The sequence below is a fragment of the Sitophilus oryzae genome, unplaced genomic scaffold, assembly GCF_002938485.1.
Source record: "Sitophilus oryzae breed Bouriz unplaced genomic scaffold, Soryzae_2.0 scaffold_1432_pilon_pilon, whole genome shotgun sequence".
NCBI lineage: Eukaryota > Metazoa > Arthropoda > Insecta > Coleoptera > Curculionidae > Sitophilus > Sitophilus oryzae.
This window is the reverse complement of record NW_022146096.1, coordinates 260,889-321,836: the sequence shown is the minus strand read 5'-3', so window position 1 is coordinate 321,836 and position 60,948 is coordinate 260,889. Positions and strand designations below refer to the sequence as shown.

General features: G+C 31.0%; 5 protein-coding genes and 1 pseudogene across 8 annotated transcripts; 2 read left to right on the top strand and 4 right to left on the bottom strand.

Annotated features, from left to right (window-relative positions):
• Positions 1 to 838: 838 nt before the first annotated feature.
• LOC115876368 lies at positions 839 to 24,302 on the bottom strand (annotated as a pseudogene).
• Positions 24,303 to 34,576: 10,274 nt separating this feature from the next.
• LOC115876355 (SUN domain-containing protein 1-like) lies at positions 34,577 to 38,195 on the top strand. The gene is made up of 7 exons (XM_030892095.1): positions 34,577 to 34,777; positions 34,830 to 34,892; positions 34,953 to 35,130; positions 35,186 to 35,298; positions 35,389 to 35,560; positions 35,721 to 35,853; positions 37,554 to 38,195. The coding sequence occupies exons 1-7, from the start codon at positions 34,687 to 34,689 to the stop codon at positions 37,821 to 37,823; spliced, it is 1,020 nt and encodes a 339-aa protein (XP_030747955.1). The 5' UTR covers positions 34,577 to 34,686; the 3' UTR covers positions 37,824 to 38,195.
• Positions 38,196 to 40,674: 2,479 nt separating this feature from the next.
• Positions 40,675 to 42,674, bottom strand: LOC115876352 (zinc finger protein OZF-like). Of its 2 annotated transcripts, XM_030892090.1 has the most exons (7): positions 42,599 to 42,641; positions 42,442 to 42,544; positions 42,148 to 42,382; positions 41,847 to 42,097; positions 41,629 to 41,788; positions 40,928 to 41,570; positions 40,675 to 40,870 (listed from the first exon to the last, which is right to left on the bottom strand). In XM_030892090.1, the coding sequence occupies exons 2-7, from the start codon at positions 42,517 to 42,519 to the stop codon at positions 40,696 to 40,698; spliced, it is 1,542 nt and encodes a 513-aa protein (XP_030747950.1). In that variant the 5' UTR covers positions 42,520 to 42,544; positions 42,599 to 42,641; the 3' UTR covers positions 40,675 to 40,695. The 2 variants fall into 2 exon arrangements, with proteins under 2 accessions (XP_030747950.1, XP_030747949.1); XM_030892089.1 differs by having other exon boundaries at positions 42,442 to 42,674.
• On the top strand, positions 42,302 to 45,199 carry LOC115876353 (zinc finger protein 701-like). Of its 3 annotated transcripts, none has more exons than XM_030892093.1 (7): positions 42,302 to 42,412; positions 43,462 to 43,603; positions 43,659 to 44,332; positions 44,396 to 44,546; positions 44,614 to 44,770; positions 44,827 to 45,031; positions 45,091 to 45,199. In XM_030892093.1, exons 2-7 carry the CDS (start codon positions 43,466 to 43,468, stop codon positions 45,140 to 45,142), a joined length of 1,377 nt encoding a protein of 458 aa, XP_030747953.1. In that variant the 5' UTR covers positions 42,302 to 42,412; positions 43,462 to 43,465; the 3' UTR covers positions 45,143 to 45,199. The 3 variants fall into 3 exon arrangements, with proteins under 3 accessions (XP_030747953.1, XP_030747952.1, XP_030747951.1); XM_030892092.1 differs by lacking the exon at positions 42,302 to 42,412 and adding an exon at positions 42,469 to 42,488; XM_030892091.1 differs by lacking the exon at positions 42,302 to 42,412 and adding an exon at positions 42,738 to 42,775.
• Positions 45,053 to 46,252, bottom strand: LOC115876354 (probable RNA methyltransferase CG11342). Its single transcript, XM_030892094.1, has one exon. The coding sequence runs from the start codon at positions 45,880 to 45,882 to the stop codon at positions 45,160 to 45,162; it is 723 nt and encodes a 240-aa protein (XP_030747954.1). The 5' UTR covers positions 45,883 to 46,252; the 3' UTR covers positions 45,053 to 45,159.
• A 616-nt stretch (positions 46,253 to 46,868) lies between these two features.
• Positions 46,869 to 48,392, bottom strand: LOC115876350 (SH3 domain-binding glutamic acid-rich protein homolog). The gene is made up of 3 exons (XM_030892087.1): positions 48,034 to 48,392; positions 47,747 to 47,950; positions 46,869 to 47,551 (listed from the first exon to the last, which is right to left on the bottom strand). The coding sequence occupies exons 1-3, from the start codon at positions 48,076 to 48,078 to the stop codon at positions 47,150 to 47,152; spliced, it is 651 nt and encodes a 216-aa protein (XP_030747947.1). The 5' UTR covers positions 48,079 to 48,392; the 3' UTR covers positions 46,869 to 47,149.
• Between the last annotated feature and the right edge of the window lie 12,556 nt (positions 48,393 to 60,948).

Genomic DNA, 60,948 nt, shown 5'->3' with positions numbered 1-60,948 from the left:
GGGCATCTTTTAACCGGCCAGGACAAGACACGAAAAATAATAATCAAATATATTTTTCCAAGGCTCCTTTATTAAAAATTAGTGTATTTAACACAGCCAAAGCACTCTAGATTGAAATTTAAGATACGATTATTTTTTAAGCAAAAAATGTCAAAAGTTTTACCAAAATATACCGAAGTGCCATTTAATAATCAAAAGTTGTGGTCATTTCCGGTGAAACAGGAAGTGACCAAAAACAATTGAATACAATATCAATCCTAATTTATGGCGTATACTAACATAACAAATCTCGTATTTTTATATAAAAAAAATTATAGGGGTGAGCCACTTTTGAGACGCACCCAGTATAATAAATATTTAATTGTGTATTGCCTAAAATATGTTTGATAAAGATCATTGTATAGATGGTAATAATTTAAAATTGATCATTTTAACTTAACACATCTCAAATTACAGACAATTCGATGCATATAAGAGTGTAAAAATAAATAAATGTAAAGACAATATGAACAGATATAAAGATCCAATTCCTTGCACTTCCTCTGATTCCTCTATTGCTTTAGTTCCAGTAATTTATTTTTACGCTTAATTGGTTTTATCTCGCTTGGCTGATTTTGTCACACTTGATCAATACCAACCGAGTACCTATATAAACTCTCGAGACTGGTGCTCTGACTGAACTGACTGAGCTATATAGTATTTAATACTTGATCAAGGGCAGCAACATTTAGTACTTCATCAAATTAAAAATAAGACATTATTTTTAAACAATTTATTTTTCTTCATTAACAATCGCACACCACCACAGAATTGACTAGACATCATCACAATAAACATTTTTAATTATACGTCACTCTTGACAAGTCCCCTAACAGCTTATCAATAGCAACATCCCCGACAGTCTGTCTAAATAGTAGCTCTTCCAATCCCTTTCTGGATATAGATTGGACAGCCGGAAGAGTCAAAAGAAGTTTCCCAAATCGACCTTTTGGATGGGCCTGTCTTTGAGCGCAGTACTCGTGCAGCATCACGTGAGTTTGATCTTGGAGAAGTTCGATGTGGGCAGGTTCACAAAGTCCTCGGCATTCTAGAAAAAACTTGAGATAATTTCAATCAGATATTAGATATCTGATTATTCTATATCAATCAGATATCTAATCACAAACTATGTCATGGAAATGAAAATCGTCATCATTTTATATGTAAAATTTTATGGGGAATGTTATCGACAGTGGCGGATACAGAGGGGGGCCCATGGGCCCCCCCCCCCCTAAAATCTGTAAATTTGGTTAAATATTAGCCTTTTGAGTTAAAAATGGCGCCCTAAAAAGCATATTCTACGTGACTTTTTTTTTGGGCCCCCCTAAAATAAATTCCTGTATCCGCCCCTGGTTATCGATCGTCATTTACATGCTAACTGGACGCTTTTTTTTCATCGTATTATACCTACATTTATCAGAAATATTTTGTTATGTCACTGTTCTTAGTTGCAAAAATACCAAGAAAACCAATTTAGCAAGCTTGAAAATGTAACTAACTACACTATAAAAGAAGCTATATAACAATATAGTTATAAGGCACAAAGTGTATTATTTTATTAGCAACTTCACAGACTTAATTGAAAATCTATTAAAAAGTTAAGTATACAGGGTTGTTCACCACATACGACACGGAGTATTGTAGCTAAACGATTAGATTTTTACAAATTGTAAGTTTTGGGTTCGTTGAAGGACTATTAGAGCTACAATATAAAAATAATTTTACAAGATACAGAGTGTCCCAAATAAGTAAAAAATATTATAGTTGTATTTTTTTTAAATATAACACCCTGTATATTATTCTATTTTTGGATTCTACGATTGAAATAAAGGTAAATTTGATTAAGGTTTATTACACTTAAACCTTACCGTTTTTGAAATATTTTCAATTTTATGAAATTGCAGTAAAAAATTTAAGGCTTTATTTCTCCAAGGGTATCAAAGTTTTTAATACTAAATATTTACTGAAGGTTATTTATTGATTAGATATTGTGTTGAAATAAAAAAAAATTTACTACCTTATACAGAGTGTCCAAAAATTTATATTAAATAATTACTAGCTTGTTTAATTTAAATGGAACACCCTATATATTTTACGTGAATCAGATGCACAATGTAATTGTCTATCAAATTGTATTGTTTCGTTTTTTACCCATCTCTTCAAGTTATCATAGAAAATGCATTTTCTTATAATTTAGACCTCATTTATCACTATACCCATGGAATATTGACATTTTAGCTCATTTTTAAAGATAATAAATTTTCAAAGAGTACAGATACTAATATTGTCGATATAGTTCGCTTATTTAATTAAAAAATAAAAAAACAACTGTTTAAATATTTTTTGTTAAAGAGGACCAATTAATATGATCCCAGTATTTAAACTAGTTTAATTGACTGTTTACGTTGTAGTAATAATTGCTCCAAATACTAAAAAACTGAATTTTGTGTGTGTATTAGACAGTGTGGTAAAAAGTAACATCTTATAAATTTTATTTCATTTATTGACGAATGCTTATTTATAAAAACAGAGACATTCATTTTCATAACTTATTATTATATTGATTTCTGAGCCAAATCCACATTTATTTAGAATATTTTATTAATTAAAACAATTTAAAGGTATGTAATTAACTAATTTTTGGTGTTTTTGGTAGGAAATAATGGTGGTATACTTAATTGGTATACTCTTTTACAAAGATTTAATTAGTTTTTTTGTATGCCAATAGGCTTGCAATATTTACCACCTGTACGTTTTGTACATATTATGGTGCTTCAAAAAAATCGGAAATGTCAATATTTCATGGGTATAGTGATAAATGAGGTCTAAATTGTAAGAAAATGCATTTTCTACGAAAACTTGAAGAGATGCGTAAAAAATGATATAATATAATTTGATAGACAATTACGTTGTGCATTTGATTCACGTAAAATATATAGGGCGTTCCATTTAAATTAAACAAGTTATTGCGGTTTAAAGCTAGTAATTATTTAATATAAATTTTTGGACACTCTGTATAAGGTAGTAACATTTTTATTATTGCAACACAATATCTGATCAATAAATAACCTTCAGTAAATATTTAGTATTAAAAACTTTGATACCCTTGGAAAAATAAAGCCTTAAATTTTTTACTGCAATTTCATAAAATTGAAAATATTTCAAAAACGGTAAGGTTTAAGTGTGATAAACCTTAATCAAATTTACCTTTATTTCAATCGTAGAATCCAAAAATAGAATAATATACAGGGTGTTCCATTTAAAAAAATACAACTATAATATTTTTTACTTATTTGGGACACTCTTTATATTGTAAAAATATATTTAAATTGTAGCTCTAACAGAGCTTCAAAAAACCCAAAACTTACAATTTGTAAAAATCTAATCGTTTAGTTACAATATTCCGTGTCGTATGTGGTAAACAACCCTGTATAAAAAAATATAAAAAGTATTCACTAAACCTACCAGCTTTGAATAAAACAAGGGCTTTCAAACAAGCATGTTCTGTATGATCTACTCTGAGCATATTCAGTCTGGAAATAACTTCTCGTAGTCTTCGAGCGTCTTCCTCAAGGGCAGCCAATCTGGGAGGTGGAGATATTGTGTTATTTGTTAGTAAAGCTGTAAAAATACACAGTAAAGAACAAAATTTCGCTATTAAAATTAGTCTACCTTCGTCTATGGGCAATGACCACTGTGCAGCTGTGAGGACAAACAGTTCGTTCCAACTTTCTTCGAGTAGAATTGATTGATCCCGATAAGATAGCTAAACAGAATTAAAAAATATATAGTTACAGAAGAAAACAATATCATACACCCGAAATATTCTCAAAAAGTTATATTTCATCTGAATATTATTTAATGTAGAATTGTTTAGTCTTTTTATTTTATTTTTTAAATTTTCATACACATAAAATAACAATAATTTGAACGATTTTATAACAAACGGAAATAATATTTTTTTCTGACCTCCCTGTTTGATATCCAATCAGTTGATTTAGACTGATTGGATATATGTTGACTTTCCTTAACCTATAAACCAAATTTCAGCTTTCAATATACCGAATTTATTTTTATTTTAATAATTAACTTATGCTTATTCAGGATCATGTTTTTGTCAATTTTAAAAAACAATTTTTAACATGATTGGTATAGGTTAGTATAATAGAAAAATTTTGAAATATGGAAGTAGTTTCAAAAAATATAACAATATACCGGGTGTTTCATTTAAAATAACAAAGATGCTAACATGAAGCTGGTATGAAGCGGTAGCACTAAATAAACTAAAAACACAGCTAAAAATAATTTAGATAGATGGAACAGGTGATTTGATGCAATATTCCAAATTTTTAAAAATAACGTATCACCGATTCTCCATAAAGATCTAACGTGCCATTGCCGTGAATCACCCTGTATATGTCTTAAAGAGTCGTAAGGATTTTAAAATTAAAATAGTAAACAAATCAATTAAAAATAATAACACAGAATACAGTTTTGACTGGAATATTTGCTGTTACAACAACAAAATAAAACACTAATTTAGCACAGTAGACCAAAACGCCTTTGCTTTTAAAATGAACTACTCAGTTTTAATCATCTACTGGTGATGCTACCATGGCTAGAATAATGCGCGTCCAATGTTAACAGTAAAATGTTTGGGTGTATTGTCATAAATTAGTGTTTTATTTTGCTAAAAACAACAATTATTACATTGGATAAAAAAGGAAACTATACGAATAAAACATTGAATAGAATATTCAAAATAAACCAATACAGAAATAGTGCTTAAAATAAGATCAAAAGAAAAAAAATAGCGTATAAATGATAAAATATCTTTCTAGGAATAATAAATATTAAAGCAGATTACTTTTTCTTAATAAAAAAGTTTATCTGTAATCTGAGTTTTTTTGCCACTGAAAAAAATCCACAAAAAACTTTAAGAAAGTTAAAGAACGTTAGTTAAGTTTATTACGTTTCGTTAAGTTATCATTAATTTGAAACGAATTTTTTCTCGATTAGGCAAATTTGTTTTAATAGTAAGAGGCCCCTAACCAAGCTGGTCTCCGTTTGAATTCAACACAATAGTGTTAAAAAAAAATAACTCTTTTATTTTGTAGAATTCTTTTCCAGTGGCAGAAACATACTTTTTCGAGAAATAAATCCACCTCAAATGTATAGGCATTAAGTATTTAGATTACTTTTTATTTGTACGATAGAATTTTAAGTTCAGTTTCATATTTTCATTAATAACTGGTCAGCAGAGGTGTTCTTACATAAAACTAAGGCATTTGGATGTATCAAAATGTATGTACCTGTAAAAATGATGGAATCGTTCTAGCCCACTTTATCGCCAGGAATAACAATTTCGCAGCCGATTCATAAACATTATCTGCAAACACCGAAACGCATGGGCTCTCCACCGGTATCAAACTAGTCGGCTTTACTTCTGCATCCTTTAAAATAGGCAATTCCAATCGGCAACCCACAGTCCTAGAAGAATCGCTTGCACAATTCTTCTCCTGGGCTACCTCCTCAGAACTAGTCACTTCATCATCCTTTAGCACATCTCTTGAGCTACCCGTCGCATCTGATTTTGCTTTTTCACTAGTCTGGTCCAAATAAGAACCCGATATGGAAGTACCGCTTACCACACTACAGTGTTTCTGAAATCCACCTAGCATAGGTGGATAAATGAGTCCGTGGTGCAAGTAACTTTGTCCTCCGAGGAAAGGTGTGTTCAAATGATGGTCTATGAGAGGGCTGCTTGGAAAATGAAGAGGAAGATTGCTGAAGACGGAGGTAGAGGATTGTAAATGTCGGAAACGGGGTGTAAGCCCGATGGGGTAGTGGTGAATTGGAGGATGGTTTGTACGAGGTGCTCGTTCATGTTGAACAGCTGGAACAATAATTTGATAATATTAATAAGCAATACGTAACAGTATATAATTATATTTCGTAGTATAAAGTAAATTTACATTTCAAAAATAATCCACAATGAACTGTATTCCGGAAACTTAAAAAGTTCGTATTAGTAAAAAAGTTCGTATAAATGTATGTCCAAAAATGCTTAGTCTCGGAGATACGGAGAGTAGAAGTTTCATTTTTATTTCGATTTTTTCCAAATAATTTATGAAATAACATCAATATTTGGATGAAAAATTGGTGTCTGGGTGTTTTTTGACATTATAAATTTGGGGGGGATTTTAATGTCAATATGCCTCCTACTTGTAGAGGGCGCCACCTACATTTTTTTAACTAGTTTGAAGAGTAATAACTTTTCGTCTGTACCTGTATAAAACTAGTGAGTAAGAATTACAACATTACATAATACATTTACGACGTTTGTTAAGTAAAAAAGGTCTCTTGCTAAAAATCGCTACGAGTAATAGTTCTCGAGATATTTGGAATCGAAATTATCAATACATGTCATCATTGACATTAAACATGTTGACAAAATAGTTATAAGACAATCAATTCAATCATCAATTTGAAATGTTTTTGTGCCAAAACTTCAACAGAAACTGTTTTATCATCATTTTTTTCAAATTTATTATTCAATCCAATAACTATCTACTCAACGTGTTTATTTTTTGTCAATAATGAAATATTGACTATTTTTATTCTAAATATCTTGAGAACGGTTGGTTGTAGCGACTTTTACCAAGACACATTTTTACCTAAAAGGTCACGGAGATGTATATTTTTTCACTCAGTAGTTTTATACAGGTACGGACGAAAAGTTACTCCTCAAAATAGTTAAAACTTATGTAGTTGGCGCCCACTACAAATAGGAGTCATATTGGTATCAAAATCAAATTTCTCATACCTAAAAACTCCCAAATACCAATTTTCATCTAAATATTGACGTTGGTTCAGAAATTATTTGGAAAAAATCGAAATAAAAATGAAACTTCTACCCCCTGTATCTCCGAAACTAAGCATTTTAGAACATACGAGCTTTTTTACTTATTGTTATTTGCAGAATATGCTGCCGAAGTTTCCGGAATAAGTTCGGACCACCCTGTATATGATTAAAAAATCCATTTAAATTAATTTATCCATTTTAGCCGTAACATATACAAAAAAGTTTTTAAAATAGTTAATACCCTGTTTTAGTGAAGTACTGTAGTTATTACTAATAATATGACGTTTAGGCTATACAATATTTTTTTTGACAGGCAGTTTTTTTCCTCCAAAAATTTTAAATATTTTTTCTCAAAAACGGTTATTGTTAAGTATAGTGATTGATATCAAAATTCATATAAAATTTAGGTATATAATAAAAAAAATAGAAGTAGGTACCCATTTAAAATAAGAAAGTTGTTGTCAACTTCCGGTGTTTCCGAAAGTGCCGCCATACTGAAAATATTTTTAATCGATAGATCTCGTTGTGAAACAATGACATGCAAGAAATATCCGATCTAAATATTATAGTTCTCTAGAAACTTCTAATTCACGCTCAGCTTAGGACACCCTGTATATCAACTGTTATTTATTAAGTAATAAATATCGTATGATCGAGAAAAAGCGGCGTCAGCGATGGCTATGGAATGAAGAGCGCTGTCATTTTATATGTAAATTTATATGGGAAATGTCGTTGATGTTCATTTCCCAACCAACTGGACGCCGTTTTTTTTCGATCATACGGTAGTAAAAACCAACAACAATGTTGGTTTCAATCAAATTAAAAGAAAATGGATACATAAACATTGATTAAAGAAAAATATTTTTCTTCTAATTTATTATATTTTAGATAATAAATTATAGACGTAGACAGTATAAATTATATAAAGCACAAAACATCAAGCCATGCTTTATTACTATCATTACGAAATTTGCGTTATTCATATTGTTGTTTCTTCTCTCTCCTGGACAGAGAGAAGCCCTTCCGTAAACTACACCCCCTAGTTTCCCCCCCCCCTCGACCTCGCCCCTTATAGACCACGAACCAAAAAGCCACCGGAACAAAAGTCAACTTAATAAAATATTTAATGTAGCCCCGCGTAATCATCATTAAGGGAACGACTAGTGACGTGACATCGCCCCGCCAAAGAGTCCGGTTACCGGAGCCGCAGGTGGCGCTTTCCCAGGTCCACCCCAATCGCCCTTCACCCCTCTCAGTGCTGTCATTGATGTATTTGATATTGTACTCGAGAATTAGAAGGAAAGTACTAAAGTTTACTAAACGATTACACTAATGCTGAAAAAGGACAAAAACAATAAGTAATTATAATTTAGATAGAGTTTCCAATCGTCAATGCACTGTCAATGAAAGAGACATACCGGGTGGTGCATCCAAATATCAAGGAAATAAATTTAGATTGGAATGCTCGGCTTCCCACCAAAATATAATTGTGGCGCTGCTATACAAGGCGCTGCTACAAAACAAGAACAGAAATAATTTTCTTTTATCAAAGTCAGAATCTTCAAAAATTATAAAATCTTTTAAAATTTAAACCGCCCTAATTGAAAAAATACCGAAAAGTGCTTAAAGCATCCATTTTCAAAGTAATTATTGCTTTCTTGTGAGTTTAATTCAAATTTCTCATCAACCCGTGTCACTCAAACCCGTGATAGCTGTGAAAAAGTGGCATTAAAAAAAATTAAAGAGCTGTGTGAACTGTGAACTGCAAAAACCATCGTGGCAAAACGTCGGTTTCCAATTTTCCATAGGTTGTTTTTGTTTGTAATTGTATTGTAAGTTTCTTATATGCAATACACTGTAATAAAATTAAAAGAAAATATTAATTAATTTCAATAAATATCTGGCGACATAATTCCAAAAAAAGCCAATTATTGTTATTTAAATTTATTATTATCAAAAGCTAAAACGATCGCGACCATTATAAGAATGGCGCCAAATAGTATTTACATTGATCTTATAGGCAGTTTTCAATCTAAACTTGTTTCATTTAGCTATGGGTGCATCGGCTTGTAAATTTTGAACTATCCAAATATTGGCTCCCCTGTTGATTTTTGCTCCCCGTTTGCCAACTTTTCACGGAACGGACAGTAAGAACAAGATTAAAAGAAGGCAAATCTTGTATCAAGAAGGTCAGCTTCGGGAACACAACTTACTAGGTCTGTTGACTAGGACCAAAAGCAAGGCATATTTTTAACATAAAAATTACAAAAAATGTTTTTGTAATTTTTAAAAGTATATTTTTCAAAAGCGAATATCCCTAACAAAAATAAAGCTATTGAGATGAACATCTTACATATTTTGTGAGTTATGCATTTTCATACTAAAGGCTGGCAAAAGCTAGTCTTGAGTCGAGATTTTCGTATGTAAGAAGAGTACAATGCGTTTATAAAAAACTGAACAAAGAGTGAACAGTAAAAACGTTGCCAAACGCATGAAATACACCTAGAAATTGTGCACATTGCTAAGAGACGTGAAACACAGTCAGTACCATATCAATACTTAAAATTCTAGGGAAAAGTATATATCATGCGTTCAGCTTCACAATTGAATTACGTCTCGTGATACTTTATTTGTTTGTTTATTAACGAATCGTAATTTTCCCTATAGCTTTTACATTTTGTGCAAGTTAAAAACACTTGCACTTTTGGTAAAAAAGTGGAATTGAGAAAAACACTTGCACTTTTGGTAAAAAAGTGGAAATGAGTTGGTATTCGACAGTGGTCGAGCTATTAGAACTAGCTCTAGAAAAACCAAAATCGATATATCGAAATCCATTAGAAATAATTGATTGTAGTAGAGTTTTTAAATTATCGCGATTACTGACGTTTTCTCGTTATAAAAAAATAGACACCCTAATGATATCCGTATATTTCCATTTCAGATGCTCAGACAGATATCTATTGATTTTATCTAGTTATCTTTTCGAAAATAAAAGTCTTTTAAAAATAAGCGGTTTGCGATCGTGGTTTTACTTTACTTGATAGAGAAAGGCGTACCGGAGAAATGTGGCAACGCCGCAATAGCATACCGTCGCATTTCTCTCACTCCGACTTAATAAGATCCCTATGCGATTTACTTCCGCACATGTAAATACCGACCCTAAAAGTAAGAGTTGCCAGAACGGTATGCTAACATGCAAATGCATCTAATCAGTAACTCCTAAAAGATTACTCTTAAGCTTCATTAGGAAACTCGCAATTAGCGGTTTCAATTATACTTTTTAGTTTACGATCATTCACTGTGTCTAAAAACACAATTAAAATTAATCCTAGCAACAGCTTCCAGTAATCAGTTGTATCCATATGCCGGCTCCAGACCCGCGCCGCGAACCTCAGCGAAGAGAAGAGAACGCAAATGTGAATACCTTTCACGTCTTTTCTCGGAGTTCGCGGATGTTCGCGGCTCGTTTCCCGTTCGAAGTCGGTATTTTTGTGTGCCCGCTTCAAAGAGTTCACACCCGTGAAACGTGAACGCTCTCCACACGCACGGCGCGAGTCTGGAGCCGGCAATAGAGAAAGCATATTTAGAGAATAAACTTTTGATTTCCAACCACATTTTTTCTTGACGAATGATAATCAAAGGCCAAAATGACATTCCTCGCAAATTTTGAAGTATAATTCGTGGAAAAGTCAAAAATTTGTTAACTTTTTCCACTAATTGAAAATTACTACCACTAATTATGATGTTCTGGATGCTTAAGCTTCATTCAGAACCTCCCAATTAGTGGAATAAATTAGTGGTTTCAATTACACTTTACACTTTTTAGTTTACGATCATTCACAATGTCTAAAAAACACAATTAAAATTAATAAAATATCGTAGCAACAGCTTGCGGTAGATTGTTGTATCCATAGAGAAAGCATAATATTTAGCTTATAAAACAATCATAAAACAATAAACTTTTAATTTCTAACCAAAATTTTTCTTGACGGGTGATAATCAAAGGCCAAAATGACATTCCTCGCAAATTTTGAAGTATAATTAATTAGTGGAAAAGTCAAAAGTTTGTTAACTTTTTCCACTAATTGAAAATTACTACCACTAATTATGACGTTCTGAATGCTTACATTAAAATTAGGTGAACAAACTTCTACGATTAATTGAAACTACTAATTATTCCACTGATTTCGAGGTTCTGAATGAAGCTTTACCTGGCTTTACATTGAAATTAGGGGGAGAACAAGCAATTTTCCCAACTTCCCTACTTTTTTTAGAGTTAAAAACCGTAGTTTAAAAAAAATTGTTTTATTAATTGAAAACTTAAATTTAACATTATTGAACATTATAACATGCATAAATAATTATTGTTATGACAACTCTAAAATTAAAATAAAATCGTACCATCCTTAATATTTTTAATTTGGGATTTAGACGTCGCGTTGTCATGACTAATCTCCCAACTCAATTATACATTGGGGGAGCATCCCCCAACCCCCCCATAGCTTCACCACTGACGCTAATTGAAACTACTAATTTACTCCACTAATTACGAGGTACTGAATGAAGCTTTACTGATCTAATAATCCATAATGTACTAAATTTAGTACAATCGTATTTAAAATGCCTGCACTCTCGTTTCATTATCCACCATTTAAGGGTGAGAGTGGACGATTTCGATCCATTGCAGTCGATCGTTGCAGACTGCAATTGAAATGAAAGAGGAGCCACTTCACGTCACCATCACGTGAATACACATTGGGGAAAGAGGGGCGACAATGTTTACTTCACGCCGTTTTTCTCAAACACTCGATACGGGGATAAAGGGCAGAGAAAAATTTGATAGGGACACAAGATTTGCGGTTAGGGAGTTTTTATAGGGCAATGATGGTAAAAATACCCTGTTTAGACATGAATATCTTTCTGTTGTTATTTTTAATTTAATTTTTACAGCTGTCGCAATGCGTCTATTTATATTAACAGATTTTTAAAAAAAATTAAATTGGAAAAAAATATAGTATTAGGTTAGGTTGTAATTTTTATTTTTCTAGTAATACTGGAATATAAGCTGGAGATTTTTGTGTTCGTTTATTGAAAAAATATTAGAAAGGACTGAAAGGAATATCACCAAAAATACGGCAAGAACTTTGTCTGTACATGGTGATTCAAACTTGATGCCTTGCGAAAGATGAAATGTTTTGGTTTGATTTATTATAAGTACATCTTAAAATCGAAAATTAAGCAAAACTATGAATTTCCTTTTTATATAAAATATCAATAAACTACATATAGTTATTAGTATTTTCTTAAGCCTTTCTTTAAAAAAACCTTTCTCTTAATTTCTAGGAAATTATTATATTAATTCAGATAACAAAAACACTTTTCTATTTAATAGGTTTGAACAATTATCGTAGACTTAAATAAATGTTGTATGTAATAGTGTATGTATAATATATAATATAATAAATGGTGTATGTATAAGTATATATGTAAAATAAAATAATTAACTTACCATCTCGCTTCATATTGACTTGCAAGCATTTTTAAACCTACAAACCTGACACTGATTTCGTCTTGTAACGTCCACTATACATCGCCCATTTTCTTTGCAAACATATTCGAGATTTCTAGAAAACATACAATTGCTTATTTTAGAATAGCTAAACAAATATTCTATAATATAGGTTTCGCTACTTTTTACATATACAGGATGGTCCGAACTGTATTCCGGAAACTTCGGCATCATATTCTGCAGATAAAAACATGTAAAAAGTTTGTATAAATGTATGTCCTTAATTGCTTTTAGTTTGGAGATACAAAGGTGTAGAAGTTTCATTTTTATTTCGATTTTTTCCAAATAATTTCTAAAATAATGTCGATATTTGGATAAAAATTGATATTTGGGAGTTTTTTGACAAGAGAAATTTGATTTTGGTTGTAGACTTTCAATATGACTCCTATTTGTAGTGGGAAGTTTTTTGAAAGAGGGAAGTTTAAATAGAAGAAATGAATAGGGGGAAGTTTTTCTGTTTTGAAGAGTAATAACTTTTCGTTCGTACCTGTAGAAAATTACTGAGTCAAAAATATTCATTACCGTGATTAAAATATTTAAAAATTTACATCTACGTTAAAAAAATATACATCTACGTAAAAATATCTCTTGGCAAAAATCGCTACGGACAACCGTTCTCAAGATATTTAGAATGGAAGTAATCAATACATGTCATTATTGACAAAAAATAAACATTTTGAATAGATAGTTATTTGACTGACAACTTTTAATTTTTTAAATTAATCAAAATTTTTTCTCCAAAAAAATGGTAATAAAACAGTTTCTGTTGAACTTTTGGCACAAAAACATTTCAAATTTATGATTTCAGTCTAATAACTATTTAATCAACATGTTAAAATTATGTCAATGATGACAGGTATTGATAATTTCATTCCAAATATCTCGAGAACCTTTGAATAAGAAGACTAAGGAAGGAGCATAATGCTATCCATGTATTCATGCATGGTGGGCGAAAAAGCCACCATAAAAGCTCTCTAGGGTGGGGATCCTTGACAGTTCTGTTTGACGATTCATTTGACACATTTGAATTTGATTTGAAATTTTGTGGATTTGTCAGTCTTTACGGAGCTTATTTTATGTTATTTATTATTTATTCTACTACTGATAGTTGTATAAAGGTAGTAAATCTAGATGGAAATTGTGGCAGAACTTAAATTAACAGTGACACTATCGCGATTTATCGAAAAAGACTCTAAAATAGTTGGTTGTGTAGCGTGCGGTAGATCTCGGCAAAAATTGAGTGAAATAATGGAACAACTTTTCGCTAGTAAGTGACTATATAATATACATACGTGTAGTAAACCGATCATTTATAAAATTGACTTAAATTAACTAAATTATATATTTTTCTTGCATTTTAGCTTTTATTTATTACTTGTCAAAGATTAGATGTCAAAGAATTTAGATACGTTAATTTGACTTACCTGCTTCAGTAGCGTATCGGATGTTTGTGTTAAGAAATACTTATTATAACTTATCTATTTTTATTAGAATTATATATTTTTATAACAATTTTAATAACTACCAACATTTATTCACAACGTAAAATAAAACAACAAATTATTGAGTCTACCCCACGTCTACCCTACATCATAGTTTTACATTTTTTAAATAAAATTAGAACGACACTGATAAACCGGAATTTAAGTCGGCCATATTTGAGGCCCATCGCGGTGTACCTAAGATTTTTGATATGCTCCTTCCTTAGTCTTCTTATTCAAAGTCGAGAACCATTACTCGATTACGGCGATTTTTACCAAGAGGCCTTTACGTAAAAAATATCGTAAATGTATATTTTTTACTCAGTAGTTTTATACAGGTACAGACGAAATGTTATTATTCTTCAAACCAGTTAAAAAATATGTAGGTGGCGCCCTCTACAAGTAGGAGTCACATTGACATCAAAATCAAATTTCTCATGTTAAAAAACTCCCAGATATCAATTTTCATCCAAATATTGACGTTACTTGAGAAATTATTTGGAAAAAAGGAAAATAAAAATTAAATTTGTACACCCTGTATCTCCAAAACTAAGCATTTTAGGACATACATTTATGCAAACTTTTTTACTTACTTTTATTAGCAGAACACGGTGCCGAAGTTTCGGGAATACAGTTCGGAATACCCTGTATATTAGTGAATAAGATATAATATATTTTAAAAATCAACCGTTTTGGAAATCTCAATAGATTTAGATAGTGTCCGTATATTTTTTTTGTGATCGTTTTTTGAAAAAAATATTAGAAAGAACTGAAAGGAATATCACAAAAAAATACGAAAAGAACTTTGTCTGTACAGGGTGATTCAAACTTGACGCCTTGCGAAAGATAAAATGTTGATCATTTTGCTTCATAATAATTACAAATGTAAAATACTTTTTCCCGGAACCATAGATTTTCTTGTCTAGGCGCTAGTAATTCAAAAATTAACAAAAATACGAGCAAAAATACATAAATACCTTCTAATACTGCGTTTGAAGAACCCTCTACATCCGTCACAACTGGATACACCATAATGCTTCCCTGAAGCTTTATCGCCGCAAACTTTGCAGATGGTTTCTGTCTTATGATTTTGGCTTTCCATCTTAACCAAATACTGAAATTCCAAAATAATAACTAATTATTTACCATTACTAAAATCCTATTTTTAATTAGGTTTTTTTAATCAAAACCTAATTTTTACGTATATTTATGAGTATGCACTTTTAACAGGGTACCTGTCAAAAATTTGCAGCAAATAGAGGTTGCCACGGTTCAAAAATTTTCCTACGAGCCCGGCAACAGTGCGTCGGGCATCTGTAGCTCCTATAATAAAAAACTTCTTCAGAATTTTATATAAGTGCCAAACTAAAATAATTAAGATGTATTTCAGGAAAATATTTTAACTTCTACAGGGTGGCTCAAAAAAGTGTGAGTGGATCGGGATGACTTTTTTTAAATGGAACGTAAAAATACTTGTATACTAGATTCTCATTAGCCCTGTATATTATTGCATTTTTGGCTTCCTTTTTGATCACTTTACATAATCCTAAGATATTGTTAAATAGGTTTCTATGGTCTCAGAAATATTAATAAATAAATTTATACTAAATATTTACTATTGTTGGTCTGTACTTACTTTGCAAAAATACTTTACAAAATAATACATGTTTATACCGGCTGTCAAGAGGTTGCGACAAAGTGGGCAACAACAACAAGCAGGCAATGGAACACCCTATACAGGATGTCCCAGAAATAAATGCAAGTATTTTAACTGGTAGTATAGTTCAACCTCAGAAACATGCCTATGAGTTTTTTTCGCGAAAAAAAAAATTTGAAAATTCGAAAATTTTTAAAAAAAAATTGGATTTTTTTTAGTTTTTAGTTAAAAAACATAATTTCTTGATAATATGGCAACATAGTGGTTCTCAAAAATTGAGCAAAAAATATTTTTTTTCAAGAAAAAAGAAATTTTCAAAGTAAAATAACTCCGTTATTTTGGACTTATTTGAAAAACGATAAAGAGAAAATATGTTTCTTTTATTGAGATCTACCACCCCTTAAAATACTTGCACTTATTTCTGAGACACACTGTATATTATTCCTTTGTTAGGTGGCGAATTGACAAATGAACATATTTTTATATTTAAAGTATATTTCAAAATCTGTATCTTGTGTCAATATAAGTCTGGTATATTATCGTTGAAAGAGCCACATGTAATAAAAAGGCGAATATTTGCAAAACCTTTAAAAATTTTCAAATACTTTAAATTCGCAACCCCTATTTACGGCAAGTTTTTGATAGGCACCCTGTGAAAAGTGGATTCTCCTATTCATAAATATACGTAAACATTATGTTTTGATTAAAAATAATACAGGGGTCCTGTACTATAACGTTTATGAAATATAATTTGACATTTTCAAAATTATAGGTTGACAACTTAAGGTATGTTGGCATTTGCCTGGTTTAGCATTACCTATTTAATTTTAATTTAGAAATAGATGCAGTTTTTCTTAAATAACTTAAAATCGGCCAAAATTATTCTGAAAAAATTTGGCATGTGTATTCAGCATGCGCAGATCTTTAAAACCCCTATTTACGACTTTGCTGTAAAATTAATAGGGGAGCCTATATTTGGACAGTTCAAAATAAGCATTGCTTTTCCTGTTTCCAACGACGATGCACCACCCGGTATGCACATGTAGATACGTAATAACATATCACATTCCAAAAAAGGAAATAAAATATGTATTAGGGTAAAGCAAAACACCCGGAACATATTTCCAATTCATTATTAACCAGGTGTCTTTATTACTATTTAATGTTACAAATTCATAAAATCAATAATTATATTTAAAAAACGATTATAAACAAAAATTAAATCCTAGAGTATCCCTTACATACTTATTTATTTAGAGAGAAAAAAACAATTTTTATATCTACCACATCGAAACCCTATTATCGCACAATAACCAAAACAATTCTAACCCCTAATTAAATCAGTATCAGACCATTAAGCCCTTATGAGCCTCGTATGTCACATGTAAGTGTCGCTCTTTGTCTTTCTTATTTTAGTTTCTATCATTGTCTCTTTGTCTAACCGCAGTGGAGCAAGTAAACTGTGCCCGTTTTGAAGGGTGAGTGGTCCGTGCCACAGTGGGGGGCTTTAGTCAAAATCGGAACATATTGCGTAATTTGTACCTTCGTTTATCTATAATTATTGTTTAACTTCCAGTCGGGGCTGGGGCGAGTCGGAAAACTCACAGGTGTTAAAGTCAGGTAGTCGGGGAGGGTTGAAACCCTGTTCGATTTGTTATTTATATTTTTTCTTCGAGAACTGATTGTGAAATGAAAAAAATTATGAGCAATGATTTTCGTTGTTTTTTTTTTCGAGTTGTAGTAATTTCCGGTAAAACAGGAAGTGACCAAAAACAAATGAATGCGTCAATCAATCCTAATTTATGTCATATACTAACATACCAAATATCGTTTTTTTATCTGAAAAAATAAAAAAGTTATAGAGGTGAGCCACTTTCGAGACGCACCCTATATTATGACGTCAACTCATTTATTCTTCTAAAGCCGGGCTCAGACGACTCGTGTACTTGGCAAGTACACCAATATTTGCATACTTGGCAAGTAAACCAACTATGTAAATAGTCATGGCAAGCTTGCCGCTAACACGACGCGACGAGTGACAAATAATTGCACGCAAGTAAACTACTCAAACAACATGGCAAGTATATGCCAATAACATATGTATTCCAAGTACACAAGTCTTTGAGCCTGGCTAAAGACATAATATACCATACGATCGAAAAAAAACGGCGTTAAAGAAGGCTGGGGAATGACAATAGATGATAATTTTGGCGAGATCAATCGACAAGATCCCTAGACGTCATTATTTAGCCGTTTCTTTATATTTTAATGGCGCTTACTGCCAGTTGGCCTTAATAAGTTTTGTAATTTATTTTTATATTAAGTAAAAATTATTTTTAAATGGTATAGATTAAAATTCGAAAAAAAAAGAGTCTGGAGACGTTCTATCCTTTTTTATTGTTTCTATAATTAGTGTTAATTTTTGACAAGTTTTATGTCTCAATTTTTAGTAAATAACGTCTAGAGACTGACCTCACCAAAATTATCATTTATTGTCATTCCTCAGCCCTCTACGACGCCGTTTTTAACGGTATTTTTTTATTCAATTTTAATAATTATTAACATTTATTGGCTCAACGTAAAACAAAACTAAACATATAGTAGAGTAATATATAAATTTTTACATATTAAAAAATTAGATCGTCAATATTAAATTGGAATTCAAGTCAGCTATACTAAATCCCTCTATTTGGTACCAGCCAATCTATAACAATGTAAATTTCAAGAAGAAAATTTTTTTAAAATATTTTAAAAAATGAGAAAAGGGAATATACTACCGCTTTACCTACGGAATATCGGCCGCGCCGTCTCAACCCTAATCCCATTATAAATTCAAATATCGCAGCTTGCCGTGAGCAAATCGCTCTTCCTTTTTTTTATGAATAGTATCAATCAATCGACGCGTTGCGGTGACAAGTTTCGAAAAAATAATCGCCGCAAGATGACTTGTTAGAAAAAAATTATGATGATGAACCGAGTGTGAAATCTTGCGCGACAAATTTCAAATTTGCATAGCGAATATTTTTCTTTTCATTTAAGCTCGTGCATAAGCCCTAATATAGTGAACGAGAATATACTAGGTGTTATATGACACAGAAATAGTGTAGGGATATAACAATTAACATATTCTTATTCAAAATAGTCTTTAAAATCAAATTAAAATAATTGAAGTTGTCAGTTAACCTAGTATGAGTTACAGAAGCATGCATCTGCATCAAGGTGCCATGAGAACATGCCCAACAGCAGCAATGGAGGTCATTCTAGACCTAATACCACTGCACATTGTAGTAGGTAAATATGCCGATGCGAAAATAATTAGAATGGTCATTGACGGAGACAGTACTGGGATAATTTTCAGGTCAGTAGCTTGGCATCCTCAAAACTTTGAGAAACACCTCACTGTAGTATTGAGCAATAAAAAGGATTGGAAGAGAGAAACGTTTGTTCAGCAGGTAAAAGACCATATCATAACGTTGTATACTGATGCTTCCAAAACCAAAACAGGGACAGGGATGGTTTTTCTATTTATTTTAGTTCGATACATCGAATCATTAAATCAGCATTATTGGTCTATCGATACGATGACCGCGTGAGTGCTGATTTGATGATTTGATAAATTCGTAATATTGAAAGGAAATATTTTTCGCAATTGCCAATTATGCTTATAATTTTGATTTTGAAAACTTTACTTTTGTTGCGTAAACTCAATATGCCAATGAACTTTAAATATTTTATATTTCCTTTCAATCGAATTATTAGTTTACGAAATATATTTAAATTATTTTATAAAACCAATAATTCCTTCCTTGATAATATTACGTCTTTAATTTAATTGTCTAGAATAAATAATGCTAATAATAAGAACTAAAATGTTACAGTAAAAGTCGGAAGTTCAGTGATTGTTAACATATACTACGAAATGCTAGCAATTGTATTTTAAAGAGATTTGTCGACTTTTCCTAATAATTTCTAACATTCTCACTAGTAATAGTAACATTTACTAAAGGTTGCCAGTAAAAGTTATTCTATTATACAGGGTGAGTGTGATGAGGAAGAATGTTGGTGGAAGTTAGAACAAATAAAACTTTTAAGAATATTGAATCACCTCAATATTCAAGCTGATCAACATATTTTAAAATTACAATTTACTTCTTTAGTATATTTATTAAAAATTATAGAAAATAACAACATATTATAACCTTCTAAATATTAAAAGGGAAACATAGTAATAAACATTTTAAAATGTACAAAACAATTAAAAAAACATTCATAAACATAAGATTACTTATTGGTACAAGGTTTTGTTAATAAAGTTCTTCATCGTGGACAAAATAAAGTATGCGTACCACGGCTGTTAAACGATTTTACCAAAATTAAAGTATGCCCAAATTTTCTTCAACTATCTCCGTTTTATCAAACCCGCTACTTCAAGCATATCAAAACTTTTAATAAGTTCATAATCACTAGGTTTCTTAATATCTTTTCCTCTTGCATGCTTAACCTTTGCTATGATTTCATCATATTGCAAAAATAAAAAAACAACCACTATTACATTCTTGCGAGTGCCTAGTTTATCTTAATTTTTCACGCAAAATTTATTCCATAGGGAAAATACCGCACAGCACTTTTTACAACAATAACAAAACAATTATACATAACCACAAAAAACAAAGCGAATTTACGCCGGATGTATATCAATGTTGCCAACCTTTAGCCCAATTTAATGTTATCCTTTTATTGCCTATTATTAAACTTATTCTTTATTTATCCTTATATTTTACAACATGTGGCAACTGCGCTAACTAAATCTTTCAAACTTACTGCTATCGTCCAGGGAATGCTAGCATTCACTGTAAAAGTTGGTTTCAAAAATAACTGTTGAACTTTTACTGGCGTAGTTTTAGTAACAATTAGTAACAATCACTAATTTCCAAATTTTACTGTAACACATATACGCTTTATATAAATCGAAATAGAAAGTACCAAAATAAGTAATTAGTTCTTGATTTCCACAACTCTTGTGTATACGATTCACGATTATTTGAATATCAATCATTTAAAAATTTGAACGAGCCGTAAAAATGAATCGTGAGAATTGAATCGGAGTACCGCTCAGAATGCGGTTCGCGAATGAATGTTACGTGTTCAATGAATGAACAAGTACGCCTCAAACAACTAAATAAACCATATTATTGATTCTAGGTTTCCATAATTCTTGTGAATATGATACAAAATTATTTAATTATTTAGATAATTATAGATTACAACTGGAGGTTGGAAACTTTGGTGTTACAACAGCAAAATAAAATTAATTCACCACAATACACCAAAACACTTTACTTTTACACTAGATGCGCGTTAGCATCATCAGCAGATGATTACACCCCCAACTGTAATCTTCGATGGCTTCACGGTCTTCGGAACTGAATCTTTATCGTAAGTAAATTTAATCATCTGCTGATGAAGCTAACTTAGTTAACAAAACACGCGTCTAATGCAAAAATAAAGTGTTTTGATTTATTGTGGTGAATTAGTGTTTTATTTTGCTTACGTAGTTAAACTAAAATATTATATTAATGTTATTAACGTTCAACGTTGTATAAAATTGAACATACACATACACACTTATACATACACATACGCACTTACATACGTCAATATTAGGTGTAGGGAATGTTTTATTATTTAATATATTTGTAATTTTTTTTATAATAAAATTTTAAATATTAATATTCACATATAATAATATAACTTTAAAATTTTTAAATGTACCTACATACTATACTCTGTTTTTTTTTTCTCAGGTAAGATTTCGACAGACGATGACAGAAGAAAAGCAGATGACGTCCCATACCAATCTACTTATTTAACTAAAAAAAGTTTCTAATAATTTTTAGTTAACTATGGATGAGTTTAATTATAAATCCGTCATGCGTCGTCTCTTGTTGTTTTTAACCAATTTTATTGGTTTATTTCAAAAATGACAGATCGTATTTCAATTTTATTGGTTTGACGGAACGATAAACGACAAACGGACGCCATGCCGATGCGTATGAACTCGCCTTTAGATTTTTGACGTTTGTCAAAGTCTTGCCAAATTATAGGTTAGAATTTTGTATCAACTTTTAGACAAATACTGCGTTTTGGAAGATGATGCATTTTGATTCGTGTTATTACGTGTGTTTTGTGTCTTTTGAAATCAAGTGGAGGAAATATCGAGTGAAAATTAACTGTAGACCCAGAGCACAGTTTATGGTTAATACTCGCTGCCCAGGCAGAAAGTCTTATACACCCATAAAGTTACCATCAATAAAGTTCGTATACCATCTCGTCGTAAATAAGTGCATCTCGAATATGGTAGAAGGACCATACTAAACACATACTAAAAACTGGAGTAGCTATAAAATATCGACATCCACACGATAGGTAAGTAACGGATTTTAGTACTGCAGAAAAATAATGTCAAAAGGTACCTACTGGTTTAAAAAAATTAAGATTAAAGTTAATTAATTAACCTTTAAGGTATAAAATTTGGTAAATGTTATTATTAATAAAATAGTTTGTTTTATTTATGTTGTTTTATTTATTCCTGCGGAATATTACAAATTTGTATTTGTACATAAGTTATATTGATAAATATAATCATAAATAGTTCTTTTTTATATTTTTTTTTGTATGTGGCGTCTTGTTCTTGTTTGTTTTGTATTAACACATACCGTTTTTTATTAAATAAAATAACTCGATTACATTTTTTCAGTTTTATACAGTTTTTTTTCACAATATTTTGAAGTAATCACTTGTCCTTGTCAGTCAAATGTTAAATATATTAATTTCCTGCTATGCGTTCCAGTTGTACCAACTTATTTCTTTGTAAAATAAAATAAACTACTTTGAAATTAAAATGACAGACATAACTATTACTGTCAAGGATCTTCTCGTTGGACAGACTTATATACCTATTATAAGACTCTATTTCTCTATAATATTGAAAACAGAAGTCTATAATAAAACTAATAATATACTCAATAATAAGACAAAAAAAACACTAATTCACCACAAAACACCAAAACGCTTTACTTTTGCGCTAACCGCGCGTCTCGCTAACTATGTTAGCATGATCAGCAAATAATTAAAACTTTCATGATTTAAAGATTTAGTTGTTACCGTAAAGCCATCGTTGATTACAGTTGGGGGTTTTAATTATTTGCTGATGATGCTAACATGGTTAAGAAAACGCGCGTCCAGTACTAAAGTAAAATGTTTTGTTGTATTATGGTGAATTATTAGTGTCTTATTTTGCTGTTGTAACACCATAGGGTTTAACTCCCAACATTGGCGTAACTACAGTGGTGCCCGGGGGTGCCGCACCACAGTGGTGCCCGGGGAGCACCCCCAAGAGAAATCTTGAATTATGACTCTTGGCCACGTTTTAATTTTTATTTGCTTGTGATGTAGTAAAAATGACGTTTTCTGGTTTTGTTTAGTTAATATTATTTTGTTGTGTTCAAAAAATGGGTCAATTTTAATTTTTTTAGAAAATTTGTAGGTATTTAAGTAATCTACGGGAACACGGTTTGATAACCAAGTCTATGAAATTTATTATAAGAAGTATTGTAAGATTTCTTAATAAATATTCCACTCGTAATATTTATTATTCGTATTATTAAATAATATTTAATTTATTATTTTCACTTATTATTTCAATCGCGATGATCCTTATCAATATTATTCCTCTAAACTATATTATTATTATCATTCCTATGCTAGCCATGTATTCATGCATAGTAGTGGTAAACGGAGATGGGGGCCCTAGGGTGGAGATTCTTGACAGTTCTGTTTGACGATTCTATCTTCAAAATAAAAAAAAACGTTCAGTATCTAAAGTGTTTCTTGAGTTATGACGTGTTATGTGTTAAAAAGTTGAGTTTTTAAATTATCGCGATTACTGACGTTTTCTCGTTATAAAAAAAATGACACCTTAAAGATATCCTTATAATTCCATTTCAGATGCTCAGAAACATTTCTAATGATTTTATCTAGTTATCTTTTCGAATTAAAAAGTTTTTTAAATAAGCGGTTTGCGATCATGATTTTACTTTACTTGATAGGGGAAGACGTACCGGCAACGCCGCAACAGCACCCCGTCGCATTTCTCTCACTCCGACTTAACAAGATCCCTATGCGATTTACTTCCACACATGTAAATACCGACCCAAGAGTAACAGTTGCCAGCACGGTATATTTATAAAAATTTTAATAATTACAAATATTTATTAAAAACGTAAAATAAAACAACAAATTATTGAGTTTGCCCTACATCATATTTTTACACGCTTTGAATAAAATTAGAACAGCACTGATAAACCGGAATTTAAGTCGGTAAAAGTAATTTTTAGTCCCCATTGCGCTCGACATAAGTTTTTTAATATGCTCTTTCTTCTCTTAAATTTAGAAATTTTTATTTTTCATAATTCCAAAAGGAGTTCGTAGATATTATTGAAAATTAACAGTTTGCTTCATTTTAAGGAGCTCTTAAAAAGTTTCAAATAATTTTTCTGCAAAATAAAATGCGGAAACCTTATTGATCGTTTTTAAAATGTATATGCGACGGAGCTACAGTCTTATTTAAATATAAAAAAAATAAAAACTCACCTGCTGACTCTTCCAGCACACACCAACCACCCGCCTCGACCGCACGACAAAAGATCCAAAAGTCGAGCACGGCGAACGCACCTCGCCTTACTTTTCGACCGGCCCCCCTAACCAGCACACCCCCGGGGGATTAAAAGGGCGCCGATCACTGGTGCACAGGGCGAGGTCGCGCGCGCCCATTGGTCACCGGTTAAGGGTGGCGACGTGGCGATTGGTCGGAGCGGGAGCGGATCGCACGAGAGCGCGATTAGAGATAGAGCGCGCGGCGAATGTTGTTTTTTTCGTCTCTGTTCGGTCGTTAGCGGGAGGAGAGGTGGTGTTAATAATGCAGGGTAAGGATTTTTAGTCCAGTTTATTGAGATATAATGAGTGAGAGACTAATTCACTTACTTTTATTTTAAAAAAGTTTTAGTTAATTACAGGAAACTTCGGCAGCATATTCTGCAGATAAAAATAAGTAAAAAAGTTCGTATAAATGTATGTCCTAAAATGCTTAGTTTCGGAGATACAGGGTGTAGAAGTTTCATTTTTATTTCGATTTTTTCCAAATAACTTATGATGTAACGTCAATATTTGGATGAAAATTGGTGTCTGGTAGTTTTTTGACATGAGAAATTCGATTTTCTTGTCAATATGACTCTTACTTGTAGAGGGCGCCACCTATATACTTTTTAACTGGTTTGAAGAGTAATAACTTTTCGTCCATACCTGTATAAAACTACTGAGTAAAAAAATATAAATTTTCGATATTTTTTACATAAAAAAGGTCTCTTAGTAAAAATCGCCAAGAGTAATGGTTCTCGAGATATTTGGAATCGAAATTATCAATGCCTGTCATCACTGACATAATTAAACATGTTGACTAAATAGTTATTAAACTGAAATCATAAATTTGAAATCTTTTTGTGCCAAAAGTTCAATAGAAATTCTTTAACCATCATTTTTTCGCAGAAAAAATTATGATTAATTTAAAAAATAAAAATTTATTATTTCAGTCAAATAGCTATATTCAACATGTGCTTATTTTGTCAGTAATGACATGTATTGACTATTTCCATTCTAAATATCTTGAGAACGGTTGCTCGTAGCGATTTTTACCAAGAGATATTTTTTACGTAAAAAGTCATGGAAATGTATATTTTTTCATTCAGTAGTTTTGTACAGTTACAAGGACGAAAAGTTATTACTCTTCAAAACAGTTAAAACACATGTAGGTGGCGCCCCCTACAAATAGGAATCATTTTGACATCAAAATCAAATTTTTCATGTTAAAAAACTCCCAGATACAAATTTTCACCCAAATATTCATCTTACTTCAGAAATTATTTGGAAAAAATCGAAATAAAAATGAAACTTCTACACCCTGTATATCCGTAACTAAGCATTTTAGGACATACATTTATACGAACTTTTTTACTTATTTTTATCTGCAGAATATGTTGCCGAAGTTTCCGGAATATAATTCGGACCACTCTGTATATTTTATTTATTTATTAATATATCTGGAAACTATCGAAATATATCTACTTATATCTTAGGATTATGTAAAGTGATCTGAAAGGAAGCCAAAAGTGCAATAATAGGTATACAGGGTGTTCCATTTAAAAAAATCATCGCGATCCACTCACACTTTTTTGAGCCACCCTGTAGAAGTTAAAATATTTTCCTGAAATACATTCTAGTACATACTTTAGGTTAGCACTTAAACAAAATTTCCAAGTTTTTTATTCTAGAAGCTACAGATGCCCGACGCACTATTGCCGGACCTTGTATATGATATTTTCTCTCTTGGTACAATAAAGAAGTGAAGAAAAACTTTTGTTGATTTCACCGAAAGTTGATTGAAAAGAAAAACAGGAAGATGTGTGAAAGTGACATATGTAACTATTGGAAGTTGCTTGCTTAAGACCCGGCTAGGCTAAGGGTCCTTTTATAAGCAACTAATGGCTTCTGATAGTCTGGTCACATAATAAGAGTAATGTAGGGCAATACAATTTTTTATTATACAGAGTATCTTACTCTAGAATTTCTATCGCGTTATCAATTGTATGATTTAGTTATATTAAACATTTTTATTTGTGAAATTAAAATATTTGCAATTTGCAATTAAATATTTTATAATTGGAATTTAAAAAGTTGTGTCACTCAAATGTCATAGCTGTCGATTAAGTAGAAAGACAAATGTGTTTTTGTTGACAAATGACGCTATGTTTTCCCTCCTTAATATAGTTTACTCCAGACTAAACAACCATCATTCTACAGCAACAATTTTCTGTGATTTTTCTAAGGCGTTCGATTGTGTAAATCATAAGATCCTAATTAATAAACTACAGCACTATGGGTTCAGGGGATCATCTCTCGAATGGTTTAAGTCGTATCTGAGCAACAGAAGTCAACTTGTGAGGGTGGATACCACGTTGTCTTCTAGCAAGCCAATTGAATGTGGAGTACCACAAGGCTCAGTACTAGGCCCTATTTTGTTTCTTCTTTTTATTAACGACATTGCTAACATAAACATCAGTGGCAAAATATGTCAAAATATGACATTAGCTTCACTTGGAGCAACAAGGACATCACGGCACTTCATAGAATTATATCAAATGACTTAATCACCATTAAATATTGGTGCGATTCGAACCTCCTGAGTCTCAACATTTCTAAAACTAAAGCTTTGTCGTATAAAAACTCGTTGCAGCCTTTTGTACTTAACAACACCACCATTGATGTAAAATCTGTAAAATTCTTAGGGCTTGTTGTGGACAATTCTCTGAAATGGGACATACATATCGAAGCTTTGTCGAAAAAATTGAGCTCTGCCTGTTTTGCATTAAGGTCTGTTTTTAAGGAGCTTAACTTGTCAGTGGCTAGAACTGTTTATTATGCACTTTTTAAGTCGCACCTCAGGTATGCCCTTCCATTCTGGGGTACGTGTTGTGCGACTCAATTTGACCGCATTTTCAAGCTCCAGAAGAAAGCTGTTCGATATTCACTGGGACTAAACAGCAGAACTCATTGCCGGGACTTTTTTAAAGAATTAAAAATATATTGACTCTTCCTTCCTTATTTATATTTGAATCCGTTTACTTAATACGAAAACATGTATCAGCTTCTCAAGAAAGGCCATCTCACACTTATCCACTCAGGAACGCGGAGCAAGATCTTTATCTACCTACCCCACGCTCAGAGTTAGTTAAAAGTTCAATATTATACATCTCGAAAAAAATGCACAATCACCTGCCATTTGAAATCAAATCCATAACATCATTTTTTTCATTTCGCAAAGCATTGAACTCTTATTTACTAGACAAGGCTTTCTACGCCGTAAATGAATTATATTTTGAACGAACTACTAAAATCCAAAGCGAAATAAATTATATACTCAGTAACCACATTCCAAATTTATTTTGAATTTATGTCAAATTGACAAATATTTTTCAATAACACCGGATTGTACTCCTGACTTGAGTGACTTTTCATACGTAGAATAAATTAGTATCAATATATGATTTGTCAATTTTAATACAGAAACTAGAAAGGTTGAAATAAGAGATAACGTTCTAGCTTTCTGTCCAATTATCTATACAGCTGTCGCTGACTTAACTTTATTTATAATAGAACTACACAAAATTAATTTGGGCATAAACAATTTAAAGGGACAGGGACGATTTGATAAGGGATTAAATATTCGTGGTAAAAAAAATGGTCTTTAAAATAAATTGCTGGATTTAAATATCCACGCTTTTTAGGTATACCGTGAGCTAGCCATAGTATAAAGTTAATAATAAACGACGCTACCAACCATTAGTTATAACACAACTGGATTTTTCAGTATTGTGTAAAAACTATATGAATATTTTTCGTTCTCTTCCAAAAGATGGGATTTATTAAACAATGGATCATAAAACAAGAGGATTAAGCAGAAAAGATGCTATAAAACCGCTGTTTACAAATTTATCAGAAATGTTTTCATTCGATCAGAAGAAAAAACATGTCTAGCAGAAAAAATATATACTGTTTCATTTATTTGTTCATTAGTGTATGGCATCTAGTATTAACAAAAATAAATATTGTGAGCAAAATTCTACAGAATTAAAGAAGTTTTTGATAGAAATTAGACCGACAAAAATTTTTGACAAATTTTATAAATGCCATGAAAATTGCTGAAAAAGTTGGTGTCGATGCTGAATTTCAAACTTTTAGACCACATTATAAATGATCCGAAAATCTCTTTTATGACGAAAGATTTATTTTGTTCAATAATCAAAACTACGTGTTTATTGTTTTATTTAAAGTGAATGATGACCAAGATCCAAGTCGATTAAGAACTAGAAACTTTCAGTAAACGAGTCTTTTAATTAATTGAAAAAAGTGAATTATGTCATGATTGTCATGGCAGTTTTTTTCCAAAAAATTAAATAATGATTTGATGACAATTCTCGAATTTAGTTATTTGAACGGTTTCACAACCTTTTTGCAAGTTAACTGAAGCAAGCTCAAAAAGGTTCCTTTCCTAAATTAAATCTTTCTAAAAAAAATATATATACTTGAGCTCAACAATAAGCCAGGAAATGTTAACAAATTTAGCAAAATATCTATAGGAGAGGTCATTAAAGCAATCACGAAACTATTAAGATTAATTTCGCAAACTGGAGAATTTCAGTAAAAATTTGAAAAATAAAAAATAGTCATGGCGAAACATGACTACAAAAAAGAAGCGCTTTGTAGGTTTCGTACACAGGCGCTACCAGGGGTCGGCGCGGCCCTAACGAAATGTTAGATGTTGGTGTCTTATAGCACAGATTATACAAATTATAATCTTTGTTTTTTCTTTATTGTTTTTCGTGGTTCCAATTTTCGGAATCGGGCACTAGTTAGGTGACTAGTTTGCGCACATAGCACGCCCACTTATGGCCTCTAAAATTGTGCACAGCGCCTGACCGGTACAGTTATTAGAGAGATATCGGAAAACCGAATAGCGTCATCCAGTATTTACGCGTACTTTATCATGGTTACGATATGCGCGAGTCAATTTTTAACGCAACACCCGCTAATAACGTTACCGCCTGACCTAATTTGCGGATCAATTACACCAAGCGCTCTTTCTAAATAACCTCTGATAACGTTTAAAAATTGCTTAAATGGGCATGTGCGGGTATTTGACAACCGGAGCAGGCCGGCGAGATCTTTTATTTTAGGTTATGTTTGAATTGTTTTGAATTATTGCTTTAGTTTTATTAGGTAATTTGATATTTAAGTAGCTGGGATTAGTTTTAATTAAATAAATATGACCCAAAATATGGATTCCACCTCTTCCAATACTAAAAAACCTACAAAGAGTCTTAGGTTTACAGCAGATGACGACTTAGCCCTTCTAAGAGAATTTGTTGCTTGTTGCCCTAAACCCACTGGCAGACGTTGAACAATAAAGTACTGGAAATAAGCACTTTAGCCCTTTAGTTTTAAAATACCTAGGAAACAAAACAATTTCAAAGTTTTAAATTCAAACTTAGGTTAAGTTTAAATAGCGGACGCGACGCGATCAGAATTCTTTCCGATCCGATAACTATAAATGAAGAGAGTTAATACCACCTCACGTAAAGGAAATAACACCTGGCCTTATTAACGTCCATGCACGCTATTCGGTTTAGCGATATCTCTCTATTACGCTGTTCATTGTTATTTTACGCGAGTTTATTTTTGCGCACAGGAAATTTGACTCGTTTGCACATCGTCATAAAAAACAATTTTCGTACCACGAATTAGGGACAAGATTTTTATCTGTATACTTATAGGATACCTAATCTGCGCTTATAGTAAATTTTATAAATTTAACAGAATTGTACTTTTATATGAATTACTCGTATATCCTACTAATATGTAAAATTGTTCTGTGTATATAATTATTCACAACCATACAGAGTTCTGAAACTAGCAGCTTCTAGTCTGCACCACCAACAAGCGTCTCTATGAAATATGATGAAAATCTATAAAAATATGATGAAACACTGCATAATTTGAAAGGATACAATGCTGAAGAGTTGCTTTTTTAACCTATCACATAGACTAAAAAAGTAATTTTATTAGTATTAGTAATTTCATAGTATTAAATGCCAATAAAACGGTTTCTTCATAAAAATAACGGTTTTATTACATTATTATTAAATATTGCATCGTGTCTCGGTCTCGTTCTCAGCCAAGAATTTATTTTTCTCTCGATTTCGGTCTCGGTCTCGGCCGAGACTAAAAATCCAGGTTCGGTCGGATATTAATCTCCATTGTCGAGCCGCTGATTATTTTAGTTTTCAAATAGCGAAATGAAACAAATTAAGATATGCATAAAAAATCGGTACCTATTAAACTCGACAATTTTTTAATCTGATCCCGGTTTTTTTCGAGACAAACTTTCATTCAGAATACCAGCATCCTGGGATTCTGGGATCGCGAGATTGAACTCCCTAGTAACCCATTATAATATAATCATCATATTCGACAATTACACAATAGTCAATTTTTATATAAAAACCACATATTTTTTAAGAGAGTGTCTGATTTCCCCCTGAAATTACAAAATCTGAAAATACAAATGTTGAGCTATATACTGAAATAAAGAACTTATTATAAGCAAGTAGTCTCGAACTTCCAAGACATAAATCTATCTTTAAACAGTTTCCTGTCTCGAAGGGGAGGAAAAGACTGAAGTAAAACCGCATGTTTTCTAATTGATTTCCGATAAAAGGTTTCGATGTTTTCCTCCTCCTTTCGCGTAATATCGCAAAGTGTCGACCTGGGAACCGGGCAGATGTTCCCTTTGTTTCCCGCTTTTCCTCGGCAGGCTTTGCGGCATGAAAATCGCGTCAAGGCACTCTAAAGTTCTCGGCGACAAAGGAGGTTTTTGACGTCAAGGAATGACTACGGTCTGATAAAAAATATATATACAGGGTCCGGCAAAAGTGCGTCGGGCATCTGTAGCTCCTAGAATAAAGAACTTGAGAATTTTGTTTAAGTGCAAACTTAAAATATGAACGAAGATGTATTTCAGGAAAATATTTTTATTCCTATAGGGTGGCTCAAAATAATGTGAGCGGATCGGGGTGATTTTTTTTAAATTAAATACCCTGTATATTATTGTATTTATGGCTTACTTTAAGATTACTTTACATAATCCTAAGATATGAGTAAATACATATATTTCGATAGTTTCAGAGATATTAATAAATTAATTATGTAATATTAAAAATAATAACTGTATTCCGGAAACTTCGGCAGCATATCCTGCAGATATAAAAATAAGTAAAAAAGTTCGTATAAATATATGTCCTAAAATGCTTAGTTTCGGAGATACAGGTTGTAGAAGTTTCATTTTTATTTCGATTTTTTCTAAATGATTTATGAAGTAACGTCAATATTTGGATGAAAATTGGTGTCTGGGAGTTTTTTGACATGAGAAATTTGATTTTGATGTCAATATTTCTCCTACTAGTAGAGGGCGCCACCTACATATTTTTTAACTGGTTTGAAGAGTAATAACTTTTCGTCCGTACCTGTATAAAATTACTGAGTAAAAAAATATACATTTACAACGTTTTTTACGTAAGATAGGTCTCTTGGTAAAAATTGCTACAAGTAATGGTTCTCAATATATTTGAAATCAAAATTATATCAATACCTATCATCGACATAAATTAAACATATTGACTATAAAACTTTGAAATGTTTTGATGCCAAAAGTTCAACAGAAACTCTTTTATCATCATTTTTTCGCAGGAAAATTTATGATTAATTTAAAAAAATAAAAATTTCCCAAATTTATTATTTCATTCAAATAACTATCTACTCAACGTGTTTATTTTTTGTCAATAATGACATGTATTGACTAATTTCATTCTAAATATTTTAAGAACGGTTGCTTGTAGCGATTTTTAGCAAGAGACATATTTTACGTAAAAAGTCATGGAAATATATATTTTTTACCTTAGTAGTTTTATACAGGTACGGACGAAAAGTTATTACTCTTCAAAATAATTAAAACACTTTGAATAAGAAGACTAAGGAAAGAGCATAATGCTATCCATATATTCATGCATTCATTTTAGCTTTTATTTATTACTTGTCAAAGATTAGATGTCAAAGAATTTAGATACGTTAATTTGACTTACCTGCTTCAGTAGAGTATCGGATGTTTGTGTTAATAAATACTTATTATCTATTTAGAGAACTTATCTATTTTTATTAGAATTATATATTTTTATAACAATTTTAATAACTACCAACATTTATTCACAACGTAAAATAAAACAACAAATTATTGAGTGTACTCCACGTCTACCCTACATCATAGTTTTACATTTTTTAAATAAAATTAGAACGACACTGATAAACCGGAATTTAAGTCGGCCATATTTGAGGCCCATCGCGGTGTACCTAAGATTTTTGATATGCTCCTTCCTTAGTCTCCTTATTCAAAGTTAAAACACATGTAGGTGGCTCCCCCTACAAATAGGTGTCATATTGACATCAAAATCAAATTTCTTATGACAAAAAACTCCTAGATACCAATTTTCCTCAAAATATTGACGTTACTTCAGAAATTATTTGGAAAAAATCGAAATAAAAATGAAACTTCTACCCCTGTATCTCCGAAAATAATCATTTCAGGACATACATTTATAGGGACTTTTTTACTTATTTTTATCTGCAAAATATGCTACCGAAGTTTCCGGAATACAGTTCGGACCACCCTGTATATTTTTCAGCCTGTCTTAAAGAAAATCTTAAAAATACAAGAACTGTACTGAAATCAAAACTATAATAGGTAATTACTTTAGATGGTCTACACTTACTTTGTTATAAATATGGTAATCGTAAATCATACAGGATGCTCAAAATTCTACGCCAAACTTTCTAATATATGAAATAATTTTTCTTTGTTATTTCAAATGGAACACCCTGTATATTATTTTTTCAATTGATGGAGAATTGAAAAATGAACATTTTTTGGATTTAGAGTATTTCAAAATTTTTAATGGTTTCGCAGATATTCGCGGTTTTATATTTCATATTTCATATGGCATCTTCCATAGAAAAATATTCCAGTGATAACCCATTTGCACGTCCCCGGTGATTCTGCCGACACTTTTTTAGCATTAAATAGTAACTTTTACCCTCCAAATTTCATTCGAATCGGTTAAAGCACTTGGAAGAAAATTATAATCCAAAAAAAATGAAGAAGATTTTAATCCCCTCTACCTACGAAACAAAGCAGAATCGGACCTATGCCTATGTTAATATGAAAAATAAATTTTATTTTTACGAGGGGAATACCCCCAAGATAGATGGCACATGTTTTTTAAAACACCCTGTATGTGGATTAGTTCATTATTTATTAGCTCTATTCAGTTGCAAAACCAGGTGAACCAGACCGGTAAACTACGGTAAAGAATGGTTGCTGAAAAACAAAACAGTTTGGTAAAATACTAGAAATGTCAAATGTTGATGTTTTCTAAATTTCAATACCTTTATTATAAAATGTATCTTTTACGCATTTATTAATAATTATCTTTTGCAAGGAATGTGATATGTGATCTTTTGTTTTTCAAATGTCATTTTTGACATAAACTTGAAATATTTCAAAAACGGTTAATTAGGCATAAAACGTAATAAGTCTAGGTCTACATGAATCTGTCCCGCATCGTCCGTCGTTCCGTCACTCCAAATGAGCTGTAATTTTTCAAATAAACCAATAAAATTGCATAAAATTCGCATGCATGTAAACTCACACACAATGTGTTAGTTTATCTACCTAGTTCCATATAAAATAAGCAAATTGGTAGAGTATTTCCGAAATCAATTGGAAGTATTCCAGACGATATCGGCAAAAGCGCCGACAAAGACAGTGCCGAAAAAAGAGCTCCAATTTATTCCAATTGACTTTCGAAAAACTATAGCCAGTTTATGGCGTAACTAAGTACATATTTAAAAATATGTAACTTAAAATAAAACAACTAAATTTTAATGATTTATTTTTTTTTCTATATTACTATAATCTGTGCTATAATTTATTCTGTGCCTGTAATTGGCTTTGGCTGTTGATGCTGTAAATTTAATAGTAATAATAAATAAAAAAAAACAGAAATAAACATTTGAGGAAATATATAGTTATTAGAAAACTAAATCTCTCCAACTACTTTCAAGAAATAATGATTTTACATTCTTTCATATCGACCGATATCGACGTGTGAATCTGGCTTAAGTAAAAAACAAATGACTAACGGCTAATTTTGACACATTTCAATTTGAACTATTTTGTCGTTTCATTTATCCTATGCTGTTTTACTGTTTTAAATCACTTTCAATCTACCGTTTACTTCTTTCTGTTACTATATAGTTACTCCAAAATAAGTAAATTTCGAAATAATTTATAAAAATGTACGGAGAACCAGACTTGGTTGATTTATTACCGGCATATTATTGTAATTACATGATGCGTTCCAGGCAAAATCCAAGCATATGGAAAAGTTTGTATTCATATTTTAATCAATATTAAGTTTTCTCATTGGTCTTTTTTAGCAATTTGTACCCATATATTTGTTATAATTATTACTAGTTGTATATGTATAGGTATATTCTATTGTAAGTGCATTTTTTTAAACAGTAAAAAATAATTAAGAGTAAAAATTTAAAATATTACAGACTATCAGAATATTTATTTGCAAAACCATATTTTTCCGCAAAGTGAACACGAAGAGCTGACAAAAACTGTAGAATATGACACTCCCAAACCTAGTAGTCCACCTGCAGAGGCTTTTATAGATTTAAATAATCAAATAACTAAGTTAAGGAAAGATTTTGATTCTATAAAAACATGGAGGTAACCATTTACATTACCATGAACTTGACTACTTCTATAAAGTTAAAACTTCTAGATCAGATATTAATGCTGCAATCACTAAAATTGAGTGGGAGCAAGATATTAAAATTAGACACGCAGTTACAAAAGAATTAGATATTCACTCAGCTGATGACGTAGGCTTACTAGGTTGATTTTCGTTTTTATTTGCGTAGTATCTTTGTCCAGGATTGTTTTTATATAACTGCAATAAAACCTAGATTTTTTTATTTTAAACAGATTATGCTGCTACTTATTCTGGCGGGTCGATTGCAGAAATATCACCCGAAACGCGTCCATATCCGACCCACAAACCTTTGTCTTTCTTTAAGCTTGTCAACTTGGATTTATTAAGTAGCCCTGATGAAATTATTAGACCTTGCAATTTGCCAGGAAGTTGCTTTGCATTCTGGTAAGAGTATAAAAGAAATAAGTAGTAAACAATAGTCTTTATGAAGCAAGTTTTATTAGTATGAAAAAGTTTAAGGAGTTACAACAATATTGTAATACAATATGTTTTATCTTGTATATGTTTGTTTAATGTTAATATGCAATTAATGACTTTATTTCAGGGGTAGTACTGGATCCATTAAAATACGACTTGGAAGATCAATAGAAGTGGGATCTGTAACTTTAAGCCATGCTTCAAGATTACTGTTGGGTTTACAAGGGGTGTCTAGTGCTCCAAAGCAATTTGCAGTACAGGTAAGTAGAGTCGCATTTCAGTAATCGTGTTCCTTCCAAGGTATTTTTCATATTAGTAATAGGTAGGTACCTACCTATAATATTTTTCAAATACACTGCTAGTGGTGCAACAAATATTCGCATATTTTTTGATATTCGCATTCGCAAAAATTTATGCGGATATGTATAAATTGGTAAATATATGATAAATTGGTAAAAATATATAAATTGGTAAATTAATGAAATATGAATTTCTTATAATTTTTAAGATATAATCTTGTAATTTTATCAATTCTAATTTTACAATATGATCGAAACAAAAACGGTGTCAGCAATGGCTATGAAATGAAGATCGCTGTCATTTTATATCCAAATTATATGGAGAATGTCAATGCGCGCGTTCGGGGAACACAGCGGCTGACCGACCGTTTTTGTGTGTAAAAAGAGACCGTTTAACAGCGCTTTCAGATGGAGCGGAGCGTCCGCGACGGACCGTCCGCGATTTCGAGCAAGTACCATGAATTTATATAAACAATTTCACATGGGCGCGTATGCTCCGTCCGACGGAGTTCGTCCGTCGACTTTCTTGAAAAAAACACGACGGACGGTCCGCTCCATCTGAAAACGCTGTAAGGAAGTCGCTACAGCGCTTTCAGATGGAGCGGAGCGTCCGCACGGACCGTCCGCGAGTTCCATGAGTTTAAATGAACAATTTCACATGGGTCGCGTATGCTCCCTCCGGATAATTTCGTTTGACGGCTATCTTGAAAAAACAAGCAGCACAAAAAGAGCACGGACGGTACGCGCACAGTCCGCTCCATCTGAAAGCGCTGTTGCTCAACCACTCAGCTGCTGACCGTCTCTGAACGCGCGCAACGACTAAAGAAATACAATGACCACGTAACGCCCATACACGGGCTGCAGCAGAATTTGTGATGTTAGACACCATTTATTTGGATGTAACGGATCAGTCATCAGCGACAATTTTACCGATTTTTAATAGTTTGTGTGTAGCGAACGTTGTATAAACGTTACAATGGTGATTAGTCGTTCGGCTTTCTAGTATAAAAACCGCAGCGATAAGAATGAGCCAGGAGTTACGTGACACAGGTAACAGGTAAATTCAAAAAAGGTAGTTTTTTTCGATCATACGGTATTAATAATTATAACCAAAGTTAATAATTGTTATTGTTTTGGTATTGTAATCAACGTTGCAAAAATATTTAACATACATCATCTGAAGTATTCTCTTAAACTTTTATCCTAAATTCGTAAACTCAGTTTTTTATAAACTTTATTATTTGGCATATTATACAGGGTTAATCGAGGGGTTGTTTTTTATCTTAACTTTAAAACACCCTGTGTAATAATTTCGTTTGTGAATTGTTCTGACCGTAAAATTATATTTTAAGAAAATCTACACACGAAATTATTACACAGGGTGTTTTAAAGTTGGGGTAAAAAAACAACCCCTCGATTAACCCTGTCTGAATATGCCAAATACTAAAGTTTATAAAAAACTGACTTTACGAATTAAAGTTGACATAATTATCTACAGCTAACTAAAAAATTCATAAAAATAGGGCCCCATACTATTGCTAATACCTACTTATAACATTCAATTTTATGTCTGTAATATACTAAATTGCACTAGAATATCTATTTACAGTAAAACGTTTACTAAAAATTAATTTTCAAGCAAATTTCCTTTTAATCAACAGGGCCATGTATCTGACAAGGACAAATCTGGTACATATTTAGGCAGATTCACTTATAACTCGATGGGAAAACAGCATCAAATTTTTCAAATCGAGAAAAGACACACGGACCATAAAAAATTTGAATTGGTCACTCTCACTATATTGAGCAACTATGGGAACGAGGAGTTTACTTGTGTGTATAGATTCAGAGTCCACGAAAGAGCATTAAAGCAAGCTGATGCTACTCTAACCTCCAAAAAGAAACCTGAAAAAGAGGGCAAATGCTGTTAACCTAAGAGTAGTTTATTGTGAAATTAAGTAATACAAGTTGGTAATCCTTTCAGTTATATAAGATTTTCAAATGAAACTATTAATATTCAATAAATGTTTTATATATTTTTTAATAAAACGTCTATGAAAGTCTCTCCAACGAGAGAATACATGACAGTGGCATTAGATGTCTGTCAATATAATTCACAGGGAAATTTAATTTTCTGTCATTTTTTGGGATGTCGCATATCAAAATTTATACAGACTACTTATACTAATCAAGTACAATTCAGAAAATAAAATAGACGTACCATATGATTGAAAAAGAGGGGCGTCAAGTTCTTTATAAATTCTATATCAATATAAAGATCAATACATACATTATACAGGGTGGCCCACCTCATTCGCCTCGGTTGATTATACGAAAACGGAAAGATGTAGAAACAAAATATTTTATGGGTATATGTGGGGAGGGAATGTGCACAATTTAAAATTATTTTGAAATGTACAGGGTGTTTCAGAACTAAGATCCATACCAAAGTTATATTTTTTCTTATGGAACACCCGGTATTTTATTTCATTTTTGGATTCTTGGGTCCAAAAAAGGTATTTATTATAAGGGTTTAATATGTTTAAAATCTTTGGTTTTTGAGATATTTAAGGATATTTAAAAATGCATGCTACATTAGAATAGATTATTAACACTCTGTACATTGCCCTTCACAACTAATTCCTGCGCTGACTTTTAAGCCAGAGAAATAAACTTTACTGAAAAATGTGATTGCTTCGTTTAATTTATACAGGGATACCAAAAATTGCTGGTCAATTTTAAATATTTATTTTACATAAAAACTTCGTTATTTAAAATACAACAACCTGTATTTTATAAAATAAATCGAAGCAGATTCAAATGCTCTTTCAAACTGTATTAGGGTTTCCTATACCTATCTAGCTCAGATTTTGAATAAAAAGCAATTTTTCAATAAAATGGCAATCAAGATGGCTGGTGTCGCCATGGCAATTTTCTAGTTAAAGTTAGTAACTCTTTTCAAAATCGACATTAGTTTATGGACATTATTATTAACAGTTTACTTAAATTTAGCTACAGTAGTTTAATAAGTAAGTATTCATTATTTTATCAAGAAAAATAAAGCAGTATCTGCTGGTGGAACGAATGGATATGTTACCAGTGATTTTATTTTGTGAGGAAAATTGCTTCATCGCCTCAAGGGCTCATGCTCAAAGATATCCAAATAGGAATCTTCCTGATAATCTTTCCTTGAAAAAATACTTTTCTATTTCGCAGAACTATGGTAGTGTGGTTTATAAAAACCTAGTAGGCAGAAACCTGTCGTTAGAAAATTAATTTGCCGTAATTGGCTCTTTTATAGAAAATCCATATAGGTACCTATCTACAAGTGAACGTAACATAAATGAAAGCACTACTTCTTCGTTTTTCTTGATAGAATAATACATACATATTTAATAAATATTATTTAAAAAACTACTATAAGCAAATTAAACAAAAATAAGCTGCTATAAATTTAAATAAAGTCCATAAACTAATTTTGATTTTCAAAATAGCTACTAACTGTCACTAGAAACTTGACTTCAGCCATCTTGGTTGCCATTTTATTGAAAAATTGCTCTTTATTTAAACCTGCTTTGATATATTTAAAAAAATACAGGGTGTTGTATTTGAAATAAGGAAGTTTTTATGTAAAATAAATATTAAAAATAGACCAGCAATTTTTGATACCCCTGTATACATTAAACAAAGCAATCAATTTTTTCAGTAAAGTTTATTTCTCTGGTTTAAAGGTCAGCACAAGAATTAACTCTGAAAAGCAAGGTACACGGCGTTAATAATCTATTCTATTGTAGTCTGCATTTTTAAATATCTTTAAATATCTCAAAAACCAAAGATCTTAAACATATTTAACCTTTATAACAAATACCTTTTTTTTTGGGCCCAAGAATCCAAAAATGAAATAAAATACAGGGTGTTCCATAAGAAAAAATATAACTTTGGTATGTATCTTAGTTCTGAAACACCCTGTACATTTCAAAATAATTTTAAATTGTGCACATTGCCACCCCACATATACTCATAAAATATTTTGTTTCTACATCTTTCCGTTTTCGTATAATCAACCGAGGCGAATGAGGTGCGCCACCCTGTTAATTTTACATATGAAATAAAAAATAAATGTCATTGATCGAATTGGTAACTTTTTTATCATATGGTACATCTTAGCTTTAAACAAAAAAAAGTCTTAAACAAATAATATAAATATTACATCAATTCAAAAATACAAATACAAAATATAATAATAATAATAGCTCCCGTATGTAGCGTTTGACGCCTTGGGAGTAGCAAGGTACAGCTTGCTATACTAGAGCCATTCGGTATACAAGGAAGGTAATGTGGCTAGCACTACGCTTCAACCGCCTATTATTACCTCAGGATTGTGAATCCCAAGTACTCATTTAAGGCTGAGTCGACCTAGGTACCCAAACTTTAATAAAAATAGTCGGCTGATGAAATGCCGGGTGTGGGAATCGAACCCACACCTTGAGATTGGTAGACGAGAGCCTGTACCTCTACGCCACCGGCACAGGCCACCGGGCACCTCAAATAAAAATATAAAATTATAAATCATGATGTAATTAAAATAATTCTATAATAATAACTGACTAAAACAGTTATTCTTGAAGGCCTTACCACTTAAGATATTAAGATTTTCTCTCATTGCATATATATATATATATATATATATATATATATATATATATATATATATATATATATATAGTAACAAGTTAAATTGTATATATATATATATATATATATATATATATATATATATATATATATATATATATATACAATTTAACTTGTTACATATGGAATTGGAGCAGGAATAACAGTAAATTCAGTTTTCATATCACTAGTTTCCTTTTCTTCTAAATTAATTTTTACAGTGGCTCTATCTTCTGATTCATTTCTTTTGCTTTTAGCGCTTTTTAATTTTACTTGTCTCTTGCTGTTTTGTGGGTGGTTATTCCTAAAAAAATGAAAGGCAAAAATAATACAAATTATAATTTTTCTGACCAAAACATACCTGTGCATCAGAGCATGTGTTTTTAATGTAGAACTTTGACTAAAACCCTTATTACATACAGTACAAATATATGGACGTTCTCCAGTGTGAACTCTACTATGTTTTTTTAACACTGAATTAGTAGTGAATGCCTTCGAACAGATTTTGCATTTGTACGGTTTCTCGCCAGTGTGTGATCTTAAATGTATTGTTAATTGTCCAGTAGTAGCTAGTTTCTTGCCACAAACTGTACATAAAACTGACTTTTCTCCTGTATGAGTACGAGTGTGACTTTTTAAGTCATTTGATTGCCTAAAAGACATACCACAGCAATCACATACAAAAGGCCTCTCATTGGTGTGTTTTCTCATATGAACTTTCAAAATGCTCTGTGACATAAACCATTCCTGACAAATTTTGCATTTAAAAGACTTGAGGCCTGTATGAATTTTTTGATGGTAATGTAAAGCTCCGCTCTGGCGAAAACCTTTACCACATATGGAGCAAAGATGAGGCTTTTCACCAGTGTGTAGCTTCATATGTTCTGATAGGGAGCTTGGATATGGAAATTCTTTTCTACAGATTGTACAAATATATGCTTTCTTAATATAATTTTTGTCATGTATCCTCATATGACGACGTAAACTTTCTGATGTTAGGCACCCTATAATATTTTTAAGTTGAAGTTAAAAACCAAAAACAATAATTTAAGCTTATCTAACCTTTAGAACATTTTGTGCAAGGAAACGGTTTTCTCTCAGAATGTCTATATTCATGTTGTTTCAGCAAATAGGCAAATATGAATTGCTTTCCACACACTCCACACTGAAACTTCTTCTCTTCCAATTTAGCATGAGATCTTAAATGGACTTTTAAGTGTACCTAAAATATAACATCTTACTACCATGAAGAAAAAGGAAATATTTAAATAAAGTTGTACTTCTTTTAAAAAACTTTGATAACATATATCACACTTAAAAGGTTTTGTATCATCATGAGTTTTCTGATGTCCCAAGAACTTTGTTTTATTGCTGAAAGTCATTAAACATTTTTCACATTTATATTTTTCTCTTATGGGTACTTCTAGCTGGGATATTTCAGACGAGTATAAAATAGGCTCCGCTTTATCATCCAAATCAGAATCTGATAAGTCTTTTAGACTGTTTTCTGAACAAGATTCTATATTCTGTTCTAAAATATTACCTAATTTTTCACAAATACTGACATATCTTAATTATTACCTTCACATTTTATTGAAAGACTATTATCTTCACATTTATCACCCCATATTGAATCATTAATATCATTTTCATCCAGTAAGGCTTCCTCTTCGATCTTTCTAAATTCTCTTATCGTTTTCTCTTTTTTTAAAAGTTTATCTGATGATATACACATGAGTATAAATTTGTTAGCAGATTCAATTGCATTAGTACACACAACACACATATTGTTTGGCAAATAGTCACCTCTTAATAACTACAACATCTCTTTAAATATTTCAAATGTGTAAGTTTAAACATAATATGTATTTTTACCTCAATATTTGTTAGCCTTTCAATAAAACTAACTACATTATCATGAGGTAAGAGAACAAAAGTGAATATATCAATCATGTGCTCTGACTTTTTTAAACAAAATCTGCAATTATCTTGATAATTTATATCCCTAATTTCCATTATTTTTGTTGTTTACCTTTTTAGATGCTTTTTAGTTGTGGACAGAAACTAGGTTAAATTTTTTCATTTAAATAATTGTCTTTTGTCATTGTTGTCATTATTGACAGAAGTTTATTGGCTGTATGTTGCCAATATTATGTTTAATTCCTCAAAAAAACAGGACTATTTTAATGAATGTCCCGAATTTGGATAAGTAAATATATTTTAACTTAGTAAGATTTTTATGAATGAAAGGTTAAACTTTAAAATTCAAAATATATATTTTACAAATGTTTTTTTTCTCATACATGTATGGTAAACAATATTAAGCAGGCATATGCATGTGTATAGATCGCTAATAAAATATTTATTTAAGTAATATCACAGTTGATAACAGTATACAAATACAGATTGGCTTCAAAAATTGTTTATATCTTGTATTATCATTATCACAAACCATTTGGAACTATTAAGCCAGCTTGACGCTATAAAATTATTTGCACAAACATTCTAGTGATTTTGGAGCAAAAAAGCATTTTAAAATTGTCTTCTAACTTATACTCACAATTAATTGTTTAATAATGATAATGGATAAATTTATGGGATGGTTTATATTTCTCAGATTAATATAATAGAACAAAAATATAAACCCTCTGATAAACCTATTATAAATTATTACAATAGTCATTGCGGCAACAGCGTATCCTGTTTTCAGTTAACTGTCAATTTTTTTGTTTACAAACATAACAAGCAAATTTAGCAAATTATCAGAAATGACACTGTGCAAACACTTTAAATTCTTAAAAAACTGCTTGGTTTAATGTAATTGTGATTACATTTAAATAAAATTAAGTCTGAACAGATTTTAATTTATATTAATATATGAATAAATCGTATTAGTAAAATGGAAATGAAATTATTATACAAACTGAATCAAATTAGCATAAGGAACGTTTGTGGACTTTGCTTAAGTGAAGAATGCTTGCGAAAAATATCTGGATCAAAATTACCTCAAATGATAGACTCGTGTTTTGAAAATCATGTAAGTTTTCTTAATTATAAACAATTGCTAAAGTTTGTAAAATATCTGTTTTTAGATATTGCTTAAGAAAAATTTGTTAAAACACATATGTACAGCATGTTTTCGGCAAATTATTCGGTTCTATACATTCAAGCAAAGAGTTAACAAAGTACAAAAAATTTTGGATACTTTCCTTCAGGAAAAATCAAACGAATTATATGCAACAAATAATTTCAATGACCACACTGTAGGTCAGAGCATTGAAGTTGCAGATAATGATATATCTGATTTAGAGAAACTTAAATTACAAGAGTTGGAAAATTTACACGAAGAAATTTATAAAAAGAATATCGAGATAAATGAATGTGCTCAAAAAATTATAAGTTATAATTTTGGACCTCCTCCATTAGTACCTATTCAGTTAGATAGTTCAACTGTCAATGATAAACCAGCTACAGAAAATATTAGTGAAGAAAATATAATACCTTTACCTCCATTAATCCCTTTAAAAACATATAATACAAACGATGATCATTGTCAGATGATCTCTTGTGATATTTGTTTACAAACATTTAATAATATGAAACTATTTCAAGACCATAATTGTAATAAGTTATCTTGTAATGTTTGTAAAAAGAGATTTGCAAATCGTAATGAACTTATTATACACCTAAGGGGTCATAGAAGAAAAATTAAAGATTATCTTTGTAATATTTGTGGCAAAAAATATTTATCTTCCAGTACATTTAGGCAAGTTAATTAAGGTAATTAATTAATTTATTTATAGTTAATTAATTTGTATGTAATTTTTAGAGTTCATATGAGAACTCATACTGGTGAAAAACCTTTTAAATGTAACATATGTGATAAAAAATTTGTCAGATGGGCAGGTCTTAAGATTCATATGGTTGTACATGAAGAAACCCAAAGATATAGATGCCAAACTTGTGGGAAAGGATTTAAAGTATTAGAAAGGATTTAAACTATTACAGCATGGTATTATGGTATATTTTTACACAATGTTCTTCCAGATTTCCTCAAACTTGTACAGACACGAAAGGTTACATACTGGAATTAACAACTATTCTTGCAACTACTGTGAGAAATCCTACAATCAACTTGAACATCTTACACTACATATTAGAGTACATCACACCAATGAAAAACCATTTTTATGTAGCGAATGTGGTTAGTTGAGAAATTTAATTGACAAAAAAATTATATTTATGCAATTTACATTATAGGTAAACGCTATGTAAGTTTGCAAAGGCTTCAACGTCATGCATGGATTCATACTGGACAGAAACCTTTCCCTTGTCCGACATGCCCGAAGGCCTATACAAATCAAATGGATTTAAAAAATCACCAACTTAGAATGCATGAAGATAAACCTACTAAAAAGCTCTTTGAATGCTCACACTGCTGGAGAAAGTATAGTCATCTTTGTCGGTAAAAAAAGAAAAGAATCTATTTGTGAATGAATCTGTATATATTTTATTTCGTTTTAGGTTAAGAAAACATCTGAAATATCACGGGATCCCAGTTACACAATATGAATAATTTATATTGAAAAAAAATTAATTTTTTCTCTTGAAAAAAAGTATTTTTCTTCCCCAATCAGTTTTTTGACTCTCCTTTAGTTTAACTAAATTACATTCATCCAAGATGATTTTTTCAATTTCATCTTCAACATTTTGTTGAATTGCTAATTTTTTAAATTCTGGAAATATATAATCACTTAACTTCATCCTTTTTACTGCAGCTTTATAGCATTTCCATGGTTGGGGTTCGATTATTAAAAAGTTTGATATTTTTGACACATTATTAAGAAACGACTTTAATCCTAAATCTCCATGATTTAAATGTATCCACATAGTAATAGAGAAACATGTCACTAAATCAAATCTCTCCAAGTCATTATCTTTTAAATATTTAATAATGGTTTGATAGTTCATGCTATCCATTATATCTACACAGTTGAAGGAAATATTGTTAGACTTATTTTTTTCAATAGCTCTCTGAATCAGTTGAGGGTCTATATCTATTCCAATTACTTTACAATCAGTTATGCCCAAGATATTTGTAAAAAAATCGTATAATGCTACTGTAAGATCTCCAGTATTACAACCAATATCTAAAATCTCCCATTTGCGGTTTTCTTCAATACTCTCTGACCATATATCTTTTGGCAAGAGAGATATTCTTTTTTCGGGTGAGTTGAATTGATAGTAGTTTATGAAGTTTCCAAACTGAACAGCACCTGGATTTCCATTTCTAAAGCTTAGGTTTTCCTCTACCATATTTATGAATCAAACAAATTATAGCAACACATCAAGTAACATTAAATGCATATGTCTCCTTTAAATGTGCTTCATTAGTAAAGAACGTTGAGATTATACAGAATGGTTGAGACAAAGGGTTGAGATTAGTTAATAGAATTACTCGAACAAGGTAAATAATAAATTACAACAGAAAACATAATGCTAATGTGGTAAAATGTAGTAAGAAGGGTAAAATAAAAACAAAATTTTACATTTCTTTAAGGTTAGGTGTATCGACGTCAAAATAGAAAACTGTTTTGGGATGTTGCCAAAGTTATTACTTTAATATTGAAAAAAAAAGAAGTTTATATAATTCGTAATTCTCTGGTATTTATATGTTTTTTAAAATGTGTGATTAATGACAAAGAATATTAAAATCTAGAATGAAATACATCTAATTGATGTTTTTATTTTATAATAAAATAGGTATGATCAGAAAAAGTTTATTTTATTGCTTTTCTTGACAAAATGGCGAATTTAATTTTTATTAGGAAAAAAATTGGAATAAGTGGAATAAGTATGTTTTTTAATACCTGACCATAAAAACAATGATTAAAATGTTAACTAATTAGGTAACAATCGTGTTTTTAGGTATTATATCAACCTTAATTTATTACACAAAAATTAAGACAAATGCAACTTTTAAAATCTTGCTAATATGGTATATAATTAAAATAATAATTGACATTGCTTTGGATTTTTTACTCTAATTTGGGTTATTCTAAGTTGGTGGCTACTGATATATAATTGCTAATAAAGAAAAACAGTTAGAATTTAACAAATTTATTTTTTAAGTTATAAATATATTTCATTTATACTAAATTATATATAGCATCATAAATGTAATACATAGTATAATAAATATGACTGGGATAATTTGTAAAATTATAATTATTAAAAATTAAATTATTTATAATAATAATTATAAATAATTTAAAAGTTTCAAAAAAAGTCAGAAAATCTCCGTTTTCAATTAAAATCTTTATATATTAGTAAGAATAGTATACATAAAACAGGCCAAATGGAAACATTTGCATAATAAATATATTCTTAATAAACTGAGTGTCATGTAGGAAGCTTATAAGATGTGACCATGATCAACAAAAATTATATAAAAGACAAAAGGCAAGATGGTCATAAAATGATTGAAGTTTTGTATCACCGAAATAAAGTTTCTTTTAATTTCTTAGCACACATGGCACTTTTCATAACACACACTCTTAAATAAATGTTTAACCAAACCAAATTATTCTTCGTCAGACTTTCCAGTTTCATCATACTCCTCCTCTGCCTCTTGTTTACTACTATTAGCTGCATTTTCAGCTTTCTGATCATCTGTCTCATTATCACCTGCATCTTGTGAAGGAGACTTTTCTTTCACTGTTTCTTCTTTACGGAGGTCCTCTGTAGTCGATTCTACTAAATTCTCTGATACTTCTGGATCATTCTCCGTATCTTTTGTTGCCTGTGCAGTCTCTTCAGCTGCCGGGGAAGCTTCTCTTGAAGCACTTTGATGGGAAACATCTCCATTTTCTAATTTTACTTCAGCATTTGATTGAATACCATTAGTGTTAGTATCATTGGGGGATAGTTTTAAGAATTTTTCCATTTCATCAATTTCATTTGCCATATCAAAAGCATCAAAATCCTAAAATTTAAAGAAACCTTTTTAGCTCTTTGATGATTCAACATTACTAATGTTGCTAAATGAATTTCAAGGATGCTATTATTCATAACGAAATAATATTGTGTGAAATATACTTTTTTTCTATAATATTTAGTACAAATCATTAAATAAAATACTATCTGTGATACTATATCATGAAATCCAAAAGGTACTTACCCCACAGTATTCATCGTCATTAAATATTTGGGGAGGCAACGGATGCCTAGGATTTGGATCTCCAATTGTACTCCCCAATAATTTAGAGTTGTTTTGCATGTATTCTTTTGCTTCTTCCATATTGGGCTCGGCAATATCGAGAACTTCATATTCGACTTTTTTCGAATCTAATATTAATAAGACCTTCTGTTGACGCTTTTTCACCTAGGAAAATTACAGGTGTATTGATATGAAACACATCTAACCATATTCAAGATCAACTTTCATACAAAAAATATCTTAGTTACCTCTTTATTACCGGATATACCGCTCACGTAAACCTTCACTACCATTTTGGTTATTAATTTATTCCTGGGATATCTGTTTACCTTTAAAAAGCAACTATCAAAATATTTTGTCTGACAGGTATATTTTTGGTAGTGCGTGTAGCGCCACACCTCTCAATTTTATTTTTAAGAACTTTCTCGCTGTGACCTTGGGAATATTAAAAAAGAAAATAAAAATTAATAGATAAAATCTGTCTAAAATTAATGAAGTCAATTCCCAGGCATTTCTCAGGTGAGTAATGTCATCACAGAATGTCATTTAACGTCATTAATTAATTACAAGAAATTATAATTTTTTTCATAACCCTAAAATCTGACACCGACCACTGACACTGACGTATCTGATTAGGTTTTTTCCTTTTCTCTCTAATGACATTAATAGAGATAGAGATACGGTGTTATATTAATTATTTTGCGACGTTGTCTACGTGTTTATAAATTACTATATTTGAAGATATTGTAAGTTTAAAATTTGTTGTGTTTAAAATAAGTAAAAGCAAATACAAGTGTTCATGACTGAACTTACATTAGAAGTTTCTAGAAAGCTACAATATCCAATATCTACATCGAAGATTTTTATTGTACGATGCTTGTTCATATTCATCTCTTAGTTCGCCAGTCTCGCTTAAATAACATTCCGTACTGCCACAAAGTTTTATCGGTTTACAAGCAAGCGGGCATAAGCGGGTATTGACTATTGGCTCTAATATAATATTACAGATAATATGCTCTAAAATGTTTCCGCTTTCGTTGCCTTTTTGAATATCTACCACCAATTCTTTCCAATATTTATCCAAGACTTTTCAAGTCAATTTTTTTACTCATTTAAAAGAAATAGAATATCTGGAGAGGCGGAGAGTTTAAATTTAAATTATCATTTAGAAATACCTTAGTTTCTCATTTTCACTTACTCATATCTCATATCCAGTAACTTCGCTTTTGTGAATTCATAAAACCATATCACAAACAAATTTATGGAAATTTGAACAGGAAGGGTATGTAAGTATACAGGGTTGTTCACCACTTACGAGTATTGTAGCTAAACCATTAGATTTTTAAAAATTGTAAGTTTTGGGATCGTTGAAGGACCATTAGAGCTACAATTTAAATATATATTTACAAGATACAGAGTGTCCCAAATAAGTCAAAAATATTATAGTTGTATTTTTTTTTAAACGGAGCAACCTGTATATTATTCTATTTTTAGATTCTACGATTGAAATAAAGGTAAATTTGATTAAGGTTTATCACACTTAAGTCTTACCGTTTTTGAAATATTTTCAATTTTGTGAAATTGCACTAAAAATTTTAAGGCTTCATTTCTCCAAGGGTATCAAAAATTTTTATTTCTAATTATTTACTGAAGTTTACTTATTGATCAGATATTGTGTTGCAATAATAAACTAAATACTACCTTATACAGAGTGTCTAAAAATTTATATTAATTAATTACCAGATTTAAACAGCAATAACTTGTTTAATTTAAATGGAACACTCTGTATTTTTTACGAGAATCAGATGCAGAATTTAATTGTCTATCAAATTGAATTTTTACACAATACCACAATACCATCTTTTACCTATCTTTTCAAGTTTTCGTGCAAGAAAACCTATGGAATATTGACATTTTAAATTATATGTAACAAATTTTCAAAGTGTACAGATATTAATATTGTTGATATAGTTTGCTTATTTCATTAAAAAATAAAAAAAAATGTTTAAATATTTCTTGTTAAAGAGGACCAATTAATATTATGCCAGTATTCAAATACGTCAATTGACTGTTTACGTTGATTAATAATAATTGCTCCAAATACTAAAAAACTGAATTTTGTATTGTGTATTAGACAGTGTGGTAAAAAGTAACACCTTATAAATTTTATTCCATTTTTTGACGATTACTTATTTATAACAGAAACGTTCATTAATTAATTGTTTTAATTTATTAATTAAAACAATTAAGTTATGTAATTAACTGGGCTTGCAATATTATTATTTTTACCACCTGTACATTTTGTACATATGTTGCTTTAAAAAATCTAAAATGTCGATATTCCATGGGTATAAATGAGGTCTAAATTATAAAAAAATGCATTTTCTACGAAAACTTGAAGAGATGGGTAAAAAATAGTGTAATACAATTTGATAGACAATTAAATTTTGCATCTGATTTTCGTAAAATATACAGGGTGTTCCATTTAAATTAAACAAGTTATTGCCGTTTAAATCTGGTAATTATTTAATGTAAATTTTTAGACACTCTGTATAAGGTAGTATTTTGTTTATTATTGCAACACAATATCCAATCAATAAATAATCTTCAGTAAATATTTAGTATTAAAAACTTTGATACCATTGGAGAAATGAAGCCTTAAATTTTTTATTGCAATTTCACAAAATTGAAAATATTTCAAAAACGGTAAGGTTTAAGTCTGATAAATCTCAATCAAATTTAGCTTAATTTCAATCGTAGAATCTAAAAATGGAATAATATACAGGGGTTCTATTTAAAAATAATATATAATATAATAAATAGGTAAATAATATAAAAATAATAAATAGGTTCTATTTAAAAAGAAAATAAAACTATACTATTTTTTACTTATTCGGGACACTCTGTATCTTGTAAAATTATTTTTAAATTGTACCTTTAATAATCCTTCAACGAACCCAAAACTTACAATTTCTAAAAATCTAATGGTTTAGCTACAATACTCCGTGTCGTATGTGGTGAACAACCATAGTGAACAACCCTGTATGTTGGATAAGGTACTTAATAATAAATGAAAACAACAATTCAGGCTCATTCTTTATTGACAAATAGCAAGGAAGGTACAGATTACAGCCATACACATTAGAAAGAACATCGATATAAAAAAATATAAAAATAATATCTTACAAGTTCATTGAAACGTAGCTGAACATGGTATAAATATGTTTCTAGGTTTTGTCAGCGACCAACAAAATTGCAAGACGAAAAAGAAACAAATCACAAATAAATAAAGTTCTAAAAGTATCCAATAACCAGTCCGTAGCGCAGTCGTCATCTGAATAATTACAAAATTAACTTAGTGATATAAGTTAACATTATTATAAAATACATTTTACAGTAATATACTGGCAAACAAAACATCAGGTAACATAAAAATAAATTACGAAATAAATAAACAAAGCGTTCTAAATGGATATATGATGTACTAATGACTAAAATTGGTTTGTAGCTCAAGCGGATGTCTTCAACTTTTTCTAAGTTCAAAATCTAGTATTTGTAGCCGTTTGCACCTCCGCCGCCGTTGCCGTTGCCGTTGCCTCCTGGGTATCCACCTCCACCGCCACCTCCTCCTGGATAACCTCCTCCACCGCCTCCGCCGCCACCACCACCTCCACCGCCTCCTGCGGCTTCTTCAGCGGCATTTTCCTCCAACGATTTCAAAATTTCTGGTGGAATAGGGGGTGGCGTTGGCAGATGGTCACCTAAAATCATCGATTGACTTTTATAATCAGTAGCAGCTATAAGATACACAGTGTTTAAAATACTAAATGCATTTCAGAAAATAAAAAAAAGATTGAAGAATATATTATTAACATCTCCGATGGTTGGTTTGAATCAAACAAGAAGTGCCATTTTTTTTCAAATTTTCAACATTGAAGGACTCTAGAGTACGGTATCCAATTTTCTAGATCGGGATCCCGTTTTGAAATCCCGGGATTCGAGCCTATAATCCCGGGATTGACAGATGATCAGAATGCGAAAATGTAATCTAAAGAAATATTTAATAAAAATGCAGCTACATATACCAAAAAGAAAATGAGAAAAGAGCTTCATTAAAATAGACAAAACAGTAATGTTCAATTTAGTAAGTAAAAAAATATAATTCTTGTTGCAAAAAAAATATAGCAAACACGGAAATATAACTTTTAGATATTGACGTTCTGCTAGCTTAGTATAAATAAAATATGATCTTGAAAGACTAAAGTGTATAAAGTCGAATCATTTTAGATTGGGCATTTAAATTTTTCGAGATCCCGGGATTTAATATCGGGATTTTGGGGATAAACATACATCTCGGTTTGGAAACGTTTTTTTCCCGCGAAACACGTTTTTTTCCCGCGATCTTAAGGAACTGACCTATGTCGAAAACACTGCGACTTGTAAGGCCTATTGTGTTTGCAAATTTTCACGTACTACAGTTTATATTATATTACTAAAGTCAATGTGAGTGTGATGTGTTTTTAATTTTTTAAAATATAATAATTTTAATTATAAAATATAATTTTAATTAAACATGGAGAAAATAGAGTATCTTGCAGTTATAGAATTTTTATATTTGGAAGACGAGTTAGATGCCGTGTATGAGAACTCTGCAACGTAATTTACAACCGTGTAAATTTTAGGAAATTGAATTTCAACGTGGCCGTACCAAAGTGGGAGAAGAAGATCGACCCAGAGAGGTCCAAACAATGCACACACTAATAATCTAATATTCTGTTGACACGGTTTAGACGAAATAAATTGAAGAGTTTTGATGTCGAATAATCATTGATTATCACTGATTTGGTTAGGCAATCAAATCAGTGGGTTTCTAAGAGGGAAATAGCTCCAAGTAAAGCTAAAACTGGAAAGAAAAATATAGGGTATATTCCAAACAAAAATACTTCGGATTACAGACAACATAAAATGGCGTAAATCTCTGTTCACAAAAAGCAGGGAAGCTTATAATTATTCAGTAGTACAGGCCTATTTGCTGTGGTTTAATAGGTCTTTTATTTTTTGCTTTAAGATATTACTTACCTTTTGGTACAAATCCATTTTCATCTGCAGTATATTCTATTTTGATTTCAGTACCGTCTGGTGCGGTGTATGAGAATGAACCTACAGCTGACTGAGCCTCATCTTCACTACCTTCGTTCTTGAGCTCTCCAGTTTCATCAGCTTTGATTCCGTTGCTCGTTTCATAACTAAGAAAAATAAATTAAATCATTATAATGGAAAGAATCGATAGAATCTTAGAAAATGTTAGGCTTTTTAGAAGCTCGAAAAGATATTATGAGAAATATAGAACAACCTATTCTCAGACCCACATATAAACAGATACATATAAAATTTCATCAAAATCGTTCAAGCCGTTTCGGAGGAGTAAGGTAATAAAGAGTTAAAAAAAAACAACCCCTATCAAAAAATAGGGTTTGATGGTAGAAGGGTGAAAATTTAGGGTTGTATGTATTTTTAATGCCAAATCATAAAAAAATTTAAAAAAAAATATTGCCCAAAAAATAAAAAAATTGGGGTGGGCCACCCTTATAACTTAGGAGTATAAAAAAATAGCTAACAACCTATTCTCAGACCCACTGATTATACCTACATATAAAATTTCATCAAAATCGGTTAAGCCGTTTCGGAGGAGGAAGGTGACAAAAATTGTGACACGAGAATGTTATATTATATACATATGTATTTATGCCTGAACAACTTGAAGTTGTGGTACATTTGCAAATCAAAAATAATCTAAGAATAGCTGTGACGATAGTCAAAACTTTTAAAGACATTTGATTGAAGAAGATTGAACATTTGATTGAAGAAGTTAAGAAAATAGTTTAAAAAACCGTTTACCTCCATTTATAGGTTCCACTGCCGTCGTTTTCATTTTCGTACGAGATGATGGTGGCCTGAGCATCCGCGCCCCCTCCACCTCCTCCGCCTCCACCGCCACCACCTCCGCCGCCGCCTCCTGGTCTACCGCCTCCGCCGCCTCCTGGCCTACCGCCTCCCCCGCCTCCTGGTCGTCCTCCACCGCCACCTGGTGGACCGTACAAACCATTTCCTCCGCCACCACCTAAATAGATTTATAAGTATTAATATGTTATTAATGATACGCATAGTATTGTGATTACAATAATATAATTGACAAATTAATACGAGTCGACAGTGTGATTTTTGTCAGCTGTCAAAATTAATAAATATATAACAATAATACCGTATGATCGAAAAAAAATGGCGTCAAAGACTGCTGGGAAATGACAATCGATGATAATTTTGGCCATGATAATTTCTCTCTAATGATAAAATCTCGAGACGTCATTTACTGAAAATTGACATAAAACTTCGTGACGTAATAAAAAAAATCTCGATTTTTAAACTACGCCATTTAAAAATCATTTAACTCAATATAAAAATAAATTACACCCTTCTTAAGGCCAACCGGCAGTATGCACCATTGAATAATAAAGAAGATTACGAACCAAGTAATGACATCTAGGGCTTTACCTCGCCAAAATTATTATCGATTGTGATTCCTGAGCCGTCTTTGACGCCGTTTTTTTTCGATAGTATGGTATAACATATAACACACTCTCATTCCACGCGGGGGCTCCAAGGATAATGGCAGTTTGCATAGAAATTAAATTTTCGGATTCTATATATAGGTTAATTTAGAGCATTTTTTAAAAATATAGTTCTACAGGGTGTGTCCAAAAAAGTCACCACCTTGATTTTATCAAATAATAAAGACCTATTGATGCTAAATCATGGAAATGAAAATATCTAGGAAAATATTTGTCCAATGGGTAAGAAACCTTAATATTATTTTGAGAGATATGAATTCTCCATCGAATATCCCAATAATATACTGGGTGTTCCATTTAAAATAAAAGAGTAATTTGCTTTTAAAAGTGACCAGTGTTCGATATTAATTTCGTATCACCCTGTATAACTTTTCGGGTCAAATTTTATAGAGTGTTCGTTCCATTACAAAAAACAAAACTTTGATTCGTATTTTTTTGGGGGACACCCTGTAGAACTCTATATATATACAGGGTAAGTCTTAAACAAGTGCAAATATTTTTAGGGATAGTGTATTTTGACACGAATATGAGGTTTTTTTTGGAAAGAAAAATTTTGAAAATTTGAAATTTTCTGAAAAAATTTTTGGAATTTTTTTATTTTTAATTATGAAATATAATGTTTTGATAATATGGTAGTAGTCTCGGTAGTAGTATATATATAATATAAGTAGTAGATTAAATTTACAAGAAAGAAAACCTAGAAAAATCCAGTGGTTCTCAAAATTTAAGCAAAAAGATATTTTTTAGTAAAATAACTCGGTTATAAATAAATGCTTTTATTGTCAAAAAAATTTTCAATTTGTAGACAAGGGTTATTTTGGACTTATTTGAAAAATGGCAAAGAGAAAATATGTTTCTTTTGTCGAGATCTACCAGCCCTGAAAATATTTGCACTTATTTAAGACTCACTCTATATATATTTTTAAAAATGCTGTGAATAATTATTAATCTACGTATGCTCCCAAAATTTAATTCCAATACGAACTACCGTCGTTCGCCTTAGAGCCTCCGCGTAGTCTGAGAGGCGCCGCGCCCTGTTCAAGACTTGTCAAACTTAAAACTATAAGAAAATTCAACAAATTATAAGGTTTTTAGCTAGTTTACAAACTAATTACAGTATTAAGATATAAGATGAATAATCTTAGTAATAGTAATACCATTGTAATATTTAAGAGCCATGGCGGATACAGAGGGGGGGGGCTCATGGAGCCCGGGCCCCCCCTAAAACCTGTAAATTGTGTAAAATATTAGGCTTTTAGGTTAAAAATGGCGCCCTAAAAAGCATATTCTCCATTGCTTTTTATTTTGCCCCCCCCCCCTAAAATAAATTCCTGTATCCGCCACTGTTTAAGAGCCAACTCGTTGGTTAGTATGCAAACTAACAAATCCCTTTGGTTACTTTATTAGAAAAGTTTATTTAAACGTTGTGTATTAGTATCGTTTACTATTTTATTCTGTTGAAAATATCTCCTAAATTAGCCACAAAATCTTTTTATTTACTAAAAGTCATCGATCCCCAATTATGCATGTTTTTCTAGCCAATTAGCCAGCACTAGTACCGCTTCTATGTACCAAACTGTAGCGCACCACATTCGAATTAGATTATAACACGAAACAACAAACTCGGAATTGAATCGTAGATTTCGATACGGCTTTCGTCATGACATACTGATGGCCCTACTGACATGATTCGACCTTTCACGACTCAGTCTTATTTGTGCCCATCGTTAATCCAATGACTAGTGTAGTAGCGCTGCTCCCGATCAGTCGTACAAGTCATGGATTTTCTAATATCACATTGCCAATAGGTTGAATGAATTTCAATCCAAAGCAGGAATCATAGATTTTCAGACAATTGAGAACAATTTTTGTCAAGAATTTGTAAAAAGTAATGTACAGGGTGTTTCAAAAATGTGCCATCTCTCGTGGGAAGTTTCCTCACATAAAAATAAGATTTATTTTTCATATCAACATAGGTTCGATTCTGCTTTGTTTCATAGCTACAGGGTGTTAAAGTCTTAATATTTTTTTCGATTTCTTATACTTTTCTTCCAAGTACTTTTAGCGTCTTGAATGAAATTTTGAGAGTAACAGTTACTATAAATGCGACATATTTTAAAGCTAAAGAAGTGTCGCCCTATTCACCAGGGACGTACATATAGGTTATCACTGGAGAATTTTTCCGAAATAGTGTAAGCAATTTAATGCTGATTAAAAGTTGTCTCTTGATATTTTGTCGATTTCGGCCTCCTTGATGAGATAAACGCAATTTTATTAATTTGCCTTGATCCAAGTCTATAGCAAACTTAAAAAAAAAATAATATAGTTAATTTGAGAAAGTTTTAAATAAGTACTCATTGATTCCTCATCAAAACATATGAAAAAAATATAGTACATATATTTATAGTTACAGGATGTTAAAACTTTTGAAAATTATTTTTTTTGTAATTATTTTAAATACTATAATTTTATTATTTGAAATTGCTGTATGTTGGACTAATAGTAATAATATTTAATAATAAATTGGGGTAAAATATATAATTTATTAATTTCACTTTTATTTTAATTTTATTAATTGTGATTAATAAAATTGCGTTTATCTCATCAAGGAGGCCGAATTCGACAAAATATCAAGACTTTTAATTGGCATTAAACGGCCTACATAATTTTGACATCAAAAGAAAAAAGTCAGTGGCGCAGATGTTTTTTTTTAAAAATATTCCAGTGATAACCCATATGCACGTCCCTGATGAATTTATCGACACTTTTTTAGCATTAAAATATGTAGCACTTACAGTAATTTTTACCCTCAAAATTTCATTCGAAACGTTAAAAGTGCTTGGAAGAAAGTTATAATAAATCGAAAACATATTAAAACTTTAACACCCTATAGCTACGAAACAAAGCAGAATGGGACCTATGTTGATATGAAGAATAAATTTTATTTTTACGTGAGGAATCTCCCCATGAGAGATGGCACATGTTTTTTAAAACACCCTGTATATTTACAAAAAAGTTTCCGGACAGATCTACTTTCCAAAAAAGACAAAAATAGTTCTGGTTTCCTTATTACTAATGCCTGACAAAAATTATCAATTGATATTCAATTTTTAAAAGGTTAGTGTGAAAACTTTTTTTTTAATAAATAGTATATTAATTTATATTTGGTACTATAATTTTTTGGTACTAAATACAAATGATTTAAAATGTATGTTTTATATAAAAATAAAAATGGCATTGTTTGTATCATCACTGATATCCTATAAGCCGAGGAATACGGGTGCGTCTTAAAAGTGATTCACGCTTATAAGTTTTATTTTTTTAGACAAAAAACGATATTTGGTATATTATTATATTTATGACATATATTAGGATTAATTATTGACGTGTTCAATTATTTTCGGTCACTTCCTCTTTCACCGGAAATGATACAACTTTTAATTTTTAAATGACACTCTTGGTATTTTTTTTATTGATTTGATAGAAAATTATATTTTGAATAGAATGAAATAACATATGTCAACTTTTGACATTTTCAATTAAAAAAACTAGCATCTTAAATTTTAATTTAGAGAGCCATGGCCATAAATGTAACGACAATTTGACTCAAAATACCAAGAGTGTGGTACCAAATTATTCGTAAAAAAATATTGTTCCATATATGTTAATGAGCCACCCTCGTTCCATTTGAAAAAATTGAGATATGATTAAAAATATTATTGGACTGGATTTGGACATCTTTTAAGCGGCCAGGACAAGACACGAAAAACATTAGACGATCAAATATATTTTTCCAAGGCTCCTTGATTAAAAATTAGTGCACTATAGATTGAAATTTAAAATACGATTGTTGTTTAAATGAGAATGTCAAAAGTTGACATATTATATGTCTTTCTATTCAGTGTCATTTTCTATTGAATAAAGTAAAATAAAATACGGTGGATGCCATTTAAAAATCAAAAGTTGTAGTCATTTCTGGTGCGACAGGAAGTGAACGAGTTTTCGTTCAATTGTTTAATTGAATACGTCAATCAATATGAATTTTATCTTAAAAAAAGAAAAGAAAACTAATAGAGGTGAGCCACTTTTGAGAGGCATAGACGCACGCGGGTGCGTCTCAAAAGTGACAATTTAGCAATATTGTTCTGATAATTTGTAAATTGTTTTATGATTAGTGAATAATCAGAAACCAGATTTTATTTTGGGCATGCGTTTATTTAATGCATGCTGGTTATAAATCTTTAAATACTTACCATGTTACTTAATATGATAATATTTCTCATGCATTTATTTACCAAATACATGCTGAAAATGGAAAATTATACTAATCAACCAAAGTGGACCAGTATCACTTCTAAACACTGAATACACTTTTTGGTGTAAACACGTTAGCACCATCTACAGATGGTAAAAATTCAGCCTCTTCTAAGTTAGCAGTTTTTACTAATTATGACTGTATTGTTTGCTTATACAGGGTGTCCCAGAAATAAGTGCAAGTATTTTAAGGGGTGGTAGATCTGGTCGAAAGAAACATTTTTTCTCTTTACAATTTTTCAAATAAGTCCAAAATAACCAAGTTATTTTACTTTGAAAATTTAAACAAAAAATGCTTTTTCGCTTAAATTTTGAGAACCACTGGATCTTTTCTGGATTTTCTTTCATGTAAATTTAATCTACTACCCATGTTGCCATATCATCAAGAAATTATGTTTATTAACTTAAAACTAAAAAAAAGTTTTTTTTTTCTCAAAAAAGACCCATAGGCTTGTTTCTGAGGCCGAAATATACTACCAGTTAAAATACTTGCACTTATTTCTGAGACACCCTGTATACCAAAAAGGTTTTGGTGAATTGTAGTTGATTTGTGCAATTTTTGACGTATAACTAAGGTTGTACATATTCGGTTAAGGTTGAGTTCAGATTTAAACCAAGTTCGAAATTTAAATGAATCGGGTAATTGAGAAAGCCGTGAAGTCCGAAAAAATTATTTTTAAAAAACTTTTTTTTGGACATGTTGGACTTACAAACTAAATGATGAATTATACTTTTAACAGTATTTTTAAACCACAATATAAATTTGAACCATATTATGTGCACTTGTCGCTTTTCTCAATTAAGTGATTCAACTTGTATTTGACTTCTTATCATTGAACTGATCATTCAAAATTATGTATTTGACGAGGCTTAAACTGGGGTTTTGATCATCTTATAATATTATACTCCAAGAAAAATAGAATTATTGTACAATTTATCGTTTTTCACAGTTCACGTGAACTTGAGTTTAAGAAGGGAACTTTGTAAAACGCCGAATTATTTATAACGATATTGCGTTGACTTATTCCATCATATTCCATTTTTATTATCAACAAGTTTAATTTAAACCAGATTATTTTGTTAAAATGTTCTCCATTTTCCTAAAATTAAAAAGCAGGATGCAGTGTTATGTACTACCTCCACCTGGTCTACCTCCAGGACGTGGAGGCGTCCCTAAACCTGGCCCACCTCCGGCTCCGTTTGCCCCGGGTGGCAAGTAGACGTTGTCTAGTTTGGCGGCCCAGCTGCAGCCCCACAGGCTCACTAGCAGGAGCTGAAATACAAAATAAAATAAAATCATTAGTTGCTTAAAATCATCATCATCTAAATGTGGCAAACATGCAATCCAATAATTGTACGAAAAATTAGTACAAGGTGGCTATTTGAAAAGGAGCAGTCAAAAAAGCAGCAATCCAGCCGATCCAAACCAAGCCGACCGACGGTGAGTCCCGGCGCGGCAGTCCCGGTGACTTAAGTCGCTGCTAAGAGTAACCAGCGACCGTCTGGTCGCTGTCACCGGTATACCTACCGGTGACTTAAAAGTCGCTGTTAAGCTCATCTCTATTTAACACCCGACAATCCTATGTGATTATGCTCCCGATACCATCATCGAGTTTGGTCCACGAATCTTTGGTTTTCAATGGCAAAAAGGTATTTAATCGCTTCACTAAATCTAAGAAAAATATATCCTCATAGGGTATTTAAAAAGGACGTCAGGTCTTTGCTGTTGGCGAGGGCATATTATGACGTGGAGGAGTTTTTCGCTGATTCTTGGTAGATCCGACTTACTTGTTTGACTGTCGGGAAATATTTTTATTCTATTCTATTTTCTTTATTTGTGATATTTATTTTTTTAAATTTTAGGTCTCTTAAACTAATGAACGTATTTGTAAGATTTTGTATATTTTGTGCTATCTTGTTTTTTTGTTCTCTATTGATATTGTTTGTCAATTCTTTTTTTTTATTATTTTGACAAAGTTTCGTATATTTTGTATTTGTCTTATTTTTATTTATTATTTGCTACAGCTTTGTAAACAAGAGAAATAAAAATAAAGAAGTGGTCTAAAAATGTGCTACGACAATACGGATCTAGTATAATCCTTTATCTTTAATTTCCTTCTTCATTTGTGTAAAAATACCTAGCCAGTTTTACATAAACCGTTAAATGCCGAACGCTTATTTTGTTACTTTTTCGGACTAGTGAAATGGACTCTTAAGGCG

Coding starts and splice junctions, on each gene's coding strand:
- LOC115876353 (XM_030892091.1), top strand. CDS start 42,753: ATGAATGTCCCGAATTTGGATAA. Junction 44,333..44,395: donor TTATCTTCCAGTACATTTAG/GCAAGTTAATTA, acceptor TGTAATTTTTAG/AGTTCATATGAGAACTCATA. Junction 44,547..44,613: donor CTTGTGGGAAAGGATTTAAA/GTATTAGAAAGG, acceptor ATGTTCTTCCAG/ATTTCCTCAAACTTGTACAG.
- LOC115876354 (XM_030892094.1), bottom strand. CDS start 45,882: ATGGTAGAGGAAAACCTAAGCTTTAGAAATGGAAATCCAGGTGCTGTT.
- LOC115876355 (XM_030892095.1), top strand. CDS start 34,687: ATGTACGGAGAACCAGACTTGGTTGATTTATTACCGGCATATTATTGT. Junction 34,778..34,829: donor AAATCCAAGCATATGGAAAA/GTTTGTATTCAT, acceptor GGTCTTTTTTAG/CAATTTGTACCCATATATTT. Junction 35,299..35,388: donor TGATGACGTAGGCTTACTAG/GTTGATTTTCGT, acceptor TATTTTAAACAG/ATTATGCTGCTACTTATTCT.
- LOC115876352 (XM_030892089.1), bottom strand. CDS start 42,582: ATGGAAATTAGGGATATAAATTATCAAGATAATTGCAGATTTTGTTTA. Junction 42,383..42,441: donor AAAGGCTAACAAATATTGAG/GTAAAAATACAT, acceptor GAGATGTTGTAG/TTATTAAGAGGTGACTATTT. Junction 42,098..42,147: donor TCTTTCAATAAAATGTGAAG/GTAATAATTAAG, acceptor GTAATATTTTAG/AACAGAATATAGAATCTTGT.
- LOC115876350 (XM_030892087.1), bottom strand. CDS start 48,078: ATGGTAGTGAAGGTTTACGTGAGCGGTATATCCGGTAATAAAGAG. Junction 47,951..48,033: donor GTATATCCGGTAATAAAGAG/GTAACTAAGATA, acceptor TAATTTTCCTAG/GTGAAAAAGCGTCAACAGAA. Junction 47,552..47,746: donor ATGACGATGAATACTGTGGG/GTAAGTACCTTT, acceptor TTTAAATTTTAG/GATTTTGATGCTTTTGATAT.